General features: G+C 34.7%; 8 protein-coding genes across 8 annotated transcripts; 3 read left to right on the forward strand and 5 right to left on the reverse strand.

Annotated features, from left to right (window-relative positions):
* Positions 1-7,775: 7,775 nt before the first annotated feature.
* LOC136799024 (uncharacterized) lies at positions 7,776-13,136 on the forward strand. Its single transcript, XM_067055704.1, has one exon. It carries the CDS (start codon positions 7,776-7,778, stop codon positions 13,134-13,136), a length of 5,361 nt encoding a protein of 1,786 aa, XP_066911805.1.
* A 6,775-nt stretch (positions 13,137-19,911) lies between these two features.
* Positions 19,912-32,319, reverse strand: LOC136799065 (tereporin-Ca1-like). Its single transcript, XM_067055744.1, has 3 exons — positions 32,269-32,319; positions 24,073-24,337; positions 19,912-20,479 (listed from the first exon to the last, which is right to left on the reverse strand). Exons 2-3 carry the CDS (start codon positions 24,334-24,336, stop codon positions 19,982-19,984), a joined length of 762 nt encoding a protein of 253 aa, XP_066911845.1. The 5' UTR covers position 24,337; positions 32,269-32,319; the 3' UTR covers positions 19,912-19,981.
* On the forward strand, positions 25,303-27,363 carry LOC136799025 (uncharacterized). Its single transcript, XM_067055705.1, has 5 exons — positions 25,303-25,687; positions 25,828-26,108; positions 26,234-26,498; positions 26,608-26,917; positions 27,054-27,363. Exons 1-5 carry the CDS (start codon positions 25,303-25,305, stop codon positions 27,361-27,363), a joined length of 1,551 nt encoding a protein of 516 aa, XP_066911806.1.
* Positions 32,320-32,941: 622 nt separating the features above from the next.
* LOC136799028 (tereporin-Ca1-like) lies at positions 32,942-33,649 on the forward strand. Its single transcript, XM_067055706.1, has one exon. The coding sequence runs from the start codon at positions 32,942-32,944 to the stop codon at positions 33,647-33,649; it is 708 nt and encodes a 235-aa protein (XP_066911807.1).
* A 1,954-nt stretch (positions 33,650-35,603) lies between these two features.
* LOC136799029 (tereporin-Ca1-like) lies at positions 35,604-36,311 on the reverse strand. The gene has a single exon (XM_067055707.1). It carries the CDS (start codon positions 36,309-36,311, stop codon positions 35,604-35,606), a length of 708 nt encoding a protein of 235 aa, XP_066911808.1.
* Positions 36,312-37,960: 1,649 nt separating this feature from the next.
* On the reverse strand, positions 37,961-43,517 carry LOC136799066 (uncharacterized). Its single transcript, XM_067055746.1, has 3 exons — positions 43,151-43,517; positions 41,891-42,269; positions 37,961-39,304 (listed from the first exon to the last, which is right to left on the reverse strand). The coding sequence occupies exons 1-3, from the start codon at positions 43,442-43,444 to the stop codon at positions 38,076-38,078; spliced, it is 1,902 nt and encodes a 633-aa protein (XP_066911847.1). The 5' UTR covers positions 43,445-43,517; the 3' UTR covers positions 37,961-38,075.
* Positions 43,518-50,967: 7,450 nt separating this feature from the next.
* LOC136799067 (HAUS augmin-like complex subunit 4) lies at positions 50,968-57,696 on the reverse strand. Its single transcript, XM_067055747.1, has 8 exons — positions 57,525-57,696; positions 55,339-55,482; positions 54,835-54,990; positions 54,121-54,211; positions 53,188-53,327; positions 52,690-52,820; positions 52,111-52,179; positions 50,968-51,254 (listed from the first exon to the last, which is right to left on the reverse strand). Exons 1-8 carry the CDS (start codon positions 57,627-57,629, stop codon positions 51,071-51,073), a joined length of 1,020 nt encoding a protein of 339 aa, XP_066911848.1. The 5' UTR covers positions 57,630-57,696; the 3' UTR covers positions 50,968-51,070.
* Positions 57,697-64,753: 7,057 nt separating this feature from the next.
* On the reverse strand, positions 64,754-71,023 carry LOC136799068 (glutathione peroxidase 2-like). The gene is made up of 2 exons (XM_067055748.1): positions 70,682-71,023; positions 64,754-66,040 (listed from the first exon to the last, which is right to left on the reverse strand). Exons 1-2 carry the CDS (start codon positions 70,880-70,882, stop codon positions 65,615-65,617), a joined length of 627 nt encoding a protein of 208 aa, XP_066911849.1. The 5' UTR covers positions 70,883-71,023; the 3' UTR covers positions 64,754-65,614.
* Between the last annotated feature and the right edge of the window lie 373 nt (positions 71,024-71,396).

Consider the following 71,396-nt stretch of genomic DNA (forward strand, 5'->3'; position numbering starts at 1 on the left):
TAAATTTGTATCTGAAAGCAATGTAGTCTTGCTTTTTGATGACGATGGTGTAAGTGCGTTGAGCACAGGCTAAAGTGAAAGTAGACGCTGAAACACCAGCGGCTAGATAATAAGCTGAAGAAAAGAAGCGCCAGTAATCAAAAAATAACTCAATGTCAATTTCCAGCCAGACGTCTGTATACATAATCCACGTGTGACCCAACATCAGTGGTAAATAACAGACCGGATACACGATATCAGCAATACACATCATAATGATCAGATAATTTACTGACCCAAATGGAATACGGACTTTTGTCAAAATACTGACCAGCAAAATGTTATTTCCTATCGAGCATACGAATAGGATGACTCCGCTGACTGTTGACAAAGCAACAAATGACTTTGAAGACCAAAAATTCTTTTGAAGTAAAGGGGCAGGGAACAACGTGTAAATAAAAATGACCAGCAAGACAGCAAATCCGATTTTCGCTTTGGCCTTCATTATTTCAAATGTGCTTTTTGAGATGTCAATAATGATCCTAGTACTTTGCACTTCTTGCTGAAATAAAAGTTGGAAAGAAAAATATAGTTTGTTAGTCTCCCGGGGGGGGGGGTTACTTAGGCAAAATGGGTGCCGGGTATGTGCGAGCCATAAGGGTACCTTTTCTCATTCCTCAAAAGTCTCTCAAAGGGGTACACATTCAAAAGTTAGTCTCTGAAAGGGTCCCAAAATCACGAAAATCAAAGATTTCTCTCTCAAAGGGTCACGATTTCTAAAAATTTTGACCAAAATTTGGTGAAAATCAAGGCAAAATTTGGAAAAAGTCTCTCAAAGGGTCCCAAAATCACCAAAATTTTGTCTCTCAAAGGGTCGATTTTCAATTTTCGGCTCGGACATACCCGTCACCTCGCAAACCTAGTACCCCCCCCCCCGGGGTTAGTCTTTACAGTAAAAGATTTTTCTGCAATCAATTTGTTAATTTCTGTTATTTTCAGTTTGTCAATTTAATACGATGCCAATTTCATACCATGTGGCCAGTACTGGCCGGTCTTAAGATGTTTAGAAGATAAGATCGTAACAACGCTGTTGAATTCCACAAACAATCATAAAGTTAGACTAAAATCTCAACCAAATATTTGTGGTACACATAAAATACAAATACTGCAATCTTGGTTTAGTAGTCAAATATGATACAGCAACAGTGTCGGAAATACCTTTCAACGCGCATAAAAATACCTTACGCCTACAAGACCTCTCAATGACTTTTGTATATGTGAAACCACAAAGTCTTATCCTTATAGAATGCACACAAATGAAATTCATATCATAAACAAATAATTTTGGCATACGAAATTTGAGCCTAGATTTTCGATAGAAAGATATGCAATAAATGATTGTTGTGAAGTGCTTTGTTTGTTTGAACGTCATTTGGAATTAAAAGGTTTATTTTTCGCTTTTGTTTATCCTAAAGGATTGGTTCCAACTCGGCTTTTGTGTCACCGAACTGCGCAGCATCGTGATTGGGTAAAGAATGAGAAAAGAGTTCAACAACCAAACGCTCAAGTCTCGCACTCTTTTCAGCTGAGTTGGAACCCTCCTAGGACGCATTAATTTGAAACGTCGCTTTCATGCCCGAGGGGGGGGGGGTCGAAATCAAAAATGGTCAAAAGTTTTCAAGAAAATGAACCGTAAGGGTCGACTTTTCCCTCAAATTTGCTCGAACTTTGCAAAGTTTTCTCCGGGTCCGATTTTAATAATATATACTTTATAAAGGCCTAATTTTAGGCCGCACGTATAGTCGTTTTTTAATCGAGTGCCCCCCCCCTTTCCGCCAGACTTTCATGTAACATGTCTAATACGCATGTTATGTTAACAAGGTTGTTTTGTGATTTTTATCTTCATTCACAAACACACCCGTTTTTCAAACTTTATTTCTAAAGATCGCCGAGCATTTCATAGCAATGTTCTCTATTATCTCTTATGAGGATTAAAATATGCTACAGTATATGGCCCCCAAAACGGAGACGGCCCCCAAAACGGAGGTTTTCATTAAAATGAAGATTCTGACTTGTAGATTTATCAGAATTAAACGATTTTTGTTTATTTTGAAAGAATGATGGTTATACTAAAAAATGAGCATGTTTTTGATGGTTTGAGACAGATTCAAAATAACATATTTGCGTCTAAAGGAAATATTTTAACACCAAAATTAGATAAAAATTGCATATAACTCACTCTAGCTCCTTGGATATTGAAAATAAGTTATGAAAACGGGGTATAGGAAACTTTCTACACCTAATGCCGTTCAGAAAATGCAAATACATCTGTGACTTTAGAGGCTGGGTAAAAGATATAGCATCTTGAAGGTCAACCAGTATTTTGGAGCCCTAGAATCAGCATTGACAAAACCGAAAATTCTAAATATGAGAAAAAGCAAAAAATCTTGGAATTCTATTCCTATCACCTTGAGTTAATAGTTTATAACAAAAAATTAACATTATATATAAAATTTTTCGCTGAATCAGCAAAAACGGCAAATTCTGTCATTTTTTTGCAAAATATAGGAGAAAAATATCTTTAAAGCTTAATATTTTCAGTTTCAGTTAAGCTTTTTTTCTAAAATTTTCACAGCTTATTCCATACATGAATGGAACTATTTTCAAAAGAGATTGGTTTTCAAAAACTTAATTAAGACGTTGTTAAATCAAAATTGTCATTTTGAAAATTTCTAATTTTTCAGTTTGGACTTTGCAATATCGAAAATCTTGAAATATTTCATAAAAATCATAAATTTTACATCCATCGGGTCGTAAATTTAAGGGAAAACACAAATATGTTCATAGTTTTTCCCCCTATTACCACTGGGCTTAATAATTTGATTTTAACTACACCTCCGTTTTGGGGGCCCCAAACCTGCATTTTGACAACCAGGGGTATACTGTAAAAATTTTATCAAATAAATTTATGCCCAAAACCCTCTAAATCATATTTCAAAACTATGGTCAAAATTTTGTATTCATATCTTAAAGATATCTCGAGAAATCGCTAAAATTTCAAACCTCCGTTTTGGGGGCCATTAGAAAAAAGCTACCTATCTTTAAGCGATTGAAAAATATTGTTGAAATTGAAAATTTTGAAAAAGAACTTCCAGGAAATAAAGTAGAGATGTTAAAGGTTTTCATGCAGCAAAAATTTTTGTAAAATCTCTTTTCCTCTAGATTTGAGAGAAATTTCAAATTTGATCGCCGTTTTGGGGGCCACATACTGTAATATAATCTCATAACCGATCACCATTGCTAAGGCATATGATGATCTGAAAAGTTTCTCCAGCGAAATTTTACAAAACCGCGTTCGGCGGGGTCTGGGAAAAACTATGACACGTGACCAGGATACCGGTATCCGATTGGCACGCAGTTTTCAAGATTCATTTATCATTTTATAGGAAACAATTTTTTGTAAGAATTAAGTAGTAAAAACCTCTGTATCTTTTGAAATATTGAATATTTTCCAAGAATTTTTTCAAATGATAACAGGCAATTGTACATGGAACAATCTGAATCTTCACCTGTCAAAAATACTAACTTTTTTGCTACTGGAATGCCCTTTGACCACCTGAACATATCATGGCTACAAAATCATAAACAGTATCATTTAATTTGGAGTTTTAAAACCTTTTCAAGCCAGAAAATACTGTCCAGAACTTAGAGTTGGTATTTGTTTATCCTCAGAATCTATTAAACAGTTCTCATGAAAGGTTTTTGAAGTCTGATTGCAAAAAGTATGCAACCTAAAAAACTGATCATCAAAACCGCTTAAAAAAGCTCAACAAACATAAAATTCCCATAAAATTTCACCAATACTCTATCCAAATAGAGTATCCAAATATCCAACAATACATATAGAGCCTAAACTAGTCAACCTCTTGGTGTTTGAATCAATTTTTTGTCGGTTGAATGCCTGACAGACATTTCGCACACGTTAAGTTATAATTATTCTGATAAAATGCTTCATTCCTCCTAATATTCAAGCAGATAGCAAGAGAAAAGTAATCATTACATAAGAGAACATACCTGTAATAATTTGGTTGATGTTTGAGCCTTCATCTTGAACAAAAATGAGAAAACATCCAAGCAAAATCAGTGTACAATCAATACACCTTTCAAAACAGTCTTTCAAAGCTTTTAGGTCAATAAGTATGAGCAGCCACTTCTGTGGGTGTATGTCAGAGCTACACTAAAATGAATAAACAACATTTGAAACATTGAATTTCCCTTCATAAGTCTCAAAAGCCATAAAAAAATCAAAACATTGACCAAGAGCCAAAACGTGAATTTCAGGCGCCATCTTGGATTTGGTTCGGAGCAAGAAAGCCACGGTCGCAGTAGAATCGGTTTTGTTTAGCCCACGCATCCAAAGACGGCCCGAGCAAATCGACAAATTTTATGCGAATGCAGCGATTGAATCAGATTGAATCGTGAAAAGTACTCTGAAATTTCAGAGTGTCGGCCATCAAAGAAAACCCGAGAACCTTCGCAGGTCTTCTTGCAGAACCATTCCCTTTAGAGCGCATGCGTGGAATGCGTGGAGCACGAAGAGCTGCTTGGGAAAAAACTCTTGTCTAATGCTCATTCCGACATTTTAAATTTTCCGGGGGTTTTGCTGTTTGGGATTGTTTAGGTCAGGGTTGCTAGTAACGGCTTGTCACTGTGCCGGGTGTATACTCGGCGCCCTGAGCCCCGCAGGGTTGCTAGTAACGGCTCGAATTTCAGTCAGGTTAAAAAAGGGCCAATTTCACCCATATTATAATAACATTACCCCCGTCTTTTTATTCATTCAATAAGTATTTCCAAATTTTGTGATCTGCTGTGCGAGTGTGGCTCAACGGATAGCGCGCTGGGTTTCTGATCAGAGACTCTTTCATTTGGTGGGTTCGAATCCCGGTCGGGTCGATATTTCAAGGTCAGTTAAAACACTTTAAAATAGTCAGAAAACATAGTAAATAAGTCAGAAAAGTCACCAGGGGGTCAGAAAAGAGCCTCAGAGAAGATAGGCAGAAATAAAAAGTCGATGTCGGAACGAGCAATAGACAAGAGTTCTTTCCAGCTGCTTGGAGGTTAACTGTAATAGAATATGTGATATTTTTATTGTATTATATCGTTTTGGGTCATCGAGACTAATCGAGGCCTATTTAGTGCTTTTGTTAATTTTGTTTATCACAGTCCTCTAAAGAAAGTCATTGAGACAACACGTAAAATATTTCATGGTCCACACGTGCCGCATATTAAAAAGAGAAGAAAAAAGTGTGTGAGTGTTGAGAAAAAAAATTGTAAGAAAGAAGAGAAACATAATAAACCAGCTGCGCTGGAAGCTCCGGCTTAAGAGATTAAAAGATGTGAAAGATGAGCTTGTTGAGTTAGTTGTGTTAGAATGTTGCCCACAAACTACTAATCAGAACAGATCAGAAAGCAAAGTAATAATTCTATTGCAGAGCGAGTATGAGAAATAATCTTAACAAATAAATAAACCAGCTAGAAGCTTAGCTCTTTTAAGTGATTACACATGCACTTTCTTGCCTAAAGAACCAACCCCACCCCTGCCCACTCATCCTCAAAAAGTTCAAAATTGGAGCTAAAGGAGATAAACATTTAGAAGTGAATATTTCCAAGTTCTTATACTGTAAATTAATTTTTTTCTAAACTTGCCAATAGCGAAGCCATGATGCGCCGTTGATTTGATTGGTCCGGATAAAATTTTGGGGAGAAAAATAGCCTAAATTAGAGGCCACGGCTTTGAGCTAAGCATTATTTTTTCTGTTGGGATAATACTTGGAAGAGTAGGATAAACCAAATGAAATGGTACAACAGTGTGTATGTTATAAATAGTGGTATATTTATTTGGAAAAAAACCTGTTTCCTGTTTGAAAAATCTTCAAAAGGAATGGTCGCCCCAGCCAATGAAATTACTTTATTCGTAGAAATTTTAGCGAGACTAATTTTAGCGTTTTAGCAAGTTCTCCCTATTTTCGCTAAAATAAATCTCGCTAAAACACACCAAATCGCCAGATCGCTAAAATTTAACTATTTAAATATACACTAAAATAAGTCTCGCTAAAATTTCTACGATTAAAGTATGACAAAGTCCAAAAAATAATTTTCAGTTATAACTTTCTCCGATCTTGTTCAAATTTACACAGGAATTGTGTTTTAGTATACTTTACTGAATTCTCATAGTGATATGTTTGTAAAAAATCTGTGTCGGGTTCGCAAGCCGCAATGAAATTACGACAAAGTCCAAAAACGATCATCTCAGCCATAACACTGCAACAATTTCTCCGATCTTTTTCAAATTTAAAAAGGAATTGTGTTTTTGTATCCTTTACTGAATTCTCATAGCGATATGTTTGTAAAAAATCTGTGTCGGGTTTGAAAAATCAAAAGGAACGGTCGCCAGCTGCAATGAAATTACGAAAAAGTCCAAAAAATAATTTTCAGTTATAACACTGTGAAAATTTCTCCGATCTTGTTCAAATTTACACAGGAATTGTGTTTTAGAATCCTTTACTGAATTGTCATAGTGATATGTTTGTAAAAAATCTGTGTCGGGTTTGAAAAATCAAAAGGAGCGGTCGCAAGCCGCGATGAAATTACGACAAAGTCCAAAAACGATCATTTCAGCCATAACACTGCGAAAATTTCTCCAATCTTGTTCAAATTTAAAAAGGAATTGTGTTTTCGTATCCTTTACTGAATTCTCATAGCGATATGTTTGTAAAAAATCTGTGTCGGGTTTGAAAAATCAAAAGGAACGGTCGCCAGTCGCAATGAAATACGACATAGTCCAAAAACGATCATTTTCAGCCATAACACTGTGAAAATTTCTCCAATCTTGTTCAAATTTAAAAAGGAATTGTGTTTTTGTATCCTTTACTGAATTCTCATAGCGATATGTTTGTAAAAAATCTGTGTCGGGTTTGAAAAATCAAAAGGAACGGTCGCCAGTCGCAATGAAATTACGACATAGTCCAAAAACGATCATTTTCAGCCATAACACTGTGAAAATTTCTCCAATCTTGTTCAAATTTAAAAAGGAATTGTGTTTTTGTATCCTTTACTGAATTCTCATAGCGATATGTTTGTAAAAAATCTGTGTCGGGTTTGAAAAATCAAAAGGAACGGTCGCCAGTCAACAATAATAATGATGAATACAAAACAGGATCATTTTCAGCCATACATAACACCACAAAAACTACTCAGATCGTTTTCAAATTTTCACTGTAATGTAGTAATTTTAGTATTCTCTTTTAATTTCCAATGGATGTGTGTTTGAAAGTTTCATTGTCAAGTTACCAACAGAATTTTATTATGGTTAGCCATATGCAAGATTTTTTAGGCACTCGATCAGCTGACGATTCATGGCCAAAATTTCTCCAAAGTCTTTCCACATTGTTAGAGAGCCAGTATGCATCAAACTTCTCATAAATCATGTCCAAAACATCATGAATAATGATGAAAATGATCAATTTTTCACTGAGATTTGCCAGTATTTGCAACACTGTCAACTAGTCCACTTTCGGCAGCCATCTTTTTCTTAAATACTTTCGGCCAATCAAATCACAGTATTATTTGAATCAGGTAATCCGTTTTTATTAAATCGGAATAGAATATCGGATTAGATAAACAAACAAAAAATGTCTTGAGCGTCGTCGTCGTCGGACGAGAGAGAATTTAAGGCTCCTAGGCCGGAGCAAAAATTAAAAAGTCGAAACAAGAAAATATATAATAAAAGTTGAAAAATGGTTGATGTTGAGAAACTTGGCAAGAAGCGCAACGCTCTCACATCATATGTTAACAAGTTGGTTTTGGAGTGCGAAGAATGGAACAAGGATGCTAAAAGTAACAAAAACGCTCTTGAAACCACTTGTAAAGTTTTAAATAAAAAGTTACAAATTATCATTGAGATTACGGATAACATCGTGGATGAATTAGACGATGAAGAGCAAATGGGAATACAATATGAGAAGTGTTCCAAAGTTGAGCGTCGAGTTGAGTCGTTGATTTTAGCCGTCAAAAGTGAATTGTCAAAAGAGAACCCAAAAATTGCTGTTAGTGATAGTAGTGTCACAAGTACCCGAGAGAAACAGCGGAAAGCTGATATTCGTCTACCCAAATTGAGTTTGAAACCCTACGATGGAGATCCGTTGAAATGGGAAACATTTTTCGATACATTTGATTGTGCCGTTCATCAGAGAGATGATATGACCAACGTCGAAAAAATGACATACCTCACCAGTTTACTTGAAGGAGAAGCGGAATCTTGCATCCAAGGTATAACATTATCTAACGAAAATTACGATATTGCGCTCAAAATGTTAAAAGAAAGGTTCGGTGACGAACAGATAATTATTAGTGCGCATATGAATAAATTGTTAAACTTAGAAACAACATCAAACTTTATCGATATCAAAGAACTGAGAATGCTTTACAACAACATCGAAATTCAAATTAGAAATCTTCGTGGAATCGGACTGGAGGAGAAACGTTACGGCCCTATGCTCGCACCAGTTATTATGTCGAAATTGCCACAAGAAATAAAATTGTTGTTGACTAGAAAGTTCGGAAAGGATGTATGGGCAATCGATAAGTTACTCGAAGCCTTACAACAAGAAGTCGAAGCTCGAGAAAAGGTCCTTCTTACAGAGAATGAAGGTGTCGAAAATTACGAAAACCTAATGAGTACCGGTCGTCCTACAGACAGCAAAAGAAGACAACCGTTCCGTACCTTTCCATGCGTTTACTGTGGAAACGCTTCACACAAAGCCTATCAATGTTCCAAGATATCGAAACCAGAAAGTCGAAAGGATTTTCTCATCAAACAGAAACGATGTTTCAAGTGCTTGAAAATAGGACATGATAGTAAAAGTTGTAGATCGATGCGCAGTTGTTATCATTGTCGAAAAAATCATCATAGCAGTATTTGTAAAACCTTCAAGAAAGAGGAAGATACGCCAGAAGATACTCAGTCGAATTTAGCAAGCAGTTCGTGTACCGTTTTGCTACAAACAGCCAAAGCCAAAATTGAAAATGTCGAGAAAAATCGTTCGTCCGAAAGTAGAATTTTCTTTGACCCTGGTAGTCAGTTGAGTTATGTTACACCCACATTGAGTCGAAAGCTGAATCTAAAGCAAATTGGAAAAAAGGAACTTTGTATCCAATCGTTTGGAAACAACAAAACCGTCAAAACCTTACCCTTGGTCGAATTTAACGTGAAAACTTCGAAAGGACAGGTTCCTGTGCAAGCCTACGTATCCGAAATCAGTCAACCCGTTTCGAGACAGAACACAGTCGAATGTCAAAAACGTTTTGAACATTTGAAAGGTTTAAAACTGGCAGATCCAAATCATGAAAAAGCCATCGATATTGATATTTTGATTGGCTCTAACTTTTATTGGGATTTTATACACACTGAAGGTGCTGTTACTGGCAAGTCTGGCCAGCCCATTGCTTTGAGTTCGTCGTTGGGATACGTTTTGAGTGGTCCTGCTGATTTAAAAGAAAAGATTTCGTCCGGAATTTTTTTCTCACATGTTTTGAAAGCTGTCATTAGTGAAAATGATCGATTATCTGAAACCGTTGATAAGTTCTGGGACTTGGAGAGTCTTGGAATAAAATGTGAAAACTTTGATACCGAAAAACGTGAATTTGTGAAGGAGTTTGAGAACTCTTTAAAATTTAACGAGAAAGAGAAAATGTATGAAGCAACATATCCAGTCAAAGAGGAGAATTGGTCGCTAGGAGACAATTATGAACTGTGTAGAAAAAGACTTCAATGTTTATCAAAAAGCTTCGAAAACAATCAACAATTATTGAAAGATTATCAAAAGATTTTCAATGAACAGTTAACAAAAGGTGTTATCGAAAAAGCGCCAAATGATCAAGAGGTTGGAAAAACACATTACATTCCGCACCACGCTGTTATCAAACCAGAAAAATCAACAACAAAGGTACGCATTGTTTATGACGCGAGTGCAAAGGCAAATAACAATGAGTTATTTTCTTTGAATGAATGTTTAGAGGCGGGTCCTCCATTGAATACAGATCTCTTTGAAATTTTGTTACGTTTTCGAACAGACAAAGTCGCCATTGTCGGTGATATTGAAAAGGCTTTTCTACACATAAAACTAAACAACGAACAGAGAGACCTTACTAGATTTTTATGGTTCAAAAATTCAGACAAAATTGATTTTAAAAACTTTGAAGCAAACGAAATTGTTGAGTACCGGATGTGCAGAGTTTTGTTTGGGATAAACGCATCGCCCTTCGTTTTGAATGCCACCCTGCAACATCATATCAGAACAGCAAACGACGCAGAGTTCGAGAACAACCTTATCAAATCGCTGCATGTGGATGATTTGACAACAAGCAAACGAACTGTTGCTGAAGCTGAAGAGTTTGTCGAGAAAACGAAAGAGCATTTATCGAAAGCATCGTTTAACCTGAGAAAATTCCAATCCAACTCGAAGGAACTCGAATCCAAACTCCAATCGAAATACGGAGAAACCGAAAACCCTACTGTGATGGGTAAGACGAAAGTCCTTGGTGTTACATGGGACAAAGAATCTGACGAACTTTGTTTCCAACTCAAAAGCTTAGCGAGTTTGAAACCGACGAAACGCAATGTGTTGAGAGCATTGGCGTCCATTTATGATCCGTTAGGACTGATAAACCCTATCGTGTTAACGTTGAAATTGTATTTTCAGAAATTGTGTCTAAGTAAAATTGATTGGGACACGCCCATCGACGGTGATTTGCTTTGTGAATGGCAAAATTTGGTGAAAGACTTTGAGTATACACAAGAGATCAGAGTCGAAAGAGCTTATTCGAGTGTTAAACAAAATGTCAAGGAAATTCAGTTACATGGCTTCTCAGATGCTTCTGACGACGCACATGGTTGCTGTATCTACACACGAATCGTATCAAAGGATGGTGATATCAAGACAAGCCTCGTCACATCAAAGTCACACGTGAATCCAATCAAGACGAAATCAAAAACCAAACCTGATGACCAGAAGTTGACGACACCCAGAATGGAGTTGGTAGCTATACTTATTGTATCACGTCTCATGAATGTTGTTAAGAGACACTTAGAAATGAACTTTGAATTTGAAAAATTTACTGTATGGACTGACAGTAGTGTTGCTTACTGTTGGGTCAAGAACATTGAAACTTCGAGAAAACAAGATAGATATATTAAGAATATTTCTGATGAGATTAGACGAAATTTTGAATCTCTCTCGATTGAACTGAAATTAGTTGCTACAAAGCAAAATCCTTCGGACATTGCGTCCCGGGGGTCTAAGCCAGCACGTCTAGCTGGTTGTAAATTATGGTTTTATGGTCCTGAGTTTCTAATTATGCCTGAATCTCAGTGGCCTCGTTTGAAAGTCGGTGACAAATTTTCTGAGGTCCCTGATCCTCTAACTATACCTGAGAAGACGGGAACAAACCTCAAACCTTTTAGTGATGGTGTCAACAAGGGTCCTAATCTTCTAAATATACCTGAGGAGAAGGATACCCTTTCATTCAATATTAGTGATGGGACTGAGTGGATAACTATACCTGAAGCTCAGTCCAACCTTGGTGAAATTATTGACGTTCAAAGATTTCGGTCTTTTGAACAATTGTTACGTGTTACTGGGTATGTCTTCAAATTTGTGGAGAACATACGTTGTTGGAAAAATAAAAACAACAAACAAATAAATAAGAAACAAATAAACAAACAGAATATTTTGAATGCTGATGATTTGCTATCAGCCAAGAAGAAATGGTTATTGGATGCCCAAAGAGGTATTCCAGACGAAATGAAGAAAAATCTTTTCCTTGGAGGGGAAGTGTACAGATGGAAGGGAAGATTGAACAATGCTCCAATTCCCTTTGACGCAAAGCATCCAATATGGTTACCTACGAACAGTCCACTTGTTGATTTGTTGATCAAGCAAGCCCACGACAAGGTAATGCATAATGGCCAACGTGAAACTTTGAACGAACTACGATCCCAATTTCAAATTCCAAGATTGCGTCAACGCGTCCGTCATTTTATCTACAAATGTACGATTTGCAAGAAACATGGTGGTAAAGCTTATCGTTATCCAGAATCTTACGATTTACCAAAGTCTAGACTACAAGTTGGTGCCGCTTTCCAGAACATTGGAATCGATTATTGCGGACCATATTTGGTGTATAATGTATTCGACAAAACGAAAGAAAAGTTCAAGGTATGGATTTCATTAATCACATGTCAAGCCAGTCGGGCTGTATATTTAGACATTGCTACAGACTACAGTGGAGAGTCGTGCATTGAAGTATTAAGGAGATTTATGAATCGCAGAGGAATCCCAGAAGAAATCTTTTCAGACAAAGGTTCAACGTTCACTGCAGAAAACGTACAAAACTTTGTTACAAATTGTCAAATTCGATGGAAGTTTAGCCTCGAGAAAGCACCTTGGTTTAATGGGTTTACAGAGAGACTTGTGAAATCCGTGAAAACGTGTTTGAATAAAGCTTTGAACAACAAAACGCTGAAGTACGATGAATTCCTTTCGTTATTGATTGAAATTGAACGAACAATCAACAACCGTCCTTTAACCTTCATCTATGACGAATTGACAGAAGAACCTCTCACCCCGAATCATTTATTATACGGTAAACGTCTCGGACGTAACACAAATACAACAAACGACAACAGTGACAGTTTTGAGTTGTCAGAAAACACGAAGCAAGCAATTGAACACTTTTGGAAACGTTGGAAAACAGAATACTTACTCGAGTTGAGAGAAACACACAAGAAACTTGCACGAAAGAACTCAAGCGATATGATCAACGAGAATGATATCGTTTTAATTAATGAGGAAAATGTTAAAGGTAATGATTGGAGGAAAGGTAGAGTGAGTAAATTGTTACGAGGAAGAGATGGTAAAGTTCGCGGAGCCGAACTCGTCGTTGTAAACAAATACGGTAACGGAATTCTCCGAAGACCTATCAATAAACTATTTCCGTTTGAGTATCATCACTCACGAGTAAGTGATGACAAGAACAATCAAGAAGTGAAAATCAAATTCATCGACGAACGTGACCTCCCCTCGTGCGCGGGAGTGTGATATTTTTATTGTATTATATCGTTTTGGGTCATCGAGACTAATCGAGGCCTATTTAGTGCTTTTGTTAATTTTGTTTATCACAGTCCTCTAAAGAAAGTCATTGAGACAACACGTAAAATATTTCAGAATACTCTACCATGTTGCTGATGTGGATGTGTTTTTATGGAAACCAGATTTTTTGAGGCTAGTATCCACTAATAGTCCGGGAGCTGGGGGAGGTCAACTATGACAGTCGTAGAAGTACGTGATAACATATATCAGCACTGAGCTATGTCTGAAGTTTCCAAATTTACTTTTTTGCTGTCCGAAATTTTCTTGTGGATGTCTATTTTACGGACCAGAATGCAAAAACGTCAATTTTGACGTCAATTGTGTTTACTACATTGGATCTTACTTTTTAACGGTTTATCATATTCAAACGACACTTTTCACATTTGATACTGATAAGTCGGGCTAATTTTCGATAACAAATACATTGCGGTATCCTTGTCAGTTTTTTTCGTGTCCTGGTGATTATGCTCCTGGACTATAACAGATATCTACTTCTAATATCCGTTCGGGAAATTGCATAGAGTGCTGCAAAATTCCGCAATTTGAGCGTTATCAGATTCCACAACATTGTTCGATTGCCTTAACTAAGAACTAAGAACGGGTTCGCAGGTATAAGACGGGTCTCAAAATCATCCGCATTTTGTACAGCAGTCCAAAAGAAAACTTTTCCCCTGGGATTTTAAATTTTAAGTCGCTTGATATATAGTGACTTTCAAAAAACAATACTAATTTTGCTTGTGTTTTCGAAAAAATTGCTGGTCGATGTTCATAATTTCGCTTCACAAACTTCATTGCATAGAATAGCCGCGCATCCAAAAGGTCCTGCAAAAACAGCAACAACAACAAAAACTAGGTTTTAGCCAGCAGCTTCAAAATATATCATTCAAACTGACAGGAAAGTTGTCATCTTGAATATAGTTCTTATAATTTTAATTAATCGTTTCCACAAAATACCCCTAAAATATGTACAAAATCAGTTCAAGTGTTCTATTGGGTATAGATTCAAAAATATCTAGCAATAAAAAAACTTGTGAAGGAAAATAACAGAAAAATTTCAAAAACTATCTACCAATAATAAAATGAGCATCTTGATGTTCTTATAAAGCTCGGAGACAGAGATAGAACATCAATTAACTGAAAAGACAAATGCAGTTCATATTCAAGCCGCAGCTTTCTTATACTATGATGACACCAAAAAACGTCGAAAATATTCACTCTTCACACCATCCCGTTAGCCTGTATTAAACGTTAGCCGCGTTTTTTCTACGCAATTTTGGTGAGGTGCTCGCTACCCACCTGGCACACAACGTTGCTTCAACGTTTATCTAACGTCCACAACGTCCATTTAACGTTAGATTAACGTTGAAGCAACGTTGTGTGCCAGCTGGGTAGCCATCACACCGACAATATTCGCTTATTGATAATGCATCAGGCTTTTTTGAAATCATAAATTACGCCATCACGCCGAAATGTTAACCAGGCAAGAACTTAAAATATTAAAATATATATGTAAAGCATTTTTGCACTGAAGCAACTCTCTCTCATTCGACTTTCAAGGGACACCGAATATTTACTGGGAAAGTTTTTAGGGAGTATCTTAAATTGATTCCAAGCTTTTCCAGCTATATGGATTTTTTAGTTCGAATCAAAGAGGTTCGAATTAGAGAGAGTTCTTTTCACAGGTTACAAATCCCAAAATTAAGAAGATCTTCCCGGATTAAATACGTGCATTAAATCTTTAATCTCCAACTGGGGTTACAGAGGCAAGAATCTTTTTCAAAGAAGCTCTTTTAATTGGCTAATTACAAGCCAAAGTATCAATTTCATCCAATCGAGTAATTTCTTTCAAATAATTTAATAAGATTATTTTTAGAAATAGTTGCTTTTTGGAAAAAGAAGATTTGAACCACTACAGGACATTTTCTTTTTTTAATTCAACTCGATGAATGAGAATGTAACAAATTTGAACAAATTTGATTTCAAGAAAGCTGTGATTTTTCATGGTTCAGAAAAAATATTTTCAAGTTTTTGAGTTTTACGCTCTGATGTATCTCACGAATAAAAGAGCGTAGGCAATGTGTTTTGAAGACAGATAGATTCCGTAGATATTGGGACTATTGTTATAGACAAACTGAGTTTGGAAATTGTTTTTATTTTTAGACGTGTTCCAGACACATTTTCAATTTTCTCAGACTAATTCAAATATGTTTCAGAAAAATAAGACTTAGGTTTGAACCATGAATTTTCAAAATTTGACCCAAAGTTTAAACGTATGATTCACAGACCCCTTTTCCTCCTTCTTAAGAATATTATAATAGCCAAAACTGGATATATAGGGTTCTTACAGGATTCTTTCAGCCAGGGGGTAAAAATAACGGCCCTAAATTCGATAAGGATTGATATACTCAAGTCTTTAATGACTAGGGAATTGAGTTCCATTGTTTTCTAGTCAGAAAATTCACTGAGAATGGAAAAAATAGCACAAGAATTTTACAGTGAAGACTCGCTTTTTTTTCATAATTTCCAGAGGGGACAAAATTTGGGGTATTATTTTCTCCTGGGACGATTTTTTTCCAGTGGGTCTGTGAGAAGGGGGTGTGGATTAACTGGGTCGCTGATACAGGGGTGTATTTTTCTTAGACCTTCAGCACAATCTTTGAATATTTTGTTTGCTAAATGTTAATTTTGAAAATTTGAAAATTCTAATCTGAGCATTTCTTCCACCTCTGGGAAGTTAAGGTCAAAACATAGAAAAACCTGTCTCACTGGTAATTTAGAATTACATTTCTCTGCATTTTTGACCATTTTTGCAAAAACGGCATAGTTCCCGGAATTAAATTTCACGAATTCAAGGGTCTATCGCGAAGGTAGCGAAATTTTCTGATACTATGAATTAGTTAACAATAATGCTACAGCTTTTGTTAATTTTGGAATTCGAATTTTTTGAATATTCTTTCTAATCGCTCTTGTAGCCAAAATTGAAGCGAAGAAGAAAAGTGGAAAACATCTTGACAATAACATGCTAAAACTGATTAATATTTTATTAAAAATGGAAAATGAAGAAATGTCGAAAAGTCACTTTTACACAAAACATGAAGATCGTAAAAAAATTTTGATATTTTTACAAGAAGGGGGGCGAGAAAGGGAAAATATCATCATTTGAGTGGAAAATGTTAAATTTCACATCTCAAAGAGTCATAAATAATGTCCCCTTTGTTTGAAGAAAACGAAATCTATACAATAATCAATGAAATATTAATGTTATCACTTGAATATACCTTTGAAAAAGTGGTTTCTTTTAAATTTACAAACATTGTCAAGCAAGATTTAAATAAAATGATAATTTCTTAACAATATCTTCGCCCACGAAATATCGACTTGTGAAAAAATTCTTATAAAATCTCCACCACGCTGTCTTTTTGAGCTAAACTAAGAGATAGATGTTTAAAATATTGATAGTTTTGACAATTTGATAAAGATGAAGAGCGAAAACTGATAATTCTTAGGTTTTCTTGTCAAGATGATTTTCTTAACATCTCAGCTTCATTTGACTCAAGCTTGTAAATCCAGCGTTGTTTTGTTTATAAAGATAAAGCTATTAATTTTTATGAGCTTTTTCTTTTTTATATCATGTTTTGCACTGAAAATATTTTTCAGCAGAAAAAAAATGATGTTTGAGTGTAAGATGATGAAGACATTCCATGAACTGAAAAATATTAATGTGGTTTTTTTTTTTTATAGACAATGTTTTATTTTTTTCCAAAAAGAAAATATTTTGAATCAGTTACTTTTTTTGAAATCGGTGATTTTATTCATAAAATATTAAACAATTTTTTTATTCATATCTACAGGCAACAGGAAATGTTTTTTCTTTGAAAGTTATAAAATTGATGAAATTTTTAAAATGTAATTTTCATAAAGTTTTAGCTTCAAAAGGAATAAAATTTATTTCAAATCAGTTCATCGAATGCAAAGAACATTGGAAGCGATCAATTACTCGAAATTCTATTGTTTTCTATTGTTTGAAAAAGTAATTAATCATACCTCCGCTCTTCTTGTCAAATATATTTTAATGAAATGAGTAAAGATTTATTTTCGGATTTTGGTTGCTAAGTTTTGTCTAGAATGATCATTTAAAATGGACATTCATTCAGTGACATTGATTTTTTCTCATCAGGTGGCTTATATAACCAATTTCATTCTTAGAAACGATTAGTATTGATATGTTACAAATATGCAAACACAAATTATCTGTCTTCGACGAATGGTATACTTCAATACACTCTTCTCGAGATGCATAAATTTATTGTTGTCCTCGTTTTCAAACTGATTTCATTGCTATAAATTACATATTCACAATGATAATTGTGTTGTTTACACCTCATGAGACATTTTGAATTTCAAGTACTTTTGTTTTAGAGTTAATGTTTGCCTTTTGGGAATATAAATTGGTTTAAATGTATAATTTCATAGCAATGAAATCTGTTTGAAAACGAGGACAACAATAAATTTATGCATCTCGAGAAGAGTGTATTTAATGGGAACAAAATTTATAGCAGTAATATACGTTTGTATGATTGAAATTTTCTATTTTAGAGTCAAACACAGGATGAAAAGTATGTTTTAAGATCTTGTTACAAGTAATTATCATCATTGTTGGAAAGGTAAAGATGAGCGGCTGCAAACATCCATTTACTAACTGTGCATTATTGCTGTTATTATTCCTAGTATATACAGTCTACCCAATACCGTTTATAACTACACATCATTTCATGCTATCGCAGGATTTCCTTATAATAGACACGTGTGGAGGAGCTGTATTTATGTTAACTGCACTCCTTGGGAATCTTCTTTGTTTACTTGTTTTCAAAGATATAGAAAACAAAGCAAAACTAATTTACATTTTAATGTTTATAGTTGATACTGTTCAACCTTTTTTCACGTTACCAGTCAAGATTAATGCTCATTGGCAGATTTATCATAAAAGAACTGACGTTGATACCCATTATGAGGATATTGTCAAACAATACCAGCATTTATTGAACGCTTTTAATAGCGTTTGGTATGCTTTTGTGGTTCTTTCACTTCTATTCTTCACTTTGATATGTATTTTGGATTTTTACGTCGCTGCAAAGCAGATTAAACGTGAGGAAATTACGTCGTCGGTAAAATACACGGCATTGACGTTGGTTGTTTTCACAGCAGCCTTATTGTCTTACCTCTATTTTTACATTCACGACAGTAACAAATGGACTAAAATCATTGCACTCTGTGTTGTGAGTTTCTACATACCAATGACTGTATCGACTATATGTTTAGCTTTATCGTGCTTAATCCGGAGTTTCTTAAACGTCCCTTTACTGGAAGACACAGAACATTCAAAGTCACCTTCGAATAAATTTATCTGGATGTTGTGGCTTGCGTATTTAATTTGTTATTTACCGTTTTATATACTAATATCGCGAGAGATTGAAAACCACCCTGAAAAGATACACGCTATTTATGGACTCGTACTCATGAAATCATGCTGTAATGTTTTTCTTCTTATTGAGTTTGATTGTAACTCGAAGGAGAAATTGAAATTGAAACTATATAAAATATCTACTGAAATGGCGGAATTGTTTTGCAAGAACTGTTGTTGTTGTTGTGGAAAAATCGGGGATTGTATTTCAGCCGGTAGAACTCGATTAATTGAGATTTTGGAGACTAGAAACCATTTTGTGGTTGTTGAAACACCAAGTGGGGTTACTTTACAGAACGGAAATTTCACCACTAGATCTACTTTGAGTTCTATAAGCTCTGTATAGTATGTATGTCTTATAGCTGTAAATTTTGTTTTTTCTTTGTCTCCATTTTTAGAAAGGAACACGTATTGTACTGGAATTACACACCTGTCTCAGTGACCCGGTGAAGTTTTGAAATCCATCGGGTTGGCTATGGAAAAACTTCACCGAGTATAAATTTGAATTCTCAAAAGCTCTCTGGGGTTTCAGGCTAGGTTTTTAGCTGGGTTTTCACCGGGATAGGGAAAGAACTTTTCATTTTAAAGCATTGGCACGAGTCTGGTTTCCCTAGAAATCAATTACATCCCACCGGGGCTTTTTTACTGGATCTCACGGGTCGAAACGGAACAGATCATTGTGTTCTGTGGCAGCTCTTTATGAATATATTCTTAGGTTGAGCGCTAGCATAAAATACACAAGAAGCATATTTATTAATGTAGAGTGCTACGGGAAGAGCGTCTGAGGTCTTACTTAGCTTATTTTTGAAAACAACTCTCAGTATCAAAACGGTTAAGCCTTCAAGTAGTCATCTGGTTAAACTGCTCTTTTGCTAAATGTTAGTAACACAAAAAGGTCACTCTTATTCAGAAAAAAGCTGGTTCACATCCTTAGTACAATATCTGTGAAACAATATCTGAACGTAACGTTAAAACGAATGTGATTTTTATTTTCAGCACAAGAGCTGGGATACTTAAGGGTTTTGCCAACATTACTCAATGTAAAAGTCAAAAGGATTTATAACGAGACAAAAGAATCTCCCCGTGTTCATTCTGTAAAAACAGTAGGAGAGCTCAATGTGTTTGGGCTTATCCTAAAAGGCGGGAACTCGTTTTTTTTCTTCGAAAACGATGTCTAAAATAAAGCTTTTACTTGTTGAAAACTTTTCTCAATATTTGGGATTGATCGTCAGAGTTTTAAAGAAAATTTCATAAGAAAATCTGTAAATTACATTCTTCCACCGGTTTTTATTTTCCATAACATGACCCAAAAAATGTTTACAAATTGTAATGTTTACATCAGTTCTTTAACAACAAAGTGGTCATAATCAGCTTTATCCCATCGTGTTTTCGCTGCTGAAGATTGAACTGCATTTGATAAATTGTCATAAATAATGGGATATACTTTCCATGTAATTTCAGAATGATGTGATGTTCCCATAACACCGGTCACACAGAATCCTTCCTTACAAAGCTTTAACATACGAATAGTGTTATAGTAATCCATTCGGGCTAAATAGGGTCGGGCATCATTTGTCATCTGTCCAATCTTCATATTTGTACATCGCGAGTCTGACGAATGACAAATTGCCACCGCAATCTGGTTGTAATGAAAATCGAACGAAAAAGGAGCAGAATACATCAAATGTATTATGACGTTACTATTCAATATTTTGTAAGTGCATTGAACCCAGTTTCCGGTAGCAGTGTTACCTTCTTTGTGGCCAGCAAATCCTTCACGTTTTCCTGATGAAACACTTCGCATTGGAATGTTCATATAACCACTTTCTACCTATCAGGAAACAGGGAATTATTGCTCCCGAAGGGAGCCTATGTTGCTTCACGAGGCCGTGCTGGGGATCGAGCTGGCGAAAAATTGTTCAAGAAAAAAAACGGGACGATGTAACCTAGTTACCGCATCTACTAAAAGATTGCCGTGTGGTGAGCTTTTAAGCTAGCTCGACCGCGCGAACAGATATTTTGCGTTTTTGGCGCTCCAAAGTCATAGCTTGGAATACAACAACACCACGTGAACAGAAATTTAGCGTCTTTAGCGCTCCAAAGTCATAGCTAGGAATACAACAACAAAAAGCAACGAAGCAACTTGGGACCAGTTGGTTTCAGAAGGTATAATCCCATAATACTGTTCTGCAACTTTGATAGTAAGTATAATACTATTTTATCAAAAGTAATGTTTCAGATAGGAAAAGTAATGTTTCAGATAGGATGTATGATTGAAAATTATTTTAAAGAATTTCTTTTTGCTTTGTATCCTTCTTGTATAATCAGGCATCATCAGTTACTTAATACTGTTACTTTTGGGTAATTATTATCAGAAATTGGAAAACACTTTGCATACCACCATTAACGAACCTTCTGTTTATCTCCAGGCGATGTCAATTGAATTCAATTGATCCAAATTTTCGTAATTGAACTATCAAATTTTATCAAACAGAATCAAACTATAGGTGTTTGGTTACTGAACCTGATCGAAGACGACCCTGTCGAACGAAAGAAATATTTCTATCCCCAGACAAACAAATTGCGCTGCCAGATAAGTGAACCACGCGGCTGGATAAGTGAACGTGTTGTCACGAGTTAACGCACGACGGTCGACTAAGTTCGCACGAAAGCGGGCAGAATAGGGATGATGAAATTGACGCCCATGTGTGATCGCCCAATTGTTTAAGTACGTCTCGCAGACCACGCGTTCAGTCCGGGGTGTCTCAAAAAGTAATGTTAAAATCCTCGGACACGCAACAAGAAAATCCCTGGAGTCCGGGGAATCGGCAGGAGGGTCGTTCGAACATAATTCAACTTTACCAGACTGTGACTCGTGACTGTTCGATTTGGTTGCGGTAATCTAACACCTATCGTTTGATAATGTTAGATTAGATTGGTACCCGTGAAAAAGGGTAATTTGCATCATTTGAGCGAAACTTTACATCCTTTCTTGGTCTGCACTTTGTCTTAGCTAAAATGTAAATTAAATGTTTTTGACTTTTGAATTTTTACAATTTTATTACCAGAAAGCTCTACTATTTGGAGGCGATACCAGTTTCCCTCCAGTGATTACCCTTTTTCATGGTAATCAAACAGTCTGATCTGATTGACATCACCTGGATATTTATTACAAATTATCTATTGACAGTCAACAGTTTCTTCTTCTCTATTCCTATTTCAGCTTTATGGTTTTGCCTTCCAGCCTTCGTTCATTCACCATGACAAATACCATATTAACCATTAAAGTAGTTTTACACGCTGGATGTACTGTCAATCGCTGCTTCAAATACGCTGAGTTTGCACAAAGATAGCAGTTGTTCAACCAATCATCAAACTTTATTTTAACATAACATTTTAAAAATGACAAGAGTTTTGACTTCAAAAGGTTGAACAAGAATTGGAATGAATTGTCTGCATTTTTAATGGAGCTGTGCAATGTTTGTGCAATGGGACACCAAAACAGCAACCATTTTAACCGAACCTCCACAGAATCATCTTTTTTGTACTGTCCAAGAAACATGGATCTGTTTGTTGTTGAAGAGGATGTGACGATAGAGAGAAACAAGAAAAAGCTGACCAGAAAGCAGTATGTCCCATGTTATCTCAAGTAATCCCATTTTAGAGCAGTTGACGGTACACAAACTTGACATTAACACTTCTTTTGTTGGAGAAATTCCTGAAGGATATTTCATGTTATGTTCCTGTTGTTTGGTTGTATTTTGAATCATTTTGGTTTTGGAATGCTTCTGTATACACTGTATTCTTAGTCTGGACCCATACTACTGTATTCTTTACAAAACAATATTACATTACGATATAGACAACAACTTAGCTGAAAATTATATCATTGTCAAAATATAGTCTTGGAAATTATAAATTAATGTTTTGATATGTTTGTTATTTTTATTTTTGTTATTGTTGTTTCAAAGAAAATGCTTTTAAGAAGAAAGTCATTCTAAATATTTCCTGAAGATTATTCCAAGACCCTGCCTATAAAACATGAAAAGCTTTGTAATTCAAGCTTTATAAGGTATCTATTAAAGGGGGCATGTTTAGTGCAAGCTATGGCTGAGAAAAATTGAATACTTTGCAATATCACTGTATTTCTGACAAAAATAAACACGGCATTTCGCCTTTTCTGAATTTCAATCAATCACTGTCAAATGCCTGTCAGCGGGAGCATCATAGCGAAAGCTACTTGCTAGTTTATTAAATTCAAAACTCCTACAGTGGAGCCTCCATTACTCAAACCAGCACGAGGAACACATTTGTTCAAGTTAAGGAAATATGCGAGTTATAGAGGTTCGAGTTAAATAGACTCCACTGTACAATAAATTTGTTTCATCTTTATTCCTTGGTCACTCAGGCCATCCCAAAACACACAGATGGCTATCCTGTTTCTGTACCAGAATTGTATAGTTTTTTTTTTGGAAAAGAGCAAATCATCCAAATATTTTGACCATAAAGGTGCACCATAAATTTTACGTTTTTCAATTTTCAAGATGAAACCTAAAGAGGGCCTTTTTTTTCTAAATTTTATCGGAAAATAAAGAAAAAGTTACCAGGGACGGTATTCAAACGAAAATATTATTGGTTTGTTGATAATTGGGAGATAAAGTAATCGGTATATTGGTCTTGCTGTTCGGTACAACCCTCTACCAACTTTAATAGTTTAAGCACTGCTGGAACGTTAAAAGGCTACCGTGAAAAGCACAGGTCGAAATCATATATCGACATGTGCCGACCAATCTAGATTCTATTCAGCGCGCAATCAACGCAGAGAAAAGCAGTAACCATAACGACAAGATCTTGGATTAAGTTCAAAGTGTTGATATCTTTTTTCGCGCCGTTGAAAACACAACTCAGAAATATCATCGACGCTTTTTAAAAGAGTCAGCGATAGAGAATCATAACATAAAGATTATTTCGATTCCATTGAAGTTGAAGTAACATTACCATAATTAATAGTTTAGTAATTACTGTTATACATTTGGGAATCATGTAGAAGATTTCAATATTAATACAGTCTGCTAGAAAGTAATATGGTAATATTTACTCTTCATATCTTTGATTCTTTCTACAGTGATTAGATTGACACATGCGCGATAAAATTTCTTTACTTGGTCCTCAGAGGTTGATATGTTCTTTGAAAACTGAACCTCTGATACTCAGGGTATTAAAAGGTCGTTTTAAACAAAGTTGTGAATCAGCTTCTGCATCTCAAGTCACATGTTATAATTATTACGGTGGAGTCTCTATAACTCGAAAATGCACTTAAAATTTTGAGTTGTTGAGTAAGCCATCGTTAACTGAAGGGATCATCAATTAAGGAGACATTCGAGATACAGAGGTAGAGTAAAAAGAGACTACTACTGTACTTACAACACACTGTTTAAGACCCATATTCCATTTGGCAAAGTTAGTAATCGATCCTGAAACGGCCACGGAATAATCACTTCTTTTAAGGGCTCCAACAGTTGTTCCAACCAATGAAGCTCCAGCAGAAATACCAGCACCAATCAGGGCGGCTGTTAAACCAGCATCTCTGCGCATGCGCTTGTTCTCAGACTCTTTTGCGTCATTGAAAGCAGCTGATTGGACAATCACGAGGATGACAACAATGCAAGTTACTTTGAACATCAACATCCTGGCGAAAAAGACAATACCCAGATATAAGGTTTTGTTGAATTTAAGAGACTATTCTCTTCTTACCTGATGAAATGGAAAATACTGAGTTATAGTAGATAGGGTTTAAAGAAAGAGTTTCTTGCATCAAAATTCCCCACAAAACCGAACCAGTGAAACACCCAAAACTGAGGAAATCGACCAAACATTTTGTTTCTTTAGGAAAATGACCAGGGATACTATTTATTGCATTGAAAACTACAATAAACCCCATCTCTAATGGAAATAGTCTACAAATTTTGCTACTAAAGTTTATTAATTTTGAACAGTCATAGTAGAGGGCCAAACCTTAGGATCCGCGACAACTTTTTTAGGACGCAACCACATGAATTCCATTCGAAAGTTGGATGTATTTGAAGACATTTTCGCGAGGGGGGTCCGCTGCTAAAGCCTGGCAAAATTTTTTAGGGCCCAAATTGGGAAATTGGCCCCGTAAAAAATTGACGTTAAGGGCGATGTTCGAAAAACACGGCTTATTATATATCGTTGGAACGGGAATCTTTCGCTGATCAAGAATCAATTCACAACTATGGCCTGAAAATGAACGTATCTCGAGCTATGACTCTATTTGTGAGGATAGGTAAATTATCTGCTTGACAAGAATTGACGTCAAAAAATACTCTGAGAACTTTTCTCATCTTTAAACCATCCAATTATATTTTCTTCAACTTCAAAGAAAAAATAACAAAACGCTCGTTAGCAATTTATAAATTGAACTTGTAAATTTTAATTTTCAGCATCAGAATGGTCATCGCCCGACTCAGATTCATTTTCTTCGTCAAAATAATCATCCTCTTCTTCATCACTACTTTCTTGTTCTTCTTTTTCTTCGACCACTTTGCTTTCTTCCTTATTGCCTTCTTCCACATACATTATCAGCTTCGTCGGAAGAGCAGGCTCATGACTTGTTTTGTTGTTTACACATTAATGAAGAAGGCTGCCGATGCAGCATCTTATAAACGTATGCCGTTCATTCAATTTGTTGGCGACCAACCCGTTTACACCCACATGATGGAATTGAAATACGAAAACAGTGAGATGTTCGAAAAGGTCATTCCTGTTCTGGCCCCGTTTCACACGCAAATGTCCTTCATTAGTGCAATTTTCAAGAGAATCAATGGATCGGAAATATCTGATTTGGTTGTCAATGCTGAGGGATCAGCAGAGCAGGCATTGAAAGGAAAACACTACAACCGAGCACAGCGTCTCTACAAATTAATCTACGAATCACTTGCTCGGATTTTGATCAATCTTGGTATCGACAAAGAAATCAAATTCCCGGAAAATCTAAAATCCTTTATGGAAAATGTTGGTAAGTTAATTCTCCTTCAATTAACGGAAGAAACTTGGATGAACTAAAACCTTATCAAATTGATGTCTCAGTATTGTGGTCTTTCTATCATTGCCTAAAAATCAGATTTCAATGCTTCTAAATATCTTTCGCATGTTCAGGTGACGTCAACTTGAATCAGGAATCTCGTTTAATCTCCTTCCAAGCAATACTCGATGCTCCAGAGTTTGACGGCTACATCAAGGAACTTTTTACTTCTGCAACTGGCAAAAACCTACAGCTAGCTAATTTTTTTGTAAGCATAATGGAAATGATTGAAATCTTATTCATGCATATTGATTCCATACGTACTCACAACTGGACGAGGTATTTGGAGTCGATCAGACTAATGATGCCCTGGATGCATATTTACGACAACTCCAACTATGGAAGATGGCTTCCGGTAAGGTTTAAATCTCTTTTTCAACAACAACAACACTCTAACAAGCATGCTTCCGGGACATCAATATTACGATGGTCGAATAGCTCCTCCCTTTCTGTTTTTGATTCTAAATGTTCTCGTTTTAGGTGTTTTGGTTAGAGATGATAAAGCTCCCCAAAAATCAGGCCGACATGATGGAGGAGATATTCGCCCAGTCGATGACCGATCACCCTTATTCAGCGCTTCCTGCTGATATGTGGATCGAGATGACAATGAATAAGGGCTCCAAATTAAAATCTGGATGGAAACGTTTACTGAAAAGCGAGAAAGGCTTGTTGGTCCATATGCGCAACACTAACAAAGTAAACATAGTGCGCCATACATTGAAGAGTTCATTTGCAAAAATGAAGCGTAAGTGTTCTTGAATTATTCAATTTAGCGATTCAAGGATCTAAATTTCATTTTATCTAAGTTTCTTAAGACAGTAAGTAAGGAAAGTAAAAACTATTTTATATTACAGGTCGGAGTGTTCATAAAGAAAATGTTCCGTCACGGCTCTCAAAGGACAATAATGCTGTCAATTCGGTGATTTCGTTACTGAATGAATGGAAAAGTAATCCGTTTCAGGATTCCCAGAAATTACGATGTATTCAATCTGGTGAATTGGCGTCTGATGAACTCGTCAAAGATCTAGAGAAAGCTCACGATGATGGTAACAAAATCGTCCAAAATTACTTCAAAGAACGTCTGTTTTCAAAAGTAAAATCTATCCACGATAGGCTACCAAGAAATAAACGAAAAACCTTTGCTAATATCGCCTCATTCAAAAGGTACAAGTTTAGGAATATTTTTCTTTAAAAGCCCTGAAAAAGTTCAGTTAAAATTGTATATGAAAAGCTATGCAGATGAGACATGAATAGAAGTAATATTCAAAAATTTTTTTTTATTCTTTAATTTTCGTTTCAGTGAGAGCAAGTCAGAAGAAGACATGGCTTTCAAGGCAACAGCAGCTGTACTTGATTTAATTGAGCAAGAGCAAGATGGAGCACTTGATAGTATCTTTGACCACCGTATAACCGATCATTGTCTACCAATATTCAACGTCAATGGTACCATACGCAAATGCCAAAAATCCAAATTAGTTGACATGTTGAAGTTTGTCGAAATAAAACCCACTTATTACACCGCCATCATAGACATGGGATTCATTTGGAGGCTAGCTATTCCTAATAACGATGAACGAGATAAAGGTGATGGTGCTGTATACACATGGTAAATGTTTTTTTACAGTATAGTATCTCACTACTTGTTTTCTCTCCTTTACCATAGTATAAGAAAGCCGCGGCTGGAATGATAACATTTGAATTTCTACTGTTCTATCTCTGTCGTATTTGATGACTATTTGTTGATCAAGAAATAAGTAGTGTAGCATCTTTAATGGTAAACTTTATTAGTTTGTAGTTAATACTTACTTCGCAGTGCGTTTTAGACATTAATGATATGCCCTTGATAATACACTTGCATTATAATATCATTGTGCAGGAAAGATCAACAATAAGAAATTTAAACAAGCACAAAATGGCTGGGCTGAAAGAACTAAAAAATTAATAAGGTGCCTTGAAATGCCTTCACAATATTTCGGTGAAATCTTTCTAGAAATCAATGAAATAGTACATCAAGATAATTCTATGAAAATTTCAAGCCAGCACCTTCAAAATTTATCATTCAAACTGACAGGAAAGTTGTTATCTTGAATATAGTTCTTATAATTTTAATTTTGGCGAAAAACTATCGTTTCCACAAAATACCCCTAAAATATGTCCAAAATCAGTTAAAGTGTTTCATTGTGTACATATTCAAAGATATCTAGAAATAAAAAATCTTCTTGTGAAGGAAAATAAGAGAAAAATTTCAAAAACTATCTACCAATAATAGACTGACAATCTTGATGTTCTTATAAAGCTCGGAGGCAGAGATGGAACAGCAATTAACTGAAAGGACAATACGGTACATATTCCAGCCGCGGCTTTCTTATACTATGCCTTTACTAACCATAGTACAATAAAAAAATAATCTGTTTCACCCAGTTTCACTTTAGGTTTCTTTTTTCTAGGTCTGACTACGCGAAAAGAATTTTTAACTTAATCAATTTGCGACATCCGAACGCCAGAACAATAATTTGCGTGAACGATTATTATGGCTCAGATATCATCAATACCAAAGATGGAGAGAATGATAAAAGAAAAAATTTCATAGGAGGAGAAGCACCAAATATTTTCATCTCGGCTTCGACTCTGAAAAATGAGCTCCGGAAATTTTTCAAAAACAAGGCGAACAAGGCAAGACTTCAGCAATTTATCAAATCTCAATTCAAAGAGCAGCTGATCAATACTGAAAAGAGGTTCTTTTACAGCACAAGAAGCGAATGCTGTGAAATTACAAAAGGTGGCGAGGTAAGTGTAGTTAAGAAATTATTGTTAGAGAGGGAAAGACAGAGGGAGAAAGAGAGCGCGTGTGTGTGTTTAAAAGAGGAAAAAATGAAAGATTTATATTTTTCTTGGTTTACAGACACGAACTCCAGATTTCGAATGTACGCGCGTGGAAGCGGATGTTATAATGTTTTTCATCTATTCTCAAATTCGCAAATCTTCTTCTGATACAACGGTGGTAATCGATGCAGAGGACACAGACGTTATTGTTGCAAGCTCTTATGTATCGAACATCTTGCAAGGTACCCTTGGAATCAAACGGAAGAAAGCAATCTTCGATGCAAAATGCTTAACTACTCCTGAAATGTCAAAAGTGATAATTCGATTTCATGTGATGACTGGTTGTGAATCAATTTCGAGCTTTTTCGGAAAAGGTAGGTATAGAATGTTTTGTCGTTTATGATAGGCATGGTTAAAACTAGTCATAGCTTTCACTAAATGCCCCCACAGAAAGGTCATATCATGCACTTATAAAGCTCTTAATGCTTTAAAAATTAAAGCATAAAAAATAATCAGGAATAATTGATTAATTTAATTATTTATTGATTGATTGAAAAAAAATCATATTCCATTTACAAAATACTTGAAGAATTCATGCAGCTTGACAATTAAATAAAATTCAAGGAAAAGCTGGAAAAGCTTCTCAAAAACATATTTCGAAAATCATGGTATCATTATCTTACTGACTATCTCCTTGTTTGTTTGTTTTTTCTTACAACAATATATGTCATGATCATTCACTAAATAGACCTTTTCCGATAATGCTGCAGACATCTTAGATTGTAGGCAAAATATATAGCGGTGAATAAATCAACAAGGTAACCAATCAGAAATAGCTTGTTTATTTTTCATTGGCTGCTATATATTTCAACAATTCGCTATTGCTACTATTTTTTTTGCCTAATAAACAATAGTAAGATGATAAGATGATACTGCGTATAAAATTTCAAATTTATCAACAAGTTCTGCGCCATCTGAAATAGACCAATCCTAGTTAAGGCCCGGGCTCCACCTGCGTACGCTGTGATTGCAGTCAAAAGAAAAATTAAGGAATGTCATTGTGGTCCATTCAGACGTACAGTCGAAAAGTTGAGATGTGCCTATTTTTTTCAAGTGCATAGTACTTTTTCATGATGCAATCTTTTCTCCAAGCTGAAAGGATTGATTGCAGTGCAGACAATGAAGAGACGGGCCTTCAGGAAACTAGACTTTTTGAGTTTTTAGCTATATTCTCACTTTATGGTGTTCCTGTACGACTGTCTGTGTGCCTAGTCTAACCACCGTTAAATTGGAGCTATTTCACCAAACTCCTGGAGCGTAAGTTATTTAGGCTATCACAACTGAATGAAAAAGTTGAACGTGCGCATGCAAAGTTAAACAAATGTAAACAAACTTTTTTCAGGTTTTTAAAATAGATTTACCACACTGAACAAACAGTGAAAACACTCTAGGTGAGGTAAATCTATTTTGAAGACCAAAAAAACCATTGATTGACATTCAGCACATTCAACCACTTTTGGATTCAACTTTACTTATGTGTACATTCAACCTTTTTGTACTTTGCCGATATCTTGTTTTACCAAGTTAAGAAGGACTTTCTCGAGTTACGACCATATGATGGTCTTTAAAGCTCAAGAAGCTCGCTATAAACAATAAAGCTAGTTATTTATATATAATAACAGACAAAGATAAATTACAGTTTGAACAAAAATATCAAATGTACATTTGAAAACTTGAGCAAACTCTAGCTGAAAAACTTCCAAGAAAAAGAATTGAAATCATTGCTGAAATGAACTTCTGACTAAATTACAGTATTTAGTTTCAGTTTCAAAGACAAGAAACAAAATTTGACATACAAAACACTTTTTCATTTTTCCAGTCAAAATGAATCAGCTCATCATCATAACCAGTCTGCCATTTTGTTTGTTTTGATTAGCAGAAGTAATATTGTAATCAGTTGTAATTCGTGTTATGGTGTAATCACTATACTTTTTCTATAATTTGTATTTATAACACTCGCTTCAACTTTTTCAATGCTAAATCAAAACTAATAAAATGTAATACGCAATAATGGTAATAGCATATAGCCTAACATGAAAATATATATAACATTTACCGCTGTATAATTTACCGCCATATTTTCGCGGAACACTTAATTGGCCGGAAAGCCGATTACGACGCAAACACAAAAACAAAAACAATTCGCAAAAAATCGAGATTCCAGTCCAATATATTGCGTGAAGCTATGAATGCCTCCTCAGTCGCTGCGCTCCTTGCGGGGGCAATAAGTTTCAAAGCCGAAATTGCGAGTAAAAGGTAATAGGTTGAATAGTGCATAGAAATTTCGATTTTTGTAATAATTTATTTTTTTGTAGGGAAAAAAGCAGTTTGGAAAAGAGTCGATGGATGTATCGAAGCAATAAACCACTTGCAAAAAGCAACACCTGATTCACTTGAAAAATTTGTCATCAAGTTTATATACAATGACAACACTTTAAAGGAAACGAGAAAGAACATTTGGCGGAAAACAAAACTTAAGAACAAAAAAACACTTGCGAGAATCGGACCTGAATAGTCCTCGAATGACCTTCGAACGACAAGAGTCTTGTATCAAATAAAAAACCTAGAATCATTTGCAAACCCTTCAGAAACGGGGACCCCTCTGGATAACGGCTACACGATAATAAACGGCGTATGCCGTCCAAAAACAAGTCATGAGCCTGCTCTTCCGACGAAGCTGATAATGTATGTGGAAGAAGGCAATAAGGAAGAAAGCAAAGTGGTCGAAGAAAAAGAAGAACAAGAAAGTAGTGATGAAGAAGAGGATGATTATTTTGACGAAGAAAATGAATCTGAGTCGGGCGATGACCATTCTGATGCTGAAAATTAAAATTTACAAGTTCAATTTATAAATTGCTAACGAGTTTTGTTATTTTGGATGGTTTAAAGATGAGAAAAGTTCTCAGAGTATTTTTTGACGTCAATTCTTGTCAAGCAGATAATTTACCTATCCTCACAAATAGAGTCATAGCTCGAGATACGTTCATTTTCAGGCCATAGTTGTGAATTGATTCTTGATCAGCGAAAGATTCCCGTTCCAACGATATATAATAAGCCGTGTTTTTCGAACATCGCCCTTAACGTCAATTTTTTACGGGGCCAATTTCCCAATTTGGGCCCTAAAAAAATTTGCCAGGCTTTAGCAGCGGACCCCCCTCGCGAAAATGTCTTCAAATACATCCAACTTTCGAATGGAATTCATGTGGTTGCGTCCTAAAAAAGTTGTCGCGGATCCTAAGGTTTGGCCCTCTACTATCAAGTTTCGAATCATCATTCATTAATCATCTTTCAAAAATTGGCTTCTTTTAGATTTTCCCGTTCAAGCTTAAAGACATTCTTAACATGTTCTTATTTTCACCATTTTGTGAGCTTTTTTGCCCATTTTCCTAAGAAATTGGGTGCTCTAGAGTCTGCAAAGTCTTAAAAGATTCTTTACTTGATCTTAATATTTTGGCCATCGAAGCCTTTATGTTCTTATATAGTTTGTTCTTATAAAAAAACGTGTACCTCTCTAGTAAGATCCCAGTTGGCACATAACGTTGTTTCAACGTTCATCTAACGTTAGATGGATGCTGTGAACTTTAAATTGAAACAACGTTGTGTGCCAGCTAGTAAGAAAAAAGGTAATTTACCTTTACCAGGTTGTAGGTTGTAGGGTTCCGTGTTGTTCAAGTTGCACTTCGATCACTTCAATTGGAAATCAAGAATTTCTAACTTGAATTTATCTTGTGAGTCTACACCCACACTAATAAACACAACGTGAGACTTTCTCAAATAGAAAAAAAAACGATATTTCTGCTTTTCAATAAGATTTGGTACATTCAGTATGTCCAGCTTGAGTTTTCTTGGCCATGTTTGATAACAAACACAATAAACAATTTAGTAACGCCTTTGGCACTAAATATTTATTGTATCAAATATAGTTTTCCAGATATTTACTTGATCTCGTAGATTGTTTTGCTGAAAAATATGTACATAATATTGACTGGAGATTGTATATACTTATAGCGTAAATATTAAACTGTAGACTATTGCCCTCTCTTGCGCTAATGTTTAAATTGACCAAATAAAAAATACCTAAATTGTGAGAATTTTGATTATATTTATGATCGAAACACGACTAAATCTCCACCCTCGCAAAATCTTTACGTAAAGTCTAAAAACCAACAAATATTAGACCAGCTTTGCATTCAAAATAAAAATGTAATAAACTTATAAGAATAAATAACAAGTGCCTTACCTAACTAACCGCATAGCACTAGAGATTGACGATTGGCGTTACAGAACATTTTGATCATTGCCAAGATGTTAAAGTGTAAAACTCTGGTGGTAGTCTTACTATTGGCTTTCGATGGATGCTTGGCTAAAATCAATATTAATCTGGATATCTTGTCAGGGACTATTGATGCTGGTTCTTCATTGACCGGAACAACTGTCGAAGGTCTGAAAGAATCCAAGTTTAGTGTTGCTGTATCTGGATCAATTGAGAATTACTCCACATCTACGCTCCGGATGGAGGTTTGTGAGATCCAGGCAGGTTATGTCAACGTCCCAATGCAGAATGTAGCTTCAGGACAAAAAGAAGCCTTCGCCAGCCACAAAGGTGGGAATTTAGCAACAGGCACATGGTTACGATGTACATTCAAAATCGGAGATGAGTATGTTCATTTCATGTATTCGGCTCCTTATTCTTTCGATCTCCATGGAAACACATTGGCTGTTGCTGTTTGTCCTCAGTCGTCTAACGATTGCCAAAGCATGAATGCAAATAAAATGTATTATGATAACAAACCATACATGGTTCGTCATACATATTACAATATCATCCGTGAAATCAGCAAATGTGGAAAAAACTTTTGCATTCGTGGAAGTATGGGTACTAATCATAAACCAACAGTTCATTTGAAGTTGTTCCCAATAAAGTTTGATGATCTAGCAACTGCAGCTCGTGGCGAAGTTGAAGGTCGATGGAAGAAAGATGATTATGCAACATTTATCAAGGATCATTATTAATTTAATGCAAAATTTAAAATTTGCCCTTAGGTTGTCATTGCTTTGAAATATATTTCATCCTTAAATTCAAAATGATTTATATGTAATTCATTTTACATCCATTTCTCAGAGCCTCGTTGGGAATTTTACACACAGTGCAAATGAAGATTTCTATCGAAATATCAATAGAGAAATTCCCAGCTCAAAGAGTCTAATAGGAATGGTTTCAGAAATGTTTCCATTGAATTTCAAATGGGGTTGACATCATAAAGACAATTTCCCAGTGGGCCTGAAATTGTAAGGGTATTTTCCTACCGGGGCGAAATTGGATAAATTTTACCGGAAGGGTGAGGGTTCACTTATTTTCTGAGAAGATCCCAGCAAAACCAGCAAACCAAGGATGAAATCATACACGACCGGGGCCTGGAATTCCCTAGTTATTTTTTCCCGAATCATTTTTTTCCGAGCTATTTTGCATGTGACGTCATAATTTCTGTTTTGTGACGTCATTATGACGCCATCACAAAAATGATAACTCGTGTTTCTTTTGAGTTTTTAACTTTTCGAGTTATTTGGTGTTTTTTAACTCGGTTTTATTTCGTGCCTTTAACTTTTTGAATTATTTGATAGAATTTAAGTCGGTTTTTTTTTTCATACCTTTAAAGCTTCGGGTTGTTTGACTAACATTTGCTCCCCCCCCCCATTAATTTTTGCTTTATTTCTAGTAGTGTGAATTAGTCGTCTCGCTTGCTAGACTAGAATCCCAACTTTCGAAGATTGACTTCCTAGTTTCCCCAATTTATTTTGACTTACCGCCTGGGCTAACCTACCCTACCTTACCTAAAAAATCTGAAATTTTAATCGGGGTCAGCTTAAAGGTTTTGTTTTTAAATAAGAGTGATAACGTTTGCTTACTCATCAATTTTGATTTACAAGCTTTTTGATATCGAATTGACACGGATATGGAGCAATATAGGTAAGAAAGAAGAAAAAGAAAAACAATTTTTTAGTTTATTCAGCACAATATAACAATAGGGAGACACTATCCTGATATGAAACGGAAACATTTATGTAAAAACAAAACCTTTAAATAGGTAATGTGATATCTGGGCAGGACTTACTTATATATACAGTTTATTATGAAATATATATATATCATTCTTTAATTGACTTGTCCAGCGGAGTGGATCAGACGAATCCATGGTAAAGGAATGTTCCTAACCATGCTTCTTGTCTTGTTTTTCTGGTACTAAAAACCAAAAGGTTCCAAAATATTATTTTGGAAATGAGGACAATGGATAAGGGGTATAGAATATCGTAACATATCGAACTATCTGAAAGGAATGTCTATCTATAAATTTCCTCTGAGTTTTGATTTTTATAATTAGATCGCCATTGCATTTTCTTTTAAAGTTTCGCTTTTACGTCGATGGTTTTTACAAACTTTTGGGTATAAAATGTGGGGAGAAACATTACTCGATCGAGTTTCTTTCTTTTAGGAATTTAGCCGATTTCGGACATTATCTGTTAGCGTAATAATACTGAGGACTCTAAGTACAAAATACTAGAATAGTCTCTAAACACCCCCCTTCGCACAGACCCACTTAGACCCCCCCACTGGAAAAATTGGCCATGATATCGTTCCCGATGGAAAATTACACTCCTATTTTTTCTCTACTGAAAATAATCAAATGAACCAATCTTCACCTGCAAAATATTCAGTATTTTTCTCATCCCCACTGAATTTTGTAACTTGAAAACAATAGAATTGAAATTCCCAGCCATAAAAAATATGGGAATATCAATCACCATTGAGTTTCAGTCCGTTATTTTTACCCCACTGGCTCAAAAAATCCTACCGGGCCCGTGAGAGGTGGGTGTGTCTAAAAGCAAAAAAATTGGGTAAAATCATGCAAGATAAATCTAAAGGTTTAGAGCTTCTTTCTTTGTTTCAATCAGTAATCTAAACTAAAAACTATTGCTTGATAAAGTTTTCATAATCTTTAAGGTCCCATCTTTCCTTTACAGCTGATTTCTTAGCTGCTTCTGCTAAGTCGTCAAAACTTGTAGGAAAAAGTGCCAAATCAATCTCTGGTTTATGGCTAGTACCCATACTTCCACGAATGCAAAAGTTTTTTCCACATTTGCTAATTTCACGGATGATATTGTAATATGTATGACGAATCATGAATGATTTGTTATCATTATACATTTTCTTTGCGTTCATGCTTTGACAATCGTTAGACGACTGAGGACAAACAGCAACAGCCAATGTGTTTCCATGGAGATCGAAAGAATAAGGAGCCGAATACATGAAATGAACAAAATCATCTTTGATCTTGAATGTACATCTTAACCATGTGCCTGTTGCTAAATTCCCGCTTTTATGGCTTGCGAAGGCTTCTTTTTGTCCAGAAGCTACGTTCTGCATTGGGACGTTAACATAACCTGTCCGGATCTCACAAACCTCCATCCGGAGCGTAAATGAGGAGTAATTCTCAACTGATCCAGATACGGCAACAACGTATCTTTCTTCTTTCAAATTTTTGACTGTAGTATGGGCCAATGTTGTTCCAGCTTTGATAGACTTTTTTATAATACCAAGATTGATTTGTATTGAATCCACATGATTGGGAAAAAGTGATAGTACGCCGAAGCAACAAAATAAACGTATTGCAACCATCATTGTGTGCCGAGATTGAATACGTGTTAATACTAGAGAGATTGCAGTTACATTTACGCAGTATTCTTCCATAGGGGGAAGGGTATCATTAATTTTACCATGAAAAGCTAATATGTACTAAATGAAGGAAAGTAGAGTATAAATCAAGGGGGCCTATTTGTATTTAACCAAACCAAATATCGATTTTTATATATAATTTTAGATAGTTGAATTCTACTTGAATTTTTACAGTAAATATTGACAAGAAAGACTTATGTAAGACAAATGTCCCTTTTCTTCATTCAAGTAGCTTTATATCCATGAGATTAAACGGCAATCAAAATTTACATATACCAAAAAATATTTTCGCAATTTTTGCGATTCTCAGGGCTTACTCGCGAAACTTTATCCTGTCACGAAAAAATAGTTCTCCCAAAAAAGATTCTGAAAGTAAAATCATTTTCCGCATAGTTTAGTTTGACACGATGTGGGGAGATGAAGCTGTGACACGATTGGGAACCCCCGCTAGACCCTCTTATATGGAAATTTCGAAATTCAGTTGAGCATGGAAAATACTTGTGAAAAGGAGGTGAATTAAGTCAAATGTGTTTGCACCTACTACCACAAAAATCACCCCCCCCCCCCCGGAAAATGAAGACAGAAAATAAGGAACAATCTTTAATCTTAAGTCACGAAAATCTTTTATCGAAATTTATACCAAGGCATACATTAAAATTCATTTACTTACAAATAAATACTCATTAATGCTAAAAGTGCAATCAAAATTACCAATAAAAAAAATAAAATGAAATATTCAATCTATTTTCACAATATCACAAAAATGTTATAACTCTTACAATACCCACGTCTCTGAAATAATTCTATAGACAAAAACGATCATAATTTCTCGTGCCCCAAAAATTTTCAGTCAAAGAAATACAATTTCAGAAAACTTTAGCCCAAATTTGGCAAAATTGACGAAAGAGGGTCTTAGAGTTGATGATCTTTCTAAACGACACATTTCTACACATTTCTATTTGAGGTTCTGCTATTAGTTGCCGTTTTGTTATTGTTTGTTTGTTTTTTGTTTTTTTCATACACGTTTTTTTATAAGAACATCCAAAATTTTTGAAGCCTACGGATGTTCTAAACTTTTTGAATTTTAAGCCTAAAAATGTTCTTAAGCATGTTCTTATTTTGACCATTTTGCGAGTATTCTTGGCCATTTTCCAAAGAAAAAGGGTGTTTTTGAGACCACAAAGCCTTTAAATGGCACATTTAAAAAGACAATATATTTGGACCAAGTGATATACATTAAAAAAATATAAATCAGTGCCGTAGCTACTGGGGGAGGGGGCAAGGGGGGGGGCTATGCCCCCAATAATGTTTTCAAAAATCCTTATTTTGCAAAATGCAAAGTTTTTCTTTTTTAATTTGTCATAATTGTCACAATTGAGTCCATTTTCAAGCAATCTAGAGCTCAAATTTTCAAAATTCCCCCCCCCTGGTCAAAAAGTTTTCACTCGCGAAAGTGGAGACCGGCCTTAAAGAAAACAAACTAATTTGTGTAATGTACATCATCTCGATCCAAGGAAACAATTCTAGGAAGGATGTTTTAGCTAAATTTTAGACATTGACTCGGGATGACATGCTATTGTCCATATTTGTTGTGTTTATAACCGATATGGCCATTTTATTGAAAATTACATTGATCTATGCTTTTACATTTATGTACAAGTCCTCAATTTCTTGTGGATTGATTGTTTATGATTAGTCAAAGAATTCTTACATTTTATCAACAATCCAAGAACGTTCCTCAAGATCATACACCAGTAATAAATCATAAAGCGTTTCCTTGGGATCGTTAGCAAGTTTCAAATCCAATTTTAACGGCTCTTCTGCGTAATGACCATGGAAATGTAAAGTACATGAAAGTTTATCTTTCGGCTTCCGGTCGGTTGGTAGCTTAAAATCGAACGGCTCCTTTTCTTTAACTACATCGTAGGGCGGCTTACGCCCACTTGATTTGTAGCTAAAAGCTACATTCTGGAACAGCGAGTAAGTCAAATCTCGCTGTAAATCGAGGCCACTTATTTTGATTCGGATATCATCACGACTTATCGTTTTCGCTTCCACGCGGATTCTCCGTCTCAATTTCCATTGGTCAACCTCTAGACCCAGTCTTTCTATAAGACCTCTCATTACGTCATCACACATGGCGTAAATCGCTAAATCGCATCTGCTATGAAGCGGTGTATTCTGTAAATTGCCAATGACAAGTTTTTGTTTGCGCTTAGAAACCCATTCCGGGATTTCATTTGCTGGGCTGACTGTGAGACTTGAACCAAGTGAAATACACAAGTCAGCTTTCTCCGCGTGCTCACACGCGCGGTTTAAATCACGCACGGGTAGATCTTCACCAAAGTTGATGATCGAGTCAAGTAGAGGAGCTCTGCACTTAGGATCAGCGCATAAGCGTCCTGTTTTGTGATCATGAACTCTCTTTGCACTTCTTGTCCGATAATCGCGCAAATATTTCTTTTTACATCTAGAGCATTTTTCCAAGTTTGTATTCCCGTGAAGCTCACTTAAGGCTTTCGGATTAAGCCCACTACGGAGATGCAGCCCATCTACGTTTTGACTAACAACATAGCTCACTTTTCCTTCTTCTTCAAGTTTAACGATCGCCAGGTGCGTGTAGGTAGGTATAGCTTGTAGAAGCATTTTAACAGTGCTTTTCTTATCCCGCGCTTTACCAGCATCGCGGAGTTCCCATGCACCTGGTCCTGTTGGTAAGACCGTCTTCATTCCGCTACGGAAATCAGGTATTCCGGCACTTGTACTTATTCCAGCCCCAGTGAAAAATATACAATGTTTACTTTCCTTGACCCAGGTGGCTAGTGTGTCTAACTTCTGACTCAGCGTTTCTGAATCATCAAAATATTCTTTTTTCTCATCATCTGTTTCGCGACCAAGTTTATTGATAGGAATTGGCTTCTGTTGTTCTCCTTGATCTGAGGTAAAAAAAAATTTTTTTAAGCAACTCCAATAGAACTTTTCATAAATTACGTCACGACTATCACTTGCCTCGTACTCAAGCAATTACCATGGTGATTATATCCCTTGAGACATTAAATGATTTTTTTATGAATAGAAAGTAGTTTTGATAAAATCTGCTGGGAGTTGATCAACTTGACAATAATTCAAAACGAGGCAAGTGATGCTCGTGACGTAATTTATGAAAAGGATTATTATCCCTATAATATCAGGGGTGATCATTGCAATTTTTCAGAGAATGAGCTAGAATTATTATAAGCAACCCCAGCCCTGAATTGAAAATTGTTGGTTATAGGAAAATGTATCTTTTTACTTTTGTTTTCCTTCAGGCCAAGAATGGCTTTTTCTGAGAAATTTACATTGACCACCCCTGATATTTATGCTATTGGGCCATTCCATTTTATATCCATACAAGGGGTGGACAAACATTTCCAGGGGGTTTATCAGAGAAGGATTTACAGGGTGTATAAAGGAGTATTTTTTAATTCTTCCAGAGGTTAAAAGTTTATTCTAAAATTTCAAAGGGGGGGGATGGGTAAAAGACCGATTTTAGTTTGTCCACCCTCACTTCAAAGGTATAAAAAGAATTTACCAAGGATACTTTTGCAAATCTTGCCATTTTCCAGGGGTATCCACAAATTTCTAAGAATTTTTTTTGTCTTTAAAAGGTACCCCCTGTATGGAAATTTAATGGAACAGATCATTGTGTAAAGGGTTGTAATTTACATTTACCATGGTTGGATCATCTGAAAAGCTTTTAATCTATTAGATATAGAAGAAATTCGGCTAATTTGAGCTCTCGAACTTATCATAACCTGGTTAGCATCTCAGAACAATAGCTCTATTGTTTTGCATTGCTTGGCACAATAGAAATTAAACAAATTGAGGCTGTCAACCATGGTTGGGTAACGGAGAAAATTTTGTATTTTGAGGGGCTGAAAGTGCTATTTTAGGACCAATTTCGAGTCAATTCGAAAACAACTGAAAGTTTTCGAAATAGCCTTTCTCGGCAAAAAAAGTGACCACCTAGTGACGGGGGCAATGTAACAAGCAACATATTTAATCTGATGACTTTTTCTTGTAAGGTCAGTGTTTTAGACCATTCGCTTTGAGTATACAATAAAAAAGAAGTTTCTAGCATCAAAGGAAAAAATGGTTGAAATTTATCTTCTTTATTTTTGATCTTTCTTTTCCATAATCTTTCAATTATTTTTGTCAAAAATAATAGCACTCTTAACCATGTTTTCAACGGTATTTTGAACTTACTCTCGAGTTTCTAATAAACGTACAGTTGAAAATGAAGGCATACAAATCTGATTGAAGGGTCTTTTCAGGTTAGGTTAGGGGGTAAATAATGGGTATTCTGCTTTCTTTTGACGAATAGATAAAACCTCATAGTCAAAGAAGGATATTTAGCCTCAGAAACACAAGTAGTCACTTGAAGTCGGGGAAAATCTTTGTTGAAATTGAAATTAATAAATGTACATGTACGTTTATTAGGCACCCGAGAGTATGTTCATTATTTTTAAATTACAATGGCCATCAGGAGAACTCAGAAAGATTGATTGAAATTTCTCAATACAAGCCTTTCCCGGTCCTAAATTATGTTTTATAAGAATACACTTTATAAGAATGTCCATGATGAAAATGGCCAAAAAATTAAGAATATGCTAAGAATATCACCATCATGGAATTTTGCTACTAAAGCTAAGAATGCCATTTTAAGAGCATTTTCAATTATAAATTATAAATTATCCCCCAAGTTAGGCTCACTCCTTTTTCAAAAGTGCCATTTATGCTTGAGACGTATGTACTAAATGTACTAGTCTGAATTAGGATCCTAACCCAAGAATGTGCTGTAAGAATATTTTAGAATGATTTTTCCAAAAAAGCTAAAGAATATCCATGATGAAATGGATTTACACCATTCTAATAAAAAAAGCGTGTATTGGCAGAAATATCTTTTATAGTTTCTAATTCAAAATACATTATAAATATTGTAAAATTTAAGTACTGTAATGGGCGAGAGAAAAGTATTAACAAAATTCAAGACAAAGGAAGATAAAAACTACGAAAGAAAACAGAGAAAATCTAACAGTCTTTAGGGATAAAATTTTATGTTTTTTGAAGGGTAATCGGTAAAAAAATTTTTGGTGAATAAGATTAAGTTTTCTTCTCATATTACATTTATGAACTTGAGAGATGATAAGAGAAAATCAATGATGATGGCCCAGATTTAGTGGTATATATTTCTTTTCTCCGCTACGTCATATCTTCCTTCGTTTAAAGCGTAAAAATTCGTACTCTTTGTAAGGTACACCCTTTTTGCGGGTGTAACAAAGAGCACCTAATAAAAATCAATATAAAAAAAAATACAAAAAAATGCATGCACTATAATTTTGGAGAAAAGCGTAGACAAAAAAAACATGAAAAGATCCTTATAAAAAAATGCTCCATTTCTGAAAACAAAGTTTTTTAATCAGGAAGATTTAATTGTTTGTCTTTTTCGTTTTCATCTTCAGTGCTGCCTTGGTTTGACTTACCATCTTGAGGTGGTTCTGGCTTCTTAATATCAATTCCACCAAGTAGCATTGAAGCCATCCCGTTGATCATTTGCTGCTTTTTGGCGTCTGATGCACGTTTCATTTCCGCCGTGGTTGGATAAACGCCATCACGTACAACGCCCTCCGCCACGAACGAGGCGTCAGCGCTGGCAGCACTCCAATGAGCAATCTGTTGTAAATTAGCACGTGCCTCTTCCGTAGGTATTTCATATTGGAAAGATGAGTCATCGTCCAATTCTGTATCGTTGAGAATAAGTTTTAAACCCTGGCATCGGATATAATAGAGGCATTCGATTTGTGATCGTGTACAGATTTCAATTGTGACATTTGAGCTGTCATCTACTTGGAAAGTTGGCACCTGAATAAGATAAAATTAATAAAAAAACATTTAAAAAAACATTATTTAACATATCTCCTACCTTAAGGGAAGTAATTTTGGCGGAAAGAAATTTCGCCAAAATTAATTCTCGCCAAATTTAGAAATTCTATTAAATCACCCAAATAAATTCCGCCAAATTCTACCAAAATTGGCGAATGGGCATATTCGCCAAAATTTCTTTTCGCCAAAATTTCTTCTCTTAAGGGTATCATTTACTAACACAGCAGTATTTTAAAAAGAACAATTTATCCCTCTCCCCCGTGCAAACGGTCTCAAGTAGTAACTAGTAACTCGTAATTGAATTGATTACCTTACTAGCCTCTTTTGTGTTTTTTTTTTAACTTAACTCTTTTATAACTAACAGTTCGAAGACCACATAAAGGTAAACTCGTCTTGTAGGTGGAAGTCCGCCATTACATGTTTTTCTTTATAAGAACATCAAAAAATTTTTGAAGCCTTTGGATGTTCTTAACTTTTTGAGTTTTCAGCCTAAAAATGTTCTTAACGTGTTCCTATTTTCACCATTTTTTGAACATTTTTGTCCAGAGAAGTTGGGTGTTTCTCTTCTCAACATTTTGGCCATCAAAGCGTTATATTCTTATAAAGTTTGTTCTTATAAAAAACGTGTATCTCAGGGAAAAGATTTACGCGATAAATGATTTCAAGGGTATAAGGATCAAAAATTTGGATCAAAATTGATTGAATGGCGACAAGATTTCCAAGAAAAGTCACTGTAAACTGTAAAGGTCCCAAAAACTTCTATTTTTGATTTTTGGCTTTGACATACCCATCACCTCGCAAACCTAGTACTCCACCCTTGGGTTCTTTTTGAATACAATGTTAACAAAATAATTCTTCACCTCCCCTTCTTGTTGTAATCTAATGTAAACATCTTGACATTTGATGACTTCTAACACTCCACCAACCACAGGATTATCAAGTGATAATTTCAATCCATTAGAACGCTCTAAGGAAATTTTCCCAACTTTGCCAGTCACTTCGATATTACCTTTTTCACATTCACGAACACTAACAAATGTTGCATTACTTGTAGATTCAACTTTCTCTGTGAAATCCTTTTTGTTTACAAGGTGATGCTGAGGTCTTGGCGATAGACCAGGTAACATGGACATACCAGATGCAACCCAGGACATTTTGAATTTAAAATCTTAATCTTTATTTACAAGTATTTTTGTTTATGTTTTGTGGTGTTAATTTTTTTTCTGAAAATAGAAAATAAAAACTTATATATTCTTGAATACAGAGCTAAATAATTTACCTTCTGACAACTCACTATAAAATAATATAACATAACTTTTCAAAACAAAACCTAATTCTCCAGATGTATTGATGAAATATGATCCTTTTGAGAGAGAGTACCTCCCACTTGCCTTATTTGAAGCATAAACTAAAAAAGAGATAATTTCAAAAAATATTCAAAAGAAACCAAAACTTGCAGTTGATCAGTTATAACAAGAATTACATCTGAATAAAATTATTCACTTTCAAATTGTTTCCTTCTATTTCTTGAGTTGTATCTGCCTTATGAAAGATATCTTTAAATATTTCATTGAGCACTCTGCAACATATTGATCACAAACAAAACTAACGGCATAATGTCAAATTGTACTTTTGAAAAATAAAAGATGAATAAAAATCCTGGCAAATCAAACAAGCTTATGTTTTTAGATTCTTTCAAAAAACGACATGATTTATTTAACAGATCATATTAGAATAAAATCTTTAAAAAAAGTTGAACCAAAAGATTAAAATTGAAACAGGAAAACAAAATTTAAAACATATACTTTTCATTTCAAACACCCATGTGGTCAAAAAAATGTTGAATTGAGAGAATCACCAAAATAACTAACTTCAGGGTGAAAAGAAATTCATACTAAAATTCATTCTCATGTCCCTTGTGCTTAGTGATTTTCATCCAACAAATATTCTCAAAAATTAGTCTAAAAGTCTTGTATAAATTCAACTAAAAATGCTGCTTTGTGAGGGCGAGAAAGTGCCAACTTCAACAAATTCCAAAAATAATGAAAAAGTTCACCATCAACAACCGAAAGTTACTGTACAGTAGCACCCCTACATATCATTCCTTTTTGTGTTTTGCAGATAATAATGACTAATAGTTTATAAAATAAAAATCTACACGTGTGTTTTAACTTTGTTTTGAAAATGAAACAATAGATGCAAAGTAGACACTTTCTCCATTGTATAAGAAAGCCGCTGCTGGAATGTTGACGGTATTGTTTTTGCCAGCTAATAGATGTTATATCTGTGTCGTGGCACGTTATAAGAACTACAAGTAAATCTAATTTTTTGTATAAAGTTCATGTACATTCTTTTTTGGGACAACTAATGCTTTGATTATCTCCAGTATGGTTCCTATTGGCACTATGAACTAGATCATATAGATTTTTTGGTTATTTGGATAAAAATAACAGTATGTAGCCTAAATTGTCTTTGTAAGCACTTTTTGATAAAAACAACATTGAACGACAATTGTAGTTGTAAATCCAAAGCTCATTGTATGAAATTTCCCGAATGTGATCTTGAAACATTCCTTTATATACTTATTCCAGAAATAACTTAACTAAAATATGGCATCAGAGGCACTTTATGTTCCAATTCTTATTTGTTATGATATTCTGTTCTTCTTAATACATCTGTATTCAGTGTCTTTACTTCATTGTATGATTTTTAAATGAGATGAATTGTCTAGTACATTTGCCTTATGACTACAGCATTGTTAATAAAACGGCGATATAACATTTACTATTAAAACTAAAACTGAACCATTGTCAGAAACTGGTTATATGACAGAGAAAACAGCAAAAACAATACCGTCAACACTACGACCCTGCCGGTGCACCCGACAGTCGGGTGCTGTCGGGTGTTTTGTTGGGTGCTGAAATTTCTAAATTTGCGAAAACACCCGATAATTGTGCACCCAACAGTCGGGTGCCTAAAATTCCTAACTTAGTGAGAACACCCGACAATCAGCACCCGACATCGCCTCTGATGGGCGAAATCGCCACCTGCCCGTTACATGTCGCTCGGGTGCTGTTAAGAGCGCCCAAGATATACCGTGAGTGGTCCTAAATCCGACAGCCCTGCCTAATTCCGATGGGGTCTTTCAAAGATACAAACTAAATTAAAAACAAACCTTTCGTTGTGACGCAACAAAGATACCAAAGTGTCAACTAAACTGAGAGATTTGATAGTACATTGAAACGATTTAATCAAATAACATTTGTTAACGTTTTAAACACGAACAACGGATTCAGAAAAAAAGGTAATCACTATAAAGAAGTAATTATTTTTACAATTCCCACTTTTTTATCACATTAATTGACATCTTGACATAAAATAGTCATCTTGTTAGATGTTTTGTTTTGAGAGTTCTTGCAATAGTTTATCGTTCAACTTGGAGAGGGAATGTTGTAAACATAGAATTTTTTTTCATATAACAGTTATTTTGGGGGTCGAAATTAGGAAGGGCTGTCGGATTTAGGACCGCTCACGGTAGCACCCGACAAAGTGCACCTGACTGTCGGGTGTTAAAATTTCTAGCTTCGAGCACCCGACAACAGCACCCGACTGTCGGTTCGGGTGCACCGGCAGGGTCGTTCAACACTACACACTCCAGCCGCGCGGCTTTCTTATACTATGATTTCTCTAGTTCTAGTTCTATTAATTAATCACATAATGCGCTAACGTACATTAGCATGATATTATTGCTTCTCTATGTGTTGTATTTTTTTGTCTGAATTGGTTATAAAAACAACAGCTCACAGGCACAACAATAGTATGAAAAGTAATAATGTGATAAAGATGACCAAATAAGTCTAAATTGTACCAATATTTAGGATTCTTCAGCCAGATATTTACCAAAATTACAATAAAGATACCATTTATGAACAAAAATGATAAACACATAATAAAAAGCATTTTTCATGATCATGTTCATGGCAATCAAAAGTGACATCGAGAATGCATATGTATAGAGGAATGGCTGATAAAGCAGTTTTATTTGAAAAAGAGATATGCTGCTACAGCAATAATGATTGAATAAATGATGAATGATTAAATGAAAAAAAGAAATCCATTTCACCTATTACAAACAGAAAATGCTTAGATATCCAAAACATAAGATAAAAAATCAAACTTCTTATCATCACAGTTACGCTACCATATTTGTTTACATCCGTAAGGCCCGCTTTACACTAAACACGCCCTTTCAGGAACGAAAGAGAAAAAGTAAACATACTGTATATAAATCAGATTTCCATCCGTCTCATCATGTTATTTAGACTTTTTAATCGGTCAAATTGACTTCTCCGAGGCTCGGAAAACACGAGTTAAAAAACACGAGTTACAAAAAACACGAGTTACAAAAAACACGAGTTACGTTAAATGTGACGTCATCAATGGGAAATTATGACGTCACAAGTAGATAATTTAACTCGTCAATTTATGGTGCACCTTAAACTGACGAGTTAATTAACTCATCAATTTATGGTGCACCTTAAACTGACGAGTTAATTAAATCGTCAATTTATGGTGCACCTTAATCTTACGAGTTAATTAACTCGTCAACTTATGGTGCACCTTAAATTGACGAGTTAAATTTTCATGAAACCAAGTTGGTCAAAAATTCTAAAATTCAGATTAAAATAGGCATACATTAAATATATTATTGAATTGAAAATTATTAGTATGCAAAATAGGTTCATTACGAGTACAATTTAAAAATAATTTTTTGCTAAACTAGTACATAGCTTACACTAACATGCCACCGCAGCAATATAATATTTAAAGAATTCTATAATAAATTGTATAATCATAACAATGTCAATTGAAAAAAAGATTATAAGAAATGCATGGGGACAAAAAAATAGTAAGTTACACGTTTGGTTAAACGAAGAAATAAAAGATTTTCTTTTTTCCTGAAAATAATAACAATAACACTCCATCTAAATAAATAAAAACGATGGCCTAGTTATAATTAAGGTTTCGACGAAGACATGAAAAAATCTAATTAAAAAGAAATGACTCTTATGTTTTGCAAGCTAAAGTTTATTCCACTTAAATTGGCATTCATTTTTGCTATCATGTGGAAACCATATCAGAGTAATTAGACTACTCGAGTACCTAATAAACGTACAGTAGCGAATAAACGTACAGGGTCGAAAATGGAGGCATGCAAACCTAATTGAAGGATCTTTTTAATGAGGTTAGGGGGTAAATATTGGGTAATTTGCTTTCTTTTGACGAGTAGAACAAACCTCAAAAGTCAAAGATGGATATTTATCATTAGAAACAAAAGTAGGCACTTGAAATTGAGGAAAATTTTTGTTAAATTAATAAACGTACATGTACGTTTATTAGATACCCGAGAGTATCTTCCTTGAGAGTGGTTTGTACATGGTAGCAAAACAAACTTCCAATTTACATGGAATAGATTTTAAATCTAAATGTAAGACGGGTTCAAGAAACGAGCTTGTCGGAACAGGTTGACGAGATAAAGCTTTTAATGCTTTAAAGATTGAAACATAAAAAATAATCAGGAATAATTAATTGATTTGATTATTGATTGATTTAATTACTGATTGATTGATTGATTGATTCTCTATTGCTACTTTGCCTAATAAACAATAGTCAAGAGGATACTGCGGATAAAATTTATCAAAAAGTTCTGCGCCATCTTAAATAGGGCGAAATAGAAACCAATCCTAGCTAAGGCCCGGACTCCACTCGCCTACGCTTTGATTGTACTTCTCAAGCAAAATGTTTTATGTTGTTGGTCAAAAGAAAAATAAAGATATGCCATTGTGGTCCATTCAGACGTACAGTCGAGAAAAGTTGAAATGCGCCTAATTTTTTTTAAAGTGCATAGTACTTTTTCATGATGCAATCTTTTCTCCAAACTAAAAGCTGATTGAATCCATTAAGATGATCGCAGCGCAGACAATGAAGAGACGTGCCTTCAGGAAGCTAGACTTTTTGAGTTTATAGCTATATACTTTCACTTTATGGTGTTTCTGTATGACTGTCTGTGTGCCTAGTCTAACCACCGTTAAATGCCTTCGGGAAGGTCCCTCCTAACTTGGAAAGCCAGAATTGGAGCTATTTCACCAAACTACTGGAGCGCAAGTTATTACGTAGGCTATCACAACTGAAAAAGTTGAATGTATGCGCCTATACAAACTTTTTTCAGGTTTTCCAAATAGATTTACCACACTGAACAAACAGTGAAAACACTCTAAGTGAGGTAAATCTATTTTGAAGACCAAAAAAAAAGTTTGTTTACATCGATTCACATTCAATTTTGGATTCATATGCTACATTCTACTTTTTTGTACTTTGCCGGTATCTTGTTTTACCGAGTTAAGAAAGATATTCCCAAGTTAGGACCATATAATGGTCTTTAAAGCTTAAGAAGCTCTATAAACAATAAAGGTAGTTATTAATAAAATAACAGACAATATAAATTACAGTTTGATAAGTTTGAACAAAAATATCAACAAAATGTACATTTGAAAACTTGAGCAAATTTCTGGTTATGATGGTTATGATTCCCGAAAAAGAATTGAAATCATTGCTGAAATGAACTTCTGACTAAATTACAGTATTTATTCAGTTTTAAAGACAAGAAACAAAATTAGACATACAAAACACTTTTTCCATTCAATGAATCGAATCAGCTCATCATCATAACCAGTCTGCCATTTTGTTTGTTTTGATTTGCAAAAGTAATATTGTAATCCTTGTTATGGTGTAATTATATACTTATTCTATAATTTGCATTTATAACACTCGCTTCAGCTTTTCAATCCTAAATCAGTAATGAAATGCAATATATAATAATGGTAATAGCATATAACGTAATATGAAAATGTGTATAACATTTACCGCTGTATAATTTACCGCCATATTTTTGCGGAACACTTAATTGGCCGGAACATACAATACGAACAAACGCGCGCAAAGATTCGAGATTCCTGTCCAATATCCTTGCGTGAAGCTATGAAGGCCTCCTCACTCGCTACGCTCGTTGCGGGGGCAAAAAGAATATTTTTAAATGACGACATAAAAAGGAAAACGGTTAAATGAATTAAAAGATTTATTAAAAGTGACAATGAATAGAATTATTTTCAGGAATCGTAACCTCTTTGTTAAAGTTCTATTTTTCGATTTCCATTACGCAATCGATAATTTTCAACATTTTGCTATATAAAAAGCCTAAATTTAGTCTATTTTTATTCTTTCTTAGGGTTTTTAGAGGTACATTTTCAAACCCCCGGTAATTAGACCCTCCTGTTTATTTGGCACCTGAGAGTAACTTTTTAGAATTACGTTTGTAATTCGGCTCAAAGTGACCGTTTTTTTATGGGGGAATGGAGATGGGCACTTAGATCCAGATTTAAAGTCGACCAAAAATCAGTAAAAATAACATTTTTCTTTTTAAGCAAAATTCGTAATTTTATTTTTAAATCTCTACAGGAAACAAAACTCTATACATATGCCCCTCCCTTAGCATTTGAGCCAGCCTAAATACTTTTTGTCAACTTTGTCAGTTAAAGACTATAGAATATTATGAGAGAAAATTACCATTCCAATAGTTTTAAACTAAAAATAGGCACAAAAAATAATTTAACCACCATTTTAGAATTTTTGACCAACTTGGTTTCATGAACATTTAACTCGTCAATTTAAGGTGCACCATAAATTGAGGAGTTAATTAACTCGTAAGATTAAGGTGCACCATAAATTGACGAGTTAATTAACTCATCAGTTTAAGGTGCACCATAAATTGACGAGTTAATTAACTCGTAAGATTAAGGTGCACAGTAAATTGACGAGTTAATTAACTCGTAAGATTATGGTGCACCATAAATTGACAAGTTAAATTATCTACTTATGACGTCATAATTTCCCATTGATGACGTCACATTTAACGTAACTCGTGTTTTTTGTAACTCGTGTTTTATTAACTCGTGTTATTTAACTCGTGTTTTCCGAGCCTCGACTTCTCCGCTGTGATTATTTAACTCTAACTTTCATTTGATAAAATCGTATTTCCAACGATAAATCTTTTTTATATAACATAACATTAACCTACCACGTGACATCGTAGTAAAGTACTTTAGTTCCACTTCTTTCTCCGATTGCCGAATAGTGGTAAATTCTACTGAGCATATTCCTTTATTTTGTTATTGATAAGCTTAATTCGGCTTAATTATCTGATAAGTTCGTTCGATGGACATGTGCATGCACTGATTATGCATTTGATTTTCGGTAAAAGAGTAGAATTAAGATCTCGTCTGAAATCGTACTCTCTCATAGAGACATACATACATCAAACTCCTTATACTCTTTTAGATTTTGAGTTCAAAAGCGTCCCTGGAAACTCAGTCTCCAATCACTTTTAGCGTAAGGGTTAATACTATGATAGTACTTTAAAGCTCTCAACGTAACAATAATGAAGGAATCAATAATCGGCTTCCTTCTTAAGCCGTGAGAGCTTTTCTTGGGTACTAAATTACCTTCTAAATGAAATCCATACAACACTGAACAACAATGACTCTTCTAGGGCCATTGATTTTTTTTTAGCACGGTGGGAAACGATTTGTCTTTTTTATCTAGACAGCAATAGACAGCTCCCTATCGAATCGAAGTGGTATGCTTTTTAAATGCATTCAAAACAACATACATCTAGTAGTAATCCAACATTTTTTTAAAACGAGGTCTTTCTTTAGGCTCATGGGTCACGATTTGTCTTTGTTAAGTTCAGATAAAGCCCATTTTTTATTGTCCAGCTCCGTCGTGAGTTGGGCGTATTGTTTTAAGAGTTGTGTGAATGTGTCGCCGATAGATTCGTACATGAAAACTGCTTGTTTTGTCTTCTTTAAATCTTTTTCCGTTTGGCGCATCTCATCCGCCAAGTGGTATCTGAAAAAGATGATTCGGAGATTTCTGCAAGTGCTTAGAGACCTTCTTTATGTACTCTTAGGTTCCAAATAACCCCCCTCCCCCGCTTGTTAATTTTTCGACAATTTTCCAAAATCTCCCCCCAGGACCTTATTAGAACCCCTCGTTTATTAATTGTTAAGAATATTTTCAGCTGTCAAAGAGAAAGCCCCTTATCTTGCTCTAAATAGCCTGATTTCAGCCTAAATTTACCTTAATTTTGGGTTTTCAAAAGTACAATTTCCAACCCCCCGGCAATTAGCCCCCCCCCCCGTTTATTTGGAACCTAAGAGTACTAGAACTTATTATATGAAAAATTTGCTCAATAAATGGAGCCCAGTGATGGAAAAACTCTTACTTATATTTTATTGAACAGGGGAACCTCATCGCAAGTTATTGCAAGATTGGGTCGATAGTGAAACCTCATATTTCATATTGTCTAGAAATAAGCTTGACAGGCGAAAATAACTTCTAAAATAAACAGGTCCAATCGGTTCGGAAATAAACAAAAAAAAAGTAACAAACGACTGGATATAATATCAAACATCTGATAATCCACGAGTCTTTTAACTCACTATAAAAATATAACGACCGTATTGCAGTGGTTGGGTATCCAGCTACGGTGCACAAGGTCGTGGGTTCAACCTCTAACCGGGTCATACCAAAGACTTCAAAGACTTAGTACAAAATGATGCTCAACATTTTAGAGAAGGGTAAGTGGAGCAATCCGAGAGAGTAAGAGTGGCACCCTCCCCTACCTCCAGTTAGATAGCTATTGAAAGAGTCTGGACTTACTTACTATAAAAAATATTACGTTGTGGTGTAATGAAAAGCTTACCTGACTTTCTCTAATGCTGGTAATGTTTCTTCATTATAAGTCTGCGAAAGGATGTGAAGTTTCATAAACCTAGAATAATAAGATTTAAAATTTCCCGTTTTTAGTAATTAGTAAGGGGCAATCTTAAGGTCCCGTGCCAACAATATCCGGAGTTGGCTCATTCGAAATAAGAATTCTATTCAAAAACCTTTCTGAAAGGGGTAATCCAAAAGAGGTACAGCAATTTCTTTATGGGAAAAAGTAAAAAGACCGGGCAATAGAAAAAACAATACATAATAGAGGCCTTTCAAGCGGATGTGGTCGATTTCTCACTGTAAAACTCAAGGAAAACGGCGTCAAAGTGACGTTTTCTAAATATTTCGAATTTAATATCCAATTTTTCTAGTCCAATATCTGCTTAATATGGCGAGCGAATCGTCCCTAGGATTCTAGGCAGTGACTACCATATCTATGATGCATTTTATAAGAGCCAAAACCGTTGTACCTGATATACAAGGTAACTCGTGCCTGATGTATCACATACAATTTAATACAAAGATTTCTTAAAGTCGTGAAGAATAAACAAGAAGTACATAATACCTCAATTTTGCTAAAATGTAATTGCATTTAGTGTCGATCCAATCACTGGTAATTTTGATGTTAGACATCTGTGGCTTTTCTTTCCAACTGCAAACTTTCTCCTCTAGTTCATTGACGAGTGATGATAAGGACTGAAAAATAAAATAAAGTTTCGCAGTCTGACCGGTCAGATCCGTCCCGTTGGATAACCCGGTGTAAAAGTTACCCAAAAATGGCCTAATTTTAAGCCCAGATATCAAAATCAAACCGGTAACATTTTTTGTGTATTTAGTTTTTAAAATGTACAATTGAATATCAAATGCTCATTTAATGAGCTTCTTTAAAAATTTTAAAAATATTCAAAAAATTATTTTGAAGATGACAACCAAATCCACGAATTCCGCGAATTCTATAATTTAGTCTCATTCAAACAATTCATCGTCCGTGGGCCTAAAACTTGCTTCACTGTATTCTTTAAACACCTGAGATCCTTCTAGAATGAATAAAAGTATTTTATACCTGATCAAAATGAAAACACAATTCTTTATACTCGTCTTCCTTTGCTTTCAAATGGTTCTTCATTTCGCTCAAATTCTCCTTTTCTTTATTGATTGTCAATGCTAATTGGTTTGCTTTGGCAAGAACCAAACCTTCACTTTCTAAAGAAAGAAAGGTTTTATATTTACATAAGTGTTCTCGTTTCATATCAGGCGCATATTTCATATCAGGACAGTGTCTTACTATTGCTATATTATGCTGACAAAAGCAAAAAATGTTTTTCTTTTCTTTTTTCTGACCAATGTTGCTCCACATCCTTGTCAAATCAATGTGAAAAAGCTTGTGAAAGTGATGAGTAAGCAAACGATATCACTCTTATTATTTAAAAACAAAACCTTTAAAGCTAAAACTACTTTAAATGATTTACATTCCTATTTCTTTTGGTGTTGATGTCTGATTAGGAAGTGTACAACCCTTGAAAAATATAACGAAAATTAGATTTCTTTAAGAAACTAAAGATAGTATTGTCCTAGTAATGTGGACCGTGGTGCAGTGGTAGGGCATCCGGCTACGGTTCGCAAGGTTGTGGGTTCAACCCCCAACCGGGTCATACCAAAGATTCTCAAAATAGTACTTGATGCCTCTCTGCTTGATGCTCCGCAATTAAGAGAAGGATCGAGGGTAAGTGCAGAAATCCAGGGAGAAAGGGTAGCGCCTTCCCCTACCTTCGGGTAGATAGCTATCAAAAGAGGAGCCTTCCGGTCGCCTCCGAACTGCGGTCGCAGACTTACTTACTTACTTAGAAATGTAATATAAACAAATATAATTTGCTTGAGATGATAATGACCAATAATTTTCCTTTAAAGGAAGAACCTTGATAACCCCAAATTTAATCCTTCACAGCAGTGACTGGAATTTGAATTCATGAAAGAGAGAAAAGGAAGACATGATTACCTTTATTTGAAGGACTCCAGATTTGGTAGAATTGGATACATTTATTCTTTAGATGTTGTTCCATGAGTGGAATACACTGTTGTTGAATGTTCTAAAAAGAAAATGTCAGCTGTGATAATCATAGATAAACAGCGGTAGTGTAGTGGTTATCAATCTTGACTCCCGTCCAGAAGGTCGGGGATCGATTCTTGTTGCTGTGATTCACCTGGCAAGTGAATGTACCTTACCCGGGCCAACCCATGCCATACGAGAGGAATTGGGTTGACAGAAACTCAAAAAGCCTGTCGTTGACAGTGATAGGTATCGATTCCACAATACATCGCGGATGAGTTGAGAGTGCGCTTGCCTCGTTCCCAAGTGGTTCACACCAGATTAACGCACTTGATCCGAAAAACTGTGTGTTAGTCTCTCGCAATCTGGCGGGCAGTATAAAAAACTACAGCGTAAGACGGTTCTAACGAGACGATTCCTAGACCGCTCAACAGAACCGGACATCCTCTGTAAGGAGAAGCCAGTCATCAGATAAATAGCGAACAATATCAAACCAAGATTCACCAAAGTTGAATGTGGTTTAGAATCTGCTAACAAATTCTTTCAATCCCTTTTGTTTCTTAGTATCTTAAGACCAGAAAATAAATAATTTTTTCTGATAAAGCAGAACAAAATCAACAAGTTGATTATAGAAATCAGGTTGTGGTGATTAATAAAAGGTACCTGATGAATTATTTTCTTATTTCTTGGTTCCAATTCAAAATCATCTTTGGTCAAACCAAAAAGACTTTCTTGTGGTGTTGGCTTCCCTTTCATTGAGATGTTTAAACTGTTCTTGCATTCAGCCCTACTCATCATATCACAGACAATCTTGAAGATCTAAAATGAATAAACATGAGATATAAATGAGCAGAGAATTTACAAGTTCTACCCAGCTATTCGGTGATCTAACGGTAACAGTTGTGAAAAGTTAGTCAATATTTCCAAGAAAACACGTTTTTCAGATATCGTGCCAAAAAGATTCTAACCCAAATCATAACCAATCACTTTTGAAAGCATCCAGGCTGCCTCAAAGTTTCTACCTCGTTTTGAAAAAACAAAGTTCCTTAAAGTATTTCAAAAATCAACAATTGAAAAACAAGTATTTGTCAAATCAGACCATTTCAGAAGTCTACTAGACTACCTCCAAAAGGTTGCGAAAAGAAAAAGATTTCTTTAAAAAATTACGTTTGGTTGTTCCGCATTCTCCTCCATTCCGAACTGTTCATCGTCGAGGCCATAGTTATTCTCCAGGAGAATCTCTTTGATCTCGTTATACAAAATGCATTTTTGGTTGTATAATCTTTTTGGCTCTTCCAATTCTTCTTCAGCCTACAATCAATGAATACAGCAATATGTATATTGACTTAAAAACCCAAATATTTGTAACATACCGGGTGACCCACGAAAAAGTATAAGAGTTTGGAGCGTAACTGTGTCCAGCAAAATCAAAAACATGAACGAAAAAACCGACAAAAAGCAAGAAAAACAACCATTTGAAGAAGCTAAACAAAACCAAACATGCACTCCCACCTCCTGCTCAGATGATGATGACCAAAACCGTCTAAAATGCCGAAAATGCCACCGCATGGTACACTACGAGTGCACACAATTACCGCTTTATCAGCTGCAAATTTTTGCCAACACTTATAACGAACAATATCTTTGTCAGAATTGCGTGCGTATAACACGATCTCTAATGAGTAAAATAGGTGAGAACTCGTATCATATGATGCAGAGGGAGATTGAGAAGAAGGACGACGTCATTAAAAAGCTCAAAAACCAGCTAGCCAAGAACTGCAGCCTTAAGAACGATATCGAAAACATCTTAACCAATAAGATGGCTGACTTTGAAATAAAAACCAAGCAGATTATAAAAGAAGAAATAAAGCAAACGACGAATTACATAGAGAAAACATCAGAAAAAACATACGCTGAAATAACTAAGAAACACAAGGATAATTTCAAATCAGCAGTGAGAGAACACCAACAGAAAACAAGAATGAAAAAAAGACATCGAATCAAGAAAACGAAATATATTATACATGGAATGGTGGAATTAGAGGTAGACAACAAAGAGGAACAACAGGAACAAGACAAAATAGATTTGAAGGTATACTAGGGTAACATTGGCGTTCAAGATATCAAACCGTCCCACCATCATCGCATTGGACAAAACCGAAAAGGGCTACATTGGCGTCCAATCAAGTTGATCTTAAAAAGTATAGAGGAAAAAGAACGGATAATGCAAAATCTGCATAAGCTGAAACGATTCAATGAAATTGGTGGCTTTAGCATCACAGACGACTTCACCATCAACGAAAGAAAAATTATTAAAGATATGTGCCAAAAGGCGAAAAAAATGAATTCAAAAAATGACGATTTCGTTTGGCATGTAAGAGGAAGCCCTAGAACAAACCTTCGCCTAGTTCGAAAACCTAGGACAAAGACCAAAACAACGTCTTCTCTTCTGTCCATATCTTCTGACGACTGGACGACAGATGAAGAATTAGACAATTTATAAATCTAAAATTATTTCGTAGAGGTCGATAGACCTGTGAAATATAATTCTATGAATAAAAATAAAAAAAATGAATTTTAACTAAATTCTCCTTTCGTGGTAAAGAGGAAGGGCAAACTTAAATTTTGATGTACCATCTTTTAATTTTGGAAAAGTAGTTATCGAGATATGGAAGTATAAAGTCAAAAGTCATTATAAAAAACAGTTAAAAAATGTCAAAGAGACACTATCAAATTTGTATCAGAGCAAACATTCTTTCCTTTGATCATTTGCTATTTCTTTGTCTTTTCGTTAAGAAAAAAGGGCTAGGGCTCGTCTCTGTATTAATATTAGGGGTCGTGCTTTTCCAAATGAATAAATAAGATTAAAAAAGAATTGTCAACCTTTGTTATCCTTCCGGTAAAAGAAATTAAAATATGCTTCTCACTCGATGTCTTTTTTTATTTGTTAATTAATTAATTAATTTGATACTGTCTTTTTTGACGTTTTTTGACTGTTTTTTATAATGAATTTTGACTTTATACCTCCATATCTCGATAACTACTTTTCAAAAATTAAAAAATGATACATCAAAATTTAAGTTTGCCTTTCCTCTTTACCACGAAAAGAGAATTTAGTTAAAATTAATTTTTTTTCGGACACAGTTACCCTCCAAACTCTTATACTTTTTCGTGGGTCACCCGGTAGGAAAATTAAAAAATCTTTCTTACTAGGATTATAGAAAAACAGAAGAATAGAGATTTTTGCTAAGAAAATTGATCTTTCAGATTTTCTAATTCTAATACCTTAAGTAGTAATAATCTACACACACAAGAATTATACTCAAAATTATATATAGTTGATGAACATTTACCTCGATAAGATCAGCATAAATATCTTTTGACATGAAGTTATTGTTGGTTATTTGTTGAAGTCTTTCTGAGACAGTTTGAAGGACAATCCCTTTTCTCATTTTCATTTAAATAGTCAAATTTGCTAGACTTTCATTTCAAACGATTGATGTTTGCAAAATGGAGTTTCTTTTTGGTCTATTAAAGGTCAAAGAAATAAGAGTAGAGGGGTTAAAAATGTTGGCATCTGCAAAACTCTCTGGAAGGCTGTTTTTTGTCAAATAATCAACAAATGAATGACCAGAAAGTAAAGTCTATTCTATTTCCAAACAGTTCCTAAAAAATAGCAGTCAGTTGCTTTTCTTGAAGGCAAAGTTGGAAAGATAACTTTAAGTGGGCTGATGTAAGCTTTGGGAAAAATATCTTTGAAAATAAGAATGAGAAATTTCAAAAAAAAGGGGGAATTTTGTATTTTTTTAAAACAAGGGGGGAGTTTTTATCAAGGGCTGCAAAAATCTATCAAAACAAGAAGAAAGGAAGACCTAAAATTCGAAAATTGTTGATTGAATTGCAAATGTTCTGTCTCTGGTTTATTTGATAATAATTTTCTTTAATCCAATATCTTCTTTCCCGTTTCCGTGCTTACAATCTGCACCCTCTCTTCTGTAATCTAAGGGGGGCTGCTTTTTTTATTTTAAGGGGAGGGGGCATTCTAACAAGGGGTACTGGTAATTTTTGTTCGATTTAAGGGGCAGTTTTCTTTAAGGGCAAAATTGGATTTTAAGGGAGACTGACAAAGCACTTTGTATATACTGATTCCATATATTTTTCAATTATTCCAATTTTTTTGGGATCAAAAGTCTTGAAAAATCTGAAAACACTTTTGAAATTAAAGACAGTTTTTAAGTTCTAAAAAAAGTATAAAATTTATTTTATTTTACATCTTCATTTTCAAATTTTCTGAAGATTCCGTGGATTTCTTATGACATAACTTTTTAAAACAATGTCCAAGTGAGCAGAGAAGGGAGCACCTGCTAGAAAGCACTTGTATACCGGGTGACCCACGAAAAAGTTCAGACGTTTCCCGACGTCTTGAGGTCGAACAAATGTCCCAAAGTGCTTGGAGTTTTGATATTTAGAAAGTAGATATCCTAAATTAAAATTTGAGCCATCACTTTTTAAATTTGACCAACTTGTTCTCTACTTATGAGCTTTTAAAGTCAAAATTCACTTTTCGAAAAGTGTAAAAAACACCTAAAAAGAGGTATTAAATTCATGCAATCAATTTGAAAATAACTTACAAATTGACTTATTTAACGAGTTTTTTTCATGTATCATTGATCTTTTATCTTTTATCTTTTATGTCGAACCCAATCGAATTTCAATCGAATATTACCACAATTTTCAGATTCGATTGATATTCGATTGCGTTCGATTGATGTTCGATTGCGTTTGATCGTCGATTCATTACATTGACCCCCGGATTGTTCATCGCATAATTTCTACGGGAAATCGAAAGTAATTTCATTCAGCTTGTGATATTTGAGAGCTTGGATGTTGGGAAGCTGCAAGAATAAAGCCAGACGATCTCAATCGAACGGAATCGACAATCGAACCAGTCGAACAACAATCGAACGAATCGAATATTACCCAGAATTTTTTGACGTTCGATTGAGATTCAATTGCGTTCGACAATCGAATTTCAATCTGTCGATTGCGTTCGATTGTTGTTCGACTGGTTCGATCGTCGATTCCATTCGATCAAGATCGTCTGGATATACTCGATTGAAATACTAGCTTGAAATTGGATCATAACGAAGGATCGATACTCAACTCAAGACTTTTTAATGGCTGAATCTTCCATCAATCAATGACATTTGAGCATGTTTTTATAAACAAAATCTGGTATATATATGTGGAACAACGAAACAACCAGCTTTTTCAAAAAAAAAAATTTAACATCTCTTACCTAAGGCCTCCACTGTCCACCAGCAAAGAATTATTTCTTGATGAGTCAGCCAAAGCAAAACCACCAAAATTTGAGAAAATGTTTTGATTTTTTTCGCGGTAAAAAGTTCAGTGTAAGGCCTAATTTACATGATGACGCTAATGAGAGGGCGGGAGAGGGCGCCCCTGATCTGTCTTCGAGACATATACATATAGGGCGGATTTCGAGAGGCAGGGCATGCAGGGGGGGCATGCAGTTACTACAAGACAGTATGACACTTACTACCGTGGTGCAGGTGGTGGTACTGTATTCAGAAGTTATGAAAACAGTTACTACACAGTGTAGTAACTGCTGTTTGGGGGTGGTGCCAAACACTAAAACTAGCACTTTTGGTGTAGTAAGTGCTTATATTTTAATTTTTTTTTAAAGAACTTTCAAAATTTTTCACAAAAATTGAATTTTTTAAAATACACGTTTTTTTTTTTATTAGAACACTTAAAATTTAGCTGAGCCTGGATGTGCTTATTTTTGTTAGCAATTTTCAGCCTAAAATGTTCTTAGATGCGTTCTTAAATTTTCAGACTACTCTAAATCGACAATATCATGCAAAATAAAGAGCACTTAAAATTGGTAAAATTTTGACAATATTTGACTCTCGATTTAGAAAATCCATTCCTAAGTTTGTTTAAAACTATGCTTGAAAAAAGGAAAAAATTGTAGTTCTTGTCATTTTTTTCCAAACTGAGGCTGGGCATGTTCTTACGATGTTCTTAATTTTTCGACGAATTTCAGCCTCAATGTTCTTATAAACTGGGTTCTAATAAAAGAAAAAACGTGTATTTTTGTTATAAATAGACGAAAAAAAATTTGAAATTTTTCTCAGACCCAACTTTGAAATTATGCTTTCCCTAATTATCATTAAAATGTTCTCAACAACCAAGTAAATTAAAAGAAAATCTAGCACAAAAATGGCTTTAGGTTAAAAAATAATCGCAATCTAGGGTAATTTCGAGCATGTTTTTGATGATAAAAACAGGGGTGGTAACTGGAAATCTTTTCTGAAAACAGTTACTACCAAGGTAGTAACTGCAAAGGGTGGTGGTCCTGAAAAAAAGTGTTGAAAAAGCACTTACTACACATCATGTCTTGTAGTAACTGCATGCCCCCCCCCTGGGCAGGGTACTAAATTTTCGCGAGTTTTAGGCAAAATTTCGCGAAATCATTAGTACTGTTTAAATTTTTCAATTCAATAAACACAAAATTGCGAAATTAAATACACACAAAAATTTTCAAAATAGGAGCAGAGGATAGCATATGGATAGGATAGGAGGAGAAGCGAGGATAGGACTAGGAGGCCGAAAATCGTGAATTTTCCGAAAGAAAATAGAGAGAGAGGAACTGAGAGAGGAGGATTAATTTTTTAATGTAATTCGAATTTTCAAGGGACCGAAAATTTTGTTCGAATTGAATTACATGAGTTTCAAACTAGATGAGTTTTTGTATCTTTGACCTAATTTGATGAAAAAAGTCTTTCCCAGGTTTAATTTTGAACAATTTTTTGTATTTTCGAGTTAGAATAATGAAATACTAAATATTCATAATTTTTCAAAAATGTCTTTGATTGTTGATTGTTTCATTTTCTGCTCTTGTTTCTTGGAAATCTCTTCGGAGATCTTCTGAATCAGTGGGATGACGTTCGATGATTCGAAAAGGGTCATCTTTTTGAGAGTCTCGATTGCGTCGTCAATCTCATTTTGAGATGGGGGTGACATTGGAATTGGTTCGATTGACAAAATGTCGAGTTTTTCAGCTTCAAAAACTCGAAAAATTCGAATTACATGATTAAAATTTCTTGATGGGACCAGAATATCTGTTTGATTTACATCATTTTTCGAATTACATGAGTTCGAATTACATGGGTTCGAATTATAGGAGTTTTCTTGTAAGGTTTTCAAGGTAAATTCTGAGGGGACGGAGAACTTTGCCTGACTGCTTAGTCGGCCTTGAGCAAGGTATAAATAGCCAGAAAAAGCACTACAGGCATGCTCCACGTCCTTACCAGGATGATAGCACCACCCGTTCTCGCAACCACAGAATCTGTTCGGATTAAGTGAGTTTTCAAATTATAGGAGTTCGAATTACATGAGTTCAACTGTATGTACAATATACATCTATTCACACGTGAAAAATTCCAGAAAGTGGCAATTGCAAAATTTGTTAAATACTCGCGAAACACGTGTCTCAGAGAAAAATTCGCAATGCGCGAAAGTTTAGTACCTTGAAAATATAACACTTAGTACCGTATATGAAATCCTGCAAAAATAGCCTGTAAAGTTAACTGTTAAATTTGCTATTTCAGTATTTGTGAGAAAAGTTTTTGTTTTTTAAAAAGTAATTTTCGATTTTTTTTTTGGTTGATTCAGTAAATTAAATCCACTCGAAATATCTGAATGAAAATCCTGATTCCTCTGAAAATAAATAATAATTTTGCGGAGGCCAGCGGTCGATTTGGCTGAAAGCTGCAATTAAAACATAATAAGTGCCGAAGATAATAATTGTAGGTTGAAATTTAAGCACGAAATCGCCTGTCAGCAGGCCCCACACCATCATTCCTTATATATACTGCACTGTTGGCGTATAGGGTAATTTTACCATTTTATGTCAGAATCATAGTGCACTTATAACTAAAATCTGTCTCATACTCTCAATACAATTTGCAGCGGAGACAAAAAAGGCTACAAGTTGTGTAACTTAGATAGAATTCGAATTAGAAAACGGTCTTGAGCTTGTTTAAAAGATAATCGAGAGTGGAATATTATCAAAAAAAAAAGATCTTTAAAAAATTAAGAAGAAAATCAACTTCTTATAGAATGATGCTCTGATTTTATTTTTATATCAGAGATTCTTCAATTTTAGAACGTCATAAATGAGGAAAAAACCAAAAAATGCTTATTTAGTCAAAAAATACAGCTTAAAACTTTGCCCTGGTCGACTTACGAAAGGTTTTCTTTTTTGTTTTTCTTTGAAGTCAATTACCTTAAGGAAACTTATTTTGGCGAGGGAACTAATTTTGGTGGGAACTAATTTTGGCAAGCGGCGAAAATCTTAAAATATTTTAATTTTGGTGGGAACTAATTTTGGCGAGTTAACGAAATTTTTAATTTTGGCGGAAACTAATTTTGGAGAATGACAGAGTAAATCTGTTCTATTTTGTATTATTTTGAGCAATTTTGATGAATTTCAGAGGTTATTTAGGCAAGGAAACAAAAAATTTAATTTTGGCGGGAACTAATTCGCGCGAGTGAGCAAAATATTTAATTTTGGTGGGAACTAATTTTGGCGAATGATTAAATATCTTTTTCAATCTTTCTCAATTGAAAAAAGTTTTTTGAAGAAATTTGGCTGGGAAATGTATTGTCAATAAGTTGATATTATGTCTTTAGGGCCGAAATGTCACAACAAGACAAAGAGAGCCTATCAAAGTGTTAGAATTTCTATGGCACTAATTAGTAGAGGGCATTTTGTAAAATCGCTGGATTGTTTTGGTCAAAGCACTTGTTACACATTTTTGGAAAGCTAAGGGGTAGGGGAATCAAAATTACTTTGGTTCCAATTTTTTTTCGGACACTTTGGTGTTATTTTCGGACAAATATGACGGTCTCAGGGAAAAGTCGTAGGGTTAAAAATTGATGAAAATTTTAGCTTGAGAAAACGGAGACCTGTTGTATATTTTTGGAAAGCTCTCAAAAAATTAAGATTAGAGTTAGAGATATATTGCAAGTATAGGTGATTTCTGTACCAACTCGAGATATTGAGCTTCAAAAAGCGCAAAAACTGGACATAACAGCTGTTTCTGGCTGAAAAACACGGTTTTCAAGGTCACACCAAAGTGTCCGAAAAAAAATTGGAACCAAAGTAATTTTGATTCCCCTACCCCTTAGCTTTCCAAAAATGTATAACAAGTGCTTTGACCAAAATAATCGAGCGACCTCAAAAAAAACGAACAAATTTCCCCCTACTAAATTGCTCTGCTGTAGAAAATGGACAAAAACTTCATCATTTATCGACCGACTTATCAACTAGGCTGAATCGGTAATTTATGATTTACGATGATTGTGAGTGGAGTTAAAATTAATGGCTGACAGGAAGTAAAAAAAGTAAATTTAAAAAAACTGCTGCAAACTGCAAAAATTAGTACCACTGTTAGATATATTGTAGTCCAGTTAGAGATAAGTAAAAAAGGAAGAGCTTATAAAATGATCAATTTCTATGTTCATCGTGTTGTGGATTCAAAATGCATCTTCCTGCAGAACATCTCATCAATTTAGCGGATTAAACGTTAATGGTTTCCGCCAATTCAATATTTAAACTCTCTACGTGTGATGTCTTATTTCTTAATATGTTAGACCCATTGAGTTTCAAGCCCCGAAGGGCTAGAGGCGAGACTCCTGGATGGGAAATGAAACCACTTATTTCCCATCCAGATCGCTCGCATGTAGTTTTTACACAAACACCGGATTGAAACTAAAATCCATCGCTAAATTTCAAAAAATATAGTCCTCCAAAACAAAGGAACCGCTAAATACAATCCATCGGCATGATTACGGCGTTCTGTGCGCGTTTTGGATGGGAAATAAGTGGCTTCAATTTTTCTTGCCTGAAAAGGGCTAAAGTTTCGCCTCTAACCCTTCAGGCTTGAAGCTCAATTCGACATAGTTTTTAGATGTATTTTTAAATGAATTATCCAAATGATACTCCCAACAAACATCCTCCCCTTTGGGTTTACCAACTGTAAAAGTTCAGTGTTAACAGGGGGGGGGTGAAGCAGTTAATACAAGACATCATGCCTACTAACTGCTTTCTCGGAAGAAGTTAGTCACACCACCACCTTGGTACACTTAGTACAGTTAGTACTAAAAATAAAATAAAATAAAATTTAATATCTTAAAAATGATTCAATTTTCCATAGCTTTCAATAGGAAAAAACAACATTTTAGAAAATCAAATTTCTATTGCAACCAGCAAATTGTTTTTGCTGGAAAATTTGAAAAAAAAATCTACTTCCCCAAAATATTGTCTTTTTTTTTAATTTTCTCACAAAATCCTATTTTTTACACAGTCAGTACCAAAATTTGGCAATTTTTTAGCAGGGGACCACCCTTTTTTGCAGTTAGTACATCTGAGTACTAAGTGACTTTATCCAATTCATATGGCACACCACCACGGTACTAACCGGCATGATGTCTTGTAGTAACTGCTTCAACCCCCCTGGTGTTAAAATACTCATGGAAGTAAAAAAAGATATTCAAAAAATTGATTCTTTATTCTACTGCAAGTTTTACCCTGGTAACCAAGTTATATAAATCCGCTAATCATAAATTACATCCTTTAAATTGACTTGTATTAAAAAAATATACAATTTACCAAGTTAAAATCATAAAATTGCGTATAAATATTATCTGGGTATCAAGGAAAAAAACAGTATTCTAAAGTGTGCAAGCTATGAGTTAAAGTAAACTACGACTAGAAAAATAATATGTGCAGATAAAAAAAATACAATCATAATTTCCATATAGACCTACCAAAATAAATACAATCAGTTACCTTTTTAATGGTACAATCAATCAAGGTCATAATATTTGAGAAAAAAGGGAAATTCCCCAGGAAGTTTTGAAACCACAATCGATATGTAAGTGCTCTAAAATAGGTTCGAAGGGTAGAGTTTTAACGCTAGAATCGGAGTCGAAGGATTCAAAAGTTCAAAAATAGTCCAATAAGGCTCAAAATATAGCCTGGAAGTCAACCCATCCCAAATTGAAATATTCGATTAAATTAAAGAGATAGCCCAAAATCAACTTTCTTACCGGAGCTTAAAATCTTGAAAAACGTTAAACATGACCGGAATTCTCAATATATTTCGACCATGATTGTAGGCTAAACTAATTTGTAATTTTATGAGAAAGACTTAATTTAAAAATGTAAAAAAAGTAGCGTTGGTTGACAATTGATTTAATATTTTAAGTTTCTATTTCCAAACAGTTAGTCAACAACAGCAATAATAAACCAAAAGTCATCTTTTCTATCTAAAAAAAATCATATTTAACGGTTACTCCGCCCATAAACTACTTGTCTCACCAATGTATCCCATAATAATTCTACTTTAACTTAAGCGGCCTTAAGTGCAGCCTCAATATCATCTGCAATATTCATGGTTTCAAATTTTTTACTATACCTTTTAATTGGTAATCCATTTTTGCCAACAAGAAATTTTTCAAAATTCCAAGCAATATCAGACCGTTCAACTGGATTCCATATGATGTACGCGTTATTCCCCATCAAACTAACCTGATCGTCATGTGGTAATGGTAAATGTTGTTTCAAGAATTTAAAAACTGGATGAGTGTTTGAACCGTTAACTTCAACTTTGGCAAACATGTCAAATTTTGGTACATACCCGTTTCCAGGACGGACATATTTCAATGTGGAAAGAATTTCACTATTTGTGCAGTTCTCTTGGTGACCAAATTGGTTACATGGGAAAGCAAGGATTGATAAACCTTTTGATGCATATTTGTCCATCAATTCGTTCATCTGAAATATACAAAATAAACTCAAGTAAAGATACTGTCAGTCTTAATCTTATTTTGCAATAATCTTATCTTATCCGTCAAAGAGTGTTTAAAGTTACAATGGTAAATTTATTGCTAGTAAGATTGGCAGCCAAACAATACGGCGCAGCTAAACAGCTGTTATGGTATCGTGTCACATTAATACCGAGGAAGAAACTTGTATCCTACAGTATATGGCCCCCAAAACGGAGACGGCCCCCAAAACGGAGGTCGTCATTAAAATGAGGATTCTGACTTGTAGATTTATCAGAATTAAACGATTTTTGTTTATTTTGAGAGAATGATAGTTATACTTAAAAATGAGTATGTTCTTGATGGTTTGAGACAGATTCAAAATAACATATTTGCGTCTGAAGGAAATATTTTAACACCAAAATTAGATAAAAATTGCATATAACTCACTCTAGCTCCTTGGATAGTGAAAATAAGTAATGAAAATGAGGTATAGGAAACTTTCTACACCTAATGCCGTTCAGGAAAGGCAAATACATCTGTTACTTTAGAGGATGGGTAAAAGATATAGCATCTTAAAGATCAACCTTTATTTTGGGACCCTAAAATCAGCATTGATTAAACCGAAATTTCTAAATATGAGAAACAGCAAAAAATCTTGAAATTCTATCCCTATCAGCTCGAGTTAATATTTTATAACAAAAAATTAACATTATATTATAAAGATTTTCGCTGAATCAGCAAAAACAGCAAATTCTGTCATTTTTTTGCAAAATATAGGAGAAAAATACCTTTAAAAGCTTAACATTTTTTTCTAAAATTTTCACAGCTTATTCCATACATGAATGGAACTAATTTCAAAAGAGATTAGTTTTTAGAAACTTGATTAAGACGTTGTTAAATCAAAATTGTCATTTTGAAAATTTCTAAATTTTCAGTTTGGACTTTGCAATATCGAAAATCTTGAAATATTTCATAAAAATCATAAATTTTGAATCCATCGGGTTGTAAATTTAAGGGTAAACACAAATATGTTCATATATTTCCCCCTATTACCACTGGGCTTAATAATTTGATTTTAACTACACCTACGTTTTATCAAACAAATTTATGTCCAAAACCCTCTAAATCACATTTCCAAACTATGGTCAAAATTTTGTATTCATATCTTAAAGATATCTCGAGAAATTGCAAAAATTGCAAACCTTTGTTTTGGGGGCCATTAGAAAACAGCTACCTATCTTTAAGCGATTGAAAAATATTGTTGAAATTGAAAATTTCGAAAAAGAACTTCTGGGAAATAAAGTAGAGATGTTAAAGTTTTTCATGCAGCAAAAATCTTTGTAAAACCTCTTTTCCTCTAGATTTGAGAGAAATTTTAAGTTTGATCGACGTTTTGGGGGCCACATACTGTAGTGAGCGTAAAAAACAATAAAATTAAATTGGTTGATTGCTATATCCTACGTTCTCTCTCCTACTTTTTTTTATAAGAACAAATTATATAAGAACATAAGGCTTTGATGGCCAAAATCTTAAGAGCAAGTTGAGAAAAATGTAAGGCTTTATAAACTCTAAAACACCCAATTTATGAGGAAAATGCACCAAAATACTCATAAAATGGTGAAATTAAGAACCCAGAACACAAAATTAAGAACATGTTAAGAACATCCGAAGGCTTCCAAAATTGAACACGCAGATCTTCTTCATACGGTTAAAAAAAGAGATGTGATTCAATTTCTTTTTATCTTGATTAGAATATATATAGATTTTATAGTCAAAATGCCCAAGTTCATTATTTTTCTCATTTTCACATGATGGTTTCAGTTTTACGTCATCATATGTAGGCGAGGCCAATTTAATTTGTTGTTTTAAGGGCCAAGCTACCCATAAAAAAGGGTCGGTCAGTAGGCAAAAAAAAATAAAAGTAGAATTTTTATTTTATTGTTATTAGGACTTTAGGAATTTCAGGTTTGGTTGGGTCCATAAAACTGTTGATCAAATTGGTCTCTTATTTTCAAAATTATTTTCCACTAAAAGTCGTCTTGTTTTATTTATTATAGACTGGATGAGTTGAAAGTGCACCAAAATCTAAATTATGAGCACAATTCATACCAATAGGCTAGATAAATCTGTAAGATGCCCTTTCATTCTATCGAAATAGCTATTATGTGTTTGCTTTTGCTAGCAGTGGTAAAGGGGGGCTTCAGGGGGGATATGTTTCCGTGATTCCACCTGTTTTTCCCCGATATCTGTCAAACCCTGTTTTTTGTCACCAACAGAGGACCCTATTTCCAAAATTCTGTTGAAATTTTCGTTGAGAAAAAAGGGTTAATTCCCCTCCTCCCCCAACCTTAAACCCCCTTGTAAGTGTTAAAAACTTTTCACCTGTTGCCCAAAGTCATTGAAAAATAGGCTTTTGATGATGAATTGAATATTAAAACTCAAATTATCCAAGCGCATGATCCAAGTTATCCTTAATTCAAAAGGGATCTAAGTCCTGTGAGCCTTAATTCAAAATGGATCTACATATTTTTTATGAGCATATCGCTTATAAGCACACAAAAACTCAGATTTGCAGAATTTCTAAGCATAGCATGGGCATATATGTCAGCCTTAAATATTTTTCCAGTTGTCATTTTTTATCTGTTTAAAAAGGTTTGGTAGAGGTCAAGTAAAAAAAGACATTCCAAAATGTTTACATTATTTCTGACATTTCACTAAAAATTTGGCTCAGGGTTAATCACAAGCATGATTCATAAGCATATAATAAGCATAAGCTATGTCTGGATGCTTTGAAAACTTAAGCACACACGAGCCTGACCAAGGGGCATTCACTTCCTTATAACCTTATTGGAACTAATTTTGCACGGGAGTTCATTTCAGCGTTTTTCAGGCTTTTTTTGGCAAAACCGCAAAACTTTGAAGCCGCGAAATACAATTTTCTGATTTTTTTTTCAACCGCGAATATTAGTTTCTGCGAAAATCAGTTCCAATAATAGTCATTTTGAGAAAATTGCAATTAAAGTTTTTCCTTTATTTCGAAACCATTTTTGAGGGTAAAGCTTTGTAGTAGAGGGAAATTTGTAAAATCGCTCGATTTTTTATTCAAAGCACTTGCTATACATTTTTGGAAAGCTAAGGGGTAGGGGAATCAAAATAACTTGGGTGCCAATTTTTTTTCGGACACTTTGGTGTGATTTTCGGACAAATATGACGGTCTCAGGCAGAAATCATAGGGTGAAAAATTAATGAAAATTTTAGCTTGAGAAAACGGAGACCTGTTGTATATTTTTGGAAAGCTCTCAAAAAATTAAGATTAGAGTTAGAGATATATTGCAAGTATAGGTGATTTCTGTACCTAACTCGGGATATTGAGCTTCCAAAAGTGCAAAAACTGGACAAAACAACTGTTTCTGGCCTGTTCTGGCTGAAAAACACTGTTTTTTAAGGGTTAATATCTCTATGAGAGGGTCAAAAAATGGAAAATTTCTCCCGTCGGCGCAAACCATGGTTGTGCTTCCTCTGTAACTAACATTTTCCTCTCTTTCTTAGATGCTTATTTTTAGATGCATCAAAGACATCAGGTCCTTTATTTCAGGAAAATATATATTTGTAGCAAAGCCTTAAACAGAAAGAAAGCAACAGGTTTATTATGAGGTGTAATTTTGAGCAGATTGGCATTGATCAAACCATATTTTGGAGAAAAAAAAGAGAGTAAATGAGGGCAATTTTACCCTTATGGAATTGAAAATTTCTCCCGTCGCCTCTCCTTGTTCCCTTTTGAAAACTATTCACGCTAATTCACAATTAATGCCCATGGACCAGGGGGCATGGCCCCTCACGTTTTTACAAAAAAAGCTACTTGTATTTTTAAAAAATTTCCATTATTTTTACATGAATTATTTTTCAATTTGAATTGGAATGGGTCCTAAAATAGCACTTTGAACCCTTCAAAATTCAAAAATTTTCTCCGTTGTTCAACCATGGTGGGCCTTGTCGATTTACTCAAATATACCTCAGCCCTCAATCCCTTTGATGTGACCCACCAGTTGTCAAACATTTTTCGTTATGCACAAGTCAAAATTACGTTATTTTTCCTATCAGAAACACGATATATCTTCACTTACACATATGAGAATGCCTAAAAACTGATTGACGACCAAACACACACCTATTTGTGGACAAAAATTAAGTTTATATAACAGTATTTTATTCATACAATGGGTCTAAACGTGGTTTAAAACTGAATTTATCCAGAGAATAAAATATGAGCGTGAAAACTAAATTTTCTAGGCGTAATGGCATAAAATTGGAAAAAATTAGCGTGATTGTGATAATCAAATTTTTCAGGCGTGATGTCGTGAAATCGAAAAAAAATTGGCACGATGGCGGGAATTTTGGGTCCGCTTGGGGGGGGGGCTCCTAGAGGCCCCAGAAATCAAAGTTTTTTAAAAAATGAAAAAAAACTCCAGATATTCACCCAAAGAACAAGTGTGCTAAATTTCAGCCCAGTAAGACCAACTTTGAAGTCTCCAGGCTGCCCTAAAGTTTTAATGACAGAACAGGCACACATGTGCACAACAGGACAGACACCCACACACACAAATCTAGCTCAACTGAAGTAAATTTTGAGAATAAATTAGATAGATACCTGAGTGAAATCCCTGACAGTTGTTCCTCATAGTGTAGCTGTATTCAATACCAGAACAACTTTGCCTTTATATTTTGAAAGTTGAACGGTTTTTCCATCTAGCTTTTCAGCCGAAAGTTCGTAAAAAGTCGACATGACAGCTTCCAATCGACTAGAGGTGGACAGTCCTCTCTTTCGCAATAGACGTGCTGATGAAAGCATTTAAAAATATCGCATTGAATGTACAAACGAAGTAATGAAAGATGATATTAAAAATATAATAGAAATGAAAGTAAATAAAACGTGGGAGAACGATTATCAATTGATCGTCTCTGTAGGTGGTAGGTGCGTGTGAAAATTAAAGCAAGTGTGGTTCGGTTGGTTCGAAAGGCAGGAGACAGGACGCAGGAGACAGGACACAGGACGCAGGTCATACAAACTACAGACCGGAAAATTGTAACACACTCGTGACATATAATGTATAAAATGTTTCTAAAAACATTATACGCAATGGAAAGTTATATATTATACAAAATACGCTATATAAAAGATTTTTAAATGACAAGCCATCAATCCTAAATATTGACAAAATGACATTTAAATAATGTAAATGATGATGCTAGCACAAAATACAATGTGTGTACATCAGTTTACAACAAAATGTTTTTTCATGCTCAATAGGATGCTGATGGTGCAAGTAGATATAGATTTATATATTTTGAAAACATTAAATGCT

This window comes from Clytia hemisphaerica, unplaced genomic scaffold (genome assembly GCF_902728285.1).
Source record: "Clytia hemisphaerica strain Z4C2 unplaced genomic scaffold, Clytia hemisphaerica genome assembly, whole genome shotgun sequence".
Lineage (NCBI taxonomy): Eukaryota > Metazoa > Cnidaria > Hydrozoa > Leptothecata > Clytiidae > Clytia > Clytia hemisphaerica.

Excerpts from the sequence above, each read along its gene's own strand:
- LOC136799066 (XM_067055746.1), bottom strand. The coding sequence starts at position 43,444 with ATGTCCTGGGTTGCATCTGGTATGTCCATGTTACCTGGTCTATCGCCA. Across the intron at positions 42,270-43,150 it reads GATTACAACAAGAAGGGGAG|GTGCCAACTTTCCAAGTAGA; the intron begins GTGAAGAATTAT and ends TATCTTATTCAG. Across the intron at positions 39,305-41,890 it reads GCCAGAACCACCTCAAGATG|ATCAAGGAGAACAACAGAAG; the intron begins GTAAGTCAAACC and ends TTTTTACCTCAG.
- LOC136799065 (XM_067055744.1), bottom strand. The coding sequence starts at position 24,336 with ATGTTGATGTTCAAAGTAACTTGCATTGTTGTCATCCTCGTGATTGTC. Across the intron at positions 20,480-24,072 it reads TGGGTCTTAAACAGTGTGTT|GTAGAAAGTGGTTATATGAA; the intron begins GTAAGTACAGTA and ends GTTTCCTGATAG.
- LOC136799024 (XM_067055704.1), top strand. The coding sequence starts at position 7,776 with ATGGTTGATGTTGAGAAACTTGGCAAGAAGCGCAACGCTCTCACATCA.
- LOC136799029 (XM_067055707.1), bottom strand. The coding sequence starts at position 36,311 with ATGGTTGCAATACGTTTATTTTGTTGCTTCGGCGTACTATCACTTTTT.
- LOC136799025 (XM_067055705.1), top strand. The coding sequence starts at position 25,303 with ATGAAGAAGGCTGCCGATGCAGCATCTTATAAACGTATGCCGTTCATT. Across the intron at positions 25,688-25,827 it reads ATCCTTTATGGAAAATGTTG|GTGACGTCAACTTGAATCAG; the intron begins GTAAGTTAATTC and ends TCGCATGTTCAG. Across the intron at positions 26,918-27,053 it reads AATATCGCCTCATTCAAAAG|TGAGAGCAAGTCAGAAGAAG; the intron begins GTACAAGTTTAG and ends TTTTCGTTTCAG.
- LOC136799028 (XM_067055706.1), top strand. The coding sequence starts at position 32,942 with ATGTTAAAGTGTAAAACTCTGGTGGTAGTCTTACTATTGGCTTTCGAT.
- LOC136799067 (XM_067055747.1), bottom strand. The coding sequence starts at position 57,629 with ATGAAAATGAGAAAAGGGATTGTCCTTCAAACTGTCTCAGAAAGACTT. Across the intron at positions 54,212-54,834 it reads ATAAGAAAATAATTCATCAG|AACATTCAACAACAGTGTAT; the intron begins GTACCTTTTATT and ends TTTTCTTTTTAG. Across the intron at positions 53,328-54,120 it reads CTGGAGTCCTTCAAATAAAG|AAAGTGAAGGTTTGGTTCTT; the intron begins GTAATCATGTCT and ends TTCTTTCTTTAG.